Source organism: Rhipicephalus sanguineus, chromosome 4 (assembly GCF_013339695.2).
Source record: "Rhipicephalus sanguineus isolate Rsan-2018 chromosome 4, BIME_Rsan_1.4, whole genome shotgun sequence".
NCBI lineage: Eukaryota > Metazoa > Arthropoda > Arachnida > Ixodida > Ixodidae > Rhipicephalus > Rhipicephalus sanguineus.
In genome coordinates this window covers 8,897,227-8,969,315 of record NC_051179.1, presented here as the reverse complement: position 1 = coordinate 8,969,315, position 72,089 = coordinate 8,897,227, and the positions used below count along the sequence as shown (strand labels likewise).

The 72,089-nt window shown below is 47.1% G+C and overlaps 1 protein-coding gene across 1 annotated transcript; it reads right to left on the bottom strand.

Annotated features, from left to right (window-relative positions):
- Positions 1–39,873: 39,873 nt before the first annotated feature.
- Positions 39,874–71,042, bottom strand: LOC119389339 (uncharacterized; the record flags this gene model as incomplete). The annotated part of the gene is given in 7 exon segments (XM_037656553.1): positions 39,874–42,694; positions 50,049–50,204; positions 58,712–58,789; positions 63,207–63,335; positions 69,445–69,523; positions 69,606–69,661; positions 70,995–71,042. Coding segments are annotated over 6 exon segments (519 nt in total), but the record flags the coding sequence as incomplete, so codon positions are not given.
- Positions 71,043–72,089: the final 1,047 nt, after the last annotated feature.

The following is a 72,089-nucleotide window of genomic DNA, read 5'->3' as shown; positions in this document are numbered from 1 at the left end:
CCAAAAAACAGCAAATGTTAGTGAAATGACAATCATCATTCTAGCGCACTAGGGCGCTTTGTTGAAGGTAGTAGCAGACGGTCTCCCCACCCGGTGCCGGCGCAAAGACAATAGAGAGTTTTAGCACTGGGGACCCCAAGCCACCTTCGTACGCACGCTCTTGCGTTCCTTTGTACTCCCAGCCGCATCCACCGAGAATACAAAAGAGCGCAAGGGCCCGCGCGCCCCCAAGCCCGCGGGAACCCAGCACTAAAACTCTCTAATGAAACGCGGCGCGCGGCGTACCGTCGCCGCCGTCGAAGGTCCCCGCCGCATCACCGCTCGCACCCCTCCCCCACCTGTTTCCCTCTACCTGCGCTGCGCGCGCCGCACAATCACTCGCTCAGTCGTTCCCACCACCGAGCGCAGCAGACGCTCTCCCCATCCGCTCCCCACCCTACCGCCTTCATGAAAGCCAGCAGCGAGATCAGGCGCATAGTCGTTTGCGTCCCATTTCTAAGGAGCTTCGCTCATCGGTTGTATTCGTACACGGAACAACTGCTAGTTTTTTTTTCGATTTTTAATTACACTTTTCACGCGACACAAAGTGCAGAACAACACCTACAGCTGCCTGAGCGACGATGTTCCTGAAGGTACCGCGAACGCAGCGTGCCCATCATCTGCTTGGTAATATACACAACGGCAGGCTCGCTTGAGTTGCGGGGTCATCGTCACACCATATCGCACCCGCAGTAAGGTATATTGCACTGTCGTCAAACCACGCATTTCACGTCCAGCGGCAAGAGCAGGCACAAAACGCGCACACACGGCCGACACAGCTGGGCAGTTCAGAAGTGGCGTTCACAAGGCCAAGGTAATCCCATGACGGCTTTGCTTGGCCATCCCGCACGCTGCTGGGGCCAGCCTAAAACGACTCTGTTCTCGCGTTTATTTCTTTTTTTGCTTTTTTTCCTTCGTGCGCGCTTACGTCGCGACGCTTTCTCCCATCTCGCTTGTATTCCGACGCGTCTGATTTTCTCGTTTTTGCCGACGAGCAGGCGGGCTGCAGTCGTCCGAAGGTCGAAGGGCATTTTATCTCGTTTCCTCCCGGTCACAGCGGCCGCTTCAAAAGAATCGCGTTTTTCTCTTCTTTTTTTTTTGTTTTGTTTTGCGTCGCGTTTTCTCCGCACAAGATTTTATTCCGTGCGTTGAGGTAGGTCGCCTTGGCTAGTTCGTTATCTAAAAGCGTATACTTGGTGTACGGTCGCGCTCAATATGACTTGCAACACGGGAGCGCGTGGCCTCACGAGTTGAAAGACTGGCCATGGCTTCCTATAGCCATTATTTGTATAACTAAACCCTGTTCTCGCACTCGGGGATGATTCCAAATAAAAAGAATCATTTAGTTGCTGAAATGAAAACAAGTTGAACCCATACGCAATCTTTGAACTCATGAGGCCACGCGCTCTCGTATTGCAAGTTATATTGAGCGCGACTGTACATGCTGTGCCAATCGGTCACATCGAGGGCTTGCCTGCTTTTCGTTTTAGTTTAATTTTGATTTGATGGAAAAACGACATAAGCGAAGTCACGAAGCGAAGTAACGACAGTACCAGTGCGAAGTATCAGTATCAATGCGACATAAGCAAAGTAACGACAGTATCACTGGAAATAGATCGCCTCAGCGCTTAGACCTCAGACGCAATACACCGCGCCAGACCACGCCGCGCAGCGAGAAGCAGCCGACCGGAACTATTAGTTGCTAGCAGCAGCCGTCAACACCGTCAAGTTAAGCGGAAAGGAAACCACACAACATTGATGCGAGGTGACGTAATGCACTGGGCGGGGCACCACGAACGGCGTTGCCCTCTCCTACTGAATGAAACGAGTTTAGAAGGAGTTGAGAGGGTAAATATAGCGATCGCTATATATCCGGTCTTACTTTAGCTTTTCGAAAAATTCTTTCGGCTATATATTTCTGGGAAGGTTCCGACTCATTCCAGGGTGTTGTTCACGCCAAGCGCGAGGGGTGGTTCATGACCCTTTTAAAGGAAGTAATGGTTGCGGCAGCCCCATTAGTCCCCAAAAAGACGAACCACACACACCCTTTTAACACCATTTTGCCTTAGAGTGTAGTGGACAACAGAATGGTGCTGACCATCTTGTTGTCCCTTTGTTTCTATGTCTCCGTCATTCGCGCTTATTAATTATATAATACATGGATGTCTTTCTCAAGTTATTCGCCGCTTATATAGCAAAATAAATAGATATAAGCAGAACAATAGGCTACGTTGGGCCAGTTGGTGCACAGCTGCTTGAAATACGTGGCGCAAGATTTCAAAGGAGAACAAATAACAAGGGACAGAAAGAACGCCAACTCACACTAATCTTATTTTTCGGAAGTACTCAAAGGAGCCATGCCCGTGCTCGAAATTGTTTCGGAAAAAAAAAACACCAATGAATGTCATGTAGTATACGAGGAGTGTCCTTAACGCACGTAATATTGCGTGGTAGAAGCCCCCCGAAATTTTTCGATTTTGCATGTGCATATATACACGCACACATACAAACGCACGCACGAACATAAAAAAAGGACGGTTGAATTCCCCCCCCCCCCCCCCGAACAAATTTCTGGCTACGCTTCTGCACACGGGCATAATTAATCATCGTTATCAGCAACAGCATCAACAACGTGTGCAGCTGCGCACATGCGCGTGTTGCCTTACGGACGCGTAGTGGCACGGCCGCTATACATAAAAAAAAAAACAGGTGCGGCCTGCTGCGTGGCGCCGAAACGGCGTCCGGGGCCTAGTTATCCTTGCGCCCGCACTGGCGCCACCACACTGGTACAAAATTTGTTCACGAAGAAGCGCTTCGACAGCCGCGTTTGTACGGACGACACTTACTCCAATCAGGCCGTAGACAACGCGTTTTATAGCTGCACATTACACGTTGAATATTGAAGCCGTTATTGGAACTGCCGATTACCCCACATATGTGAACAGTTTGTCCTAGGAGTACCAGGGTTTTGTAGAGTTGGTCTCAATACTCTCCACGAATGCTGCCCGTTTGACTCACCTGAAATTAAAAGTGTCACTCAATCACTGATCCCCTTAATGGGCAGGCAGTCGTCGGGCAGATTCCAAGGGCTGACTTATACGGCCCACCGAAACGCACCACGAAAGCACACAAAATTTAAATGTAGGTCCTGTTAGTGCGCCAACAAATGCCGGTTGTGGTCCAAAGCAAGAGTTAGAGCCAAGAGTTGACAACACAAACAAAATATATTCTCAGTTAAGGTAGTACAAGCATCACGCAAACATCCACACTCGGCAGGTATCAATTACAACTCACAACGTCACATAGATGGTGTTTAAGACAACGGGAACGAACTTACCGTCCTACAAATGCACTCTCATCCATTAGAAACTATCCAAGAACACTTAAAGGCCTTGAATATTCACCAAACGTGTGCAGCCCACAATTCGAACGTTTCTGGAATATTTCTCTTCCAGGAAACACTCAAACGAACTCCAGCTCTGGTCACCGTCATTCGGCGACACTCTTCTAAACAGTGCTCCCACGGTGTCATCACTAGATCATCCAAGATCGAATGACCGCACTACATGACTCACACGAACAACAACTTCTTCGCCGACTTCACCATACCATCCTACCCTCCTTCGTCTCTCGTTTGGATCCTTCCTGGTTTCGCGAACATTCCAAGTGATTGTTCGGCTCGTAGCACGTAGCGCAGCGACAGCTAGGGGAAAGGGATTCGTCTCGCCGGTTCCACTTTGATTTCTTGAATTCTCCCAATCTGCGCGGGCGTTAGGCTGTCGCGACCGCGACGGCATCTTCGGTGGATATGGTAGGGGCTCGCCCTGGGCGCCTTTTGATGCTCGTCTTTATTTTTTTCGTTACGCGCACCCGTTGGGGGTAACAGTCGGCGCAATGGCTTGATGCTGTCGTCAGTATACGGCGGCGCGCGCCTGTTTTAGCGCTCGTTTGTGACAGAAAGAAGTGCTCTGTTACGAATATTACGCTTCCCGACACTGTAGATCGCATGGGAATACGCGGTACTTCACAGTAGCGTCTTTTCACACACTCGAGTTGCACAGCGGCACGCAGCAGCTTCGCGTCATCACACCGCTAGAAAAAACCGTCTGCCACACACGCGCACACCAAAAACCCGTACTCAGGCGCAGGAAACATGAGGCAAGCTGCTCACACGCGCGGTCACACACAAGAAAGACACGAGAAAGCACACGAAAATGCACAGGGACACGCATAAATCCTGAGGCGACCACATTGTAACACGAAGCGGCGTCTGCCTGGAGGACCGTGCTAGTGGCGCCCTCACCCAAAACAGCTGCCGCGCAGCCGACCCGCGCTCGCCCATTGACGGCGACGCGACGCAGCAGGCCGCACCTGTTTTAGGGGCGTAGCTCCTCTTAGTCTAACCTTGTCACGTCTCCGTTGTCCGGCGTAAACGGATCTCCCGTATGATGCAATAGATGGCGCTGTCTCATAGAATTACATACAAACTGCAGTTCAGGGACGATATTCTAGATGGCGCTGTATACAATCTGTGTCGTCATCACCATTTCTCGTCTCATTTCCTAGATGGCGTTGGTCCAATAGAATTGTGTGCAATATGGCACTTGTGTGAATCGACACTAGATGGCGCTGGAAGTGCCGCTGCTCTCCGATTGGCTGCTGCGCGGGCTGCGCGGGGATGCGCGGGGAGCGAGCGCCTCTCTCATTCTCCTGGATCGTCATCGTACGTGTCGGATCGTTGGCGGAGCATGGACGATGCGCAGCGGCGGGCGCTCGCTCGGCGGCAGCCAGGCGGATCCCGTGACGGTGCGCGCCATGGACGCCGCTGCGAAACGGGCTCAACGAGAAGCGAATCCCGAGACCATGATTGCTTCAGGAGCTTCGCCCAAGCTCTTCATCATTCACCCGTGGATATGCTGTAATTTTTTTTTATGTAGCGGCCGTGGTAGTGGGTACTTCGCCAATTCGCAAAAGGAAAAATTATGTCGTAGTGGGCACTTCGCAACTGTACTTGCAGTTGGCATTAGTTTGAAATGGCCTATGTTACGCGCACAGACGTTCCTTTCCTAGCGGCACGGCTGAGGTGTCCACCGGAAAGCAAAGTCAGGCTAGCGATTGAGAAGGCGATGCGAACAGTGCCCTATTACGTGATCGCGTTCTACTCTTGAAGGCGAAGCTCAAGCGTCCTCCAATTTTTTGTAAGTTTAAACCTTATGCATGTATGGCACAACATGCAGTCTTTTTCTCTGTAATGGCTCAGGCCTACTGCGTTCCCCTTTCAGCCTCTGAACTAACACTTAGGACACACTAAGACCGAATAAGGAAACCCGGTTGCAGTTAGCCACGATAATTGAGAGGTATACATAAAACCACGCAGAAAAAAGTACGGGTAAAACTATCGTACGCAGTGTGCTCGCACGACTTGAATAGCGCAGAACGAAAAGACATTATAGCTATAGCCGTTTTTACGATCTCTGAATGGGCGGAATTGTAGAAAAGTAACCTTGCCTCGCTCTATAGGATTACTTTCCTAACACGTAAGGAGATGCCCTCAAATTTCGCATTACAGAGCACTGCAATCATCGGTTATTATTTTTTTGTATGTTTGACATTAAGTAGGCAAAACAGTATGCAACACAAGTACATTAGCTCGGTGTACTATACATCGAACAAAGTACCTGCACTGCTGCCGGAAAAACTTGTAGTTTTAGATGCGAAGCATCTTATGGCGGAGTTCAAACCGGTGGTGGTGGTGGTGGTGGTGTGCGGCGTGACCACCCTTACTGCGCATGCGCGAACCCTCTCCACACACCACACCCTCTCCCACTTCCCCCTATGCCCTTCCCCTCCCCTCTCCCCTTCCCCTCTCCCACTTTCCCCTTCCTCTCTCTCTCCCTCTCTCCCACTCCCCCTTTCCCCTCCCCCTCTCCACTTCCCCTCTGAAACGCGGGCTCGCCATGCCAAAACGCTGCTTCGCATCGCCTCATGGTGCCCTTTAGCGGAGATGGTGTGTTTTTTTTTTTTTTTGTGAGCATATGTTGACGTTAGGCACCATGTGCTCTTTTGTGAAAGCGATTGTGAGGCAGTCACCGTTGGTGGTTGAAAATGCGAAAACAAAATTCTTCGCCAAAATTCCTGCGTGTGGCGGAGCATATGAGGCACGCTCGTGAAGCAAGCGCTCGTGTCTTATTCACGACTGCGTATTTACACTTGTGCGCTTCGTTCCGTGCAATGCGAAACGTTTCCTAACCTTGGCGAAACAATTCGAGAACGCGATCACTGGCCGCTTCGCAATACGCGTGTCGCAGAATTGCACGTGATTCTTCTCCGATTGCACCATGCACCTTGGATGGGAGAAGAGCTAGGCCTTAACAGCATGTGCCGCAGCAGGCGGCCCGCCATTTTGCTATCCACCTACTGCGCTCATTGCACCACTCATAGCAGCAGGCGAAGCGCATCTCAGCGCCACAAGACGACGGAAAAACACGAACAGCGTCTAAAACTATTCGCTTTGTTTCAATCTGCAGGCTATTTTACGAAATGCTCTGCAACACAGAGGAACACGGCTTTGCCCCGCGTGTTCGACATCGTGCACAAATGCGTACCATTGTCTTGTAGTAGAGCATCGGTGACAGATAGAGAGGCATGAGTAAGCCCAAGTGTGACAGGCTGCGGCAGCGGTCGTCTTCGGTGGCCATCCAGTTGCGCAGCGAGTACAGCGAGTCCCTGCGACCTCTCGCCGTCTCACTCGCAATCCCCGGATCTGCGCAGATTCCCAATGGGCCGTCACATGACTCCAATAATGTGTAACTTTATTTATTTCGCCTTAAGTTCCCGTATGCATTAAGTAAAGGGGGCTTACATTTGTGGAGATGAACCAGAAAAGAAAGAAATGCGCATGTCGTGCAGTAGTGTGTAACATGAAAACAGCAATGACAGAGAGAAAAAAAAAACTCGGTTGAAATTAAGCAAAACGGCATCAAATACAAACGGTTGGCACTTGCTGCACGCGGACAGAATAACTAAGGCAATGGGAGAAGTACGATTCTGAAAAATGCTGAGTTGGCGTTTCACGGAAAGCTGTGCGGTCTGCTGTTGACGCAGCGCCATCCGGTAAGGTGCTCAAATCTTTTATTGCATGCGGAAAGAATGGAGAACCTCGCATTGCCTTTCAACATCAACGGTAGTTACACATGCAACTGCCGTGTGCTGTTCTACATTGATTTCACTCGAGGAAGCGTAACTCACCTGTGAATTGTACGGTTCAGAATAGATGTCTTCTGTCACGTTGACTATGTCATTCAGATTGATCATAACATCGATTTGCTTATGCATGCATTTTGGCTCTTCCTAATAGTTTCCTTTTAGCTGTTGTTGATACTGCTGCATTTCTTTAGTGCTACCTGTGCATCTTGGAATAAGAATAATAATCGGCCGTGGAAGCCGCATTTCGATGGAGGCGTAATGTCGAGGCCCGTGTACTTACATTTAGGTGCACATTAAAGAACACCAGGTGATCAAACTTCCCGGGGCCGTCTCCTACGGAGTCCCTCATAATCATATCGTGGTTTTGAGACGTAAATTAAACACCAACAATTAAGAATATTATAATACACAAAGTGCAATGTACATTTGTCATGTGTATAATCAGCCAGCGTCATGCTGGCTTCGTCTAAACTAAATTCACGCAAAGCAGCCCATACTTGCAAAAGCACGGAGGGGAAAAAAAGGCATGTTGCAAAGCGTTTATATATATGAAACACACGAATGTACCGCGGCGCAAAACAAATGTGGAAAGATAACACTTTCTATGAAGCCTACGTTTAATTTCGTAGTTGTGAAATAAAAGCCCTCTGCAGAACAAGCCGACATGGATGATTGTACGCGTCTAGACAAAATTCCCAGCGAAGATTTGATGCGCAACGCGCCTTTATGTGGTCCAGGGATGCGAATGCCAAGGCCGCTAGGAAAAAAAAAAAATGCCCCCACCTCTCCGGAGGGAATCGGGAGGAAATGCGAATGCATTTCTTGCGCCGAGAGAGGGTACCGTTGCCGTCAGACGTTCGCCTTCACCGACTTCTCCCATCGCCTTGAGAGGCGCCCAGCCAGCGAACGGTCGAGAGTGAGGCGCGAGCGGATGGGAGAGTGGGGCGCAGGGAGGAGAGAGAGGAAACGGCGAGAGAAGGAGCGGCGAAGCACTGCACCTACCCTCTCCTACACTCTCTCGCACCACATGTTCCGGTTGCTAGGGGCGAGGATAAGCGCGCGCGCCCGCAGCTGTTGCTATGGGAGAGGGCGCCGCGGACAACGCCGGACGCCTGACATATCCTGAGTAAGAAATGCATTCGCATTTAAAATTACCCCATCTCCCGCCAAAGGGAACCATGTGTGGATGCGAAGCAGCGGGGAGATGGTTCGCTTGAGCGGGAGATGGTGTAATTTTTTTAGGAGCTGGCTCGCCAGGTTCTTAAGCTGGGGCGAAGTTCCGCGCCGTAACCTGCATCCATTCATTCAAAGCGTCGTGGAACGCGAAGAGGAACGCTTAGAGCACTGCACGGGCTCGGGCCTACCCGGAAACCCGGGCCCGGCCCGGCCCGTGGGCCGGGCCGGGCCGGGTAAAGTAGTTTTCACGGCGGGCCCGGGCCGGGCTCGGGCCTGAAGCTCCGGGCTTAGGGCCGGGCCCGGGTTTGAGGTGGCGGGCTCGGGTCGGGCCGGGCTTGGACTTTGTTCGGTCCTTAATTGGACACTGTAGTGAAGCACTAAATCGTTTTAGACTGATAAAGTCTACGCTAAGAACTCGAATTTCATTCATTTCGCCATCATAAGCCTATTGTCAGACGAGAAATTGAAGGTAAAAATTCCATTTTCTTAATTTCGCGCTGAAACTCCGAGCTTGACGTCACAGATTTCAAACTGTATTTGTCGTCGACATTGGGAACATTGGCTCTACAAAATTTCCTGACACTTGGTATGTTAAGTCTATGGCCCCGTCAGAGGTCAATGTACTTCATTTTTAAAGATTAGGAACTACGTAGGCCTCACTAGACGCCGTCAGAATCTAAGATGTCACGGCGTCTGCTGCGCGAATTTCAAGGGGGCGTCGCCACCCGCATTTGTCTTTTTGAGAGTTTTCTCACTTACCAAGAGTCTTGGCCCGGTGAGCATAGTGACATAGGAATTGCAAAATAGTAATTTACTGATAATAGAAAAATTGTTTCCAGTTTGTTCCACATACGTTGTGCATAAATATATGTTTCACATTTTCTCTCCAAAAAACGCTTTTTTATATGTGGGGCAAGCTATTTGGAGAAATGTTATTAGGGACAAGTACTGAACTTTGTTTGCTCCTTGCATATCGGGCTACATGATTTATCTAAATCGGCGCGAGCTAAAAGTAGATATACCAGGGGCTTATACAGTTAACATGTCGTTATTCTGTGCTTTATTCGCATTCGTTGTGAATTTATATCCCGAATGTTATTCTGTAATCGCAGTAATATATATATATATATATATATATATATATATATATATATATATATATATATATATATATATATATATATATATATATATATATATATATATATATATATATATATATATATATATATATATATATATTTAACTTATGGCAAGAGCGATCACAGGGCTGCAAAGCGGAGAAACGTTTTTGAAGTTTCCAGCCCTCCACTAAAAGGAGAGGACTGCACGGAGTCTCGTTACATGGAATTCCTACACAGACACATTCTTTTTCCGTGGCTCCGTCACGGCCCCCAGTGGTCATGTGACGCGAGATGAACATGCATACTTTGCTTTGTGTGCCCAATTTGTTAAGGTTTTAACTTTGTCCTTTTTCCGCTATATCAGGGGTCTCAAACCCACCTCAGCTAACGGGCCGCATTCACGAAAATTTACTCCCGCAAAGGCCAGGACAGTAACGCAGCTCAAAGTACGCGGGAGGGGGAGGAGGAGGGGAGGGTCTAGGTCGTATCAAATGTCAGCTAACGTTGCCATTTAAAAGAAGAGCTTTCCGAAGTAAAACCTCGCTGATACGAATCTCGCGTGGTTACCAAAAATATTCGTATCATCCGAAATTCGTGTCACCAGAAAGCATGGAAAATTAGTATGCGAAAAAAGAAAGTTGGCATACGTTTTGGTTTAGTGTTTCTCAGGGCCGCAGCGACGTCATGAACAGCTCTGAATGATTGCCAGTAAAGTTCTTAGACGTCAACGATCATACTTGTACTCGTAAATATACAGTGCCTGCGCGCGTGTGTAATTAATGAACCAGATGTGTTGTGCCCCGTGACCGCTAGTAGCCGCTTCCTAATCTTACTACACATTTTTGCATGACATCAGAGTACTGCGGCGAGAGTGACTTAAGAAGCGCTTTGCACACGATAGAGGCCAAGCTCCTTCGCCAAGACGGTCCGCTTCGTCTCTTGGCGTCTTCGTCCACCTTTATTGTGGCTTCATGACGGGCCCGCAGTCCAAGTTTTAGTCTTGTTCCATAGAACGCCTGATTGCGGGGACATGGCTTGCGTCTGCGTGGCAGGCACGCGTGTTAAAGCCCGAACACACGTACGCGTCGACGCGCTGCAACGCGTACGTGTGTTCGGGCCTTTACAGTACAAAGACGCCGCTGCCTCGAGCACAGGAGCCCGTGTCAATGCGTCGGAAAAAAAGCGAGACGTCAACGTCATCTGTAATCTAAACGCGAAGGCGCCTAAAAGCCTCACAGATTCGCGCGCACTATCTCGGACGCATAGTGGTATTATTGTAATAAACTCTATGCTCGGACGCAACGACGCACTGTTGATGGTCGAGCAGCGCGCATGCCCGCGCCCGCGCGTGACTGCCGCGTCTTCCGCGGCAGCCAGGGCAGCACCCCTTCGTACCTGTGCGCTAGCGTACGTTCGTATCAAACGTCGCGGGGTGCAAATCGCTTCGCAACAACCGTACTCCAATACATTGCAGGCTAGTAGGCCTTGGTCGGGACCACAGAAAAATTCGTATCACCCCGAAATTCGTACGAGCCGTGATCGTATCACCGAGGTTTTACTGATCACGTATGGGTCGTTTCTGAAGGGTATTTGGCGGCAGAATTCCAACAACATATCGATACCTATCTTCAGCACGACTAAAATCTGGACGCCGATTGTGAAATATAGAGTTTTGTTTCACGGTTAGGTATCAACACATGGTGACCGCAGGGGATGCCTCGCGACAACAAAGCTTTAGACCTGTCATCCCTGTGCAGCTTAAAAACATACTTATAAAGAAAATGAAAAAAAGGGGACGAAGACAGTCATGTGCGGGCCGCGGGCCTCTAGGGAGAGGCCCACAGGCCACGTGTTAGGGTCCCCTGAGCTATACAGGCAGGCCCGTAGCCAGGAATTTTTTTCGAGGGGGCCCACTTCCTGAAAACCTTGACTATTTGAGAAAACACCTATTTTTATTATTTATGTTTGGTAAAAACACCTACTTCACAAATATTTTGGGAAGAGGGGCGGGCCCCTAGCTCCCCCCCCCCCTGGCTACGTATCTGTATACAGGTATCGTGTGAGATCTACATGATACTGCCGCAACACCGTTGTAATGTGCAGGAATAGCATAGGTTCAAACAGCATAAAGCGTGAGGCAAAATAATTCGCTTGACTAAATATCACGCTTGAAAAAAGGCAATTACGGATTCCGTGCCGGGTGATGTCCCTTTACCTCAAACCATATGCATCCAATGAGTAAGCGCCGAGAAACTTATTTGCGCCTTTATTACCAAACTATAAGGAACACCAAAAATAGATCGATATCGCTTTGTCCACCTCCTGCCAGTGCTACCCGCGTAGTCTGGTGATCACCTTCTACCAGCACAACATCGTTAGGAAGGCATCAAGGATTATGATACGGAAAAAAAAAAGAGCGCGGCACAAGCCGCGCATAACATACACTGCTGAAAACTGCAAGAAGAAGCCCTCAAACAGGAGTTATATATGTGATACTAAATAGTGTCACGACTTTCGGGAACGATAGAAATGAAGGGATAAGCTGCACAGCTACGTTCATTCTCCAGAGGTTCACAACGACGTCCTAAATTTGCTCCAGTGGTGGAAGTTAAGAACAACGACTGCCGACACCTTCACAATTCGTAAGGCAGATGTGCACCCCTGCGGCAAGCGCATGCAGTGCGAGAAACTTTAGCGTGTCAGGATATGTGATGCAACGGTGGATGGCATGCAAAAAGCCGGAATATCTAGGTAATTTGACTTTTTGCATAATAACATGTGAAGAAACAAACTATAAAATATGCCACAAAATACTTATGGACTGTATATAGTAGCAGTGGTGTTATATATGAAAAGAATGCTACCACAAATACTTTTTTCGTCCTTTCGGCTGCGTATACGTATTTCTAAAAGTGCACGTGGTGCACACGGTTCTTTATCATTTTTATCTAGGTTAGTGTATTTACAATAAGGTAATAACTTGGCTTTCTTCCTCTATCTTGCTGTGGCAAGGCGCTACAGTGGTGAAGAAAGGTGTTTCATATCCAGGAGATTGGTGCACGATTGGCTTTGTCATTAGAGCATGTTTAAATTTCAATAAAGAGCGCAATAAAAACAAACTGAAGAGAGCGTTCTGTTCTGTCTCCCCTGTTTTTATTGCACTTCCTATCGAAACTGTACTCATGCTGCAAATCACTTTCCTTGGTGCAATATCTGCTGCAAAACGCTCTTAATGATCCCCATTGCATTTGCAAAAAAAAAAAAAAGAGTCACAGTTTCGCCGCAAGGCCGAAGCAAGGAATGCGATAGCAAGAAACTAATGCTATATGAAGTGAGGCTCGCCAATGGATACTCTCAGTTTGAACAGCGCTCCTGTTGCAAAGGCGGCCGAAGCAGCGAAGGAAACCAGCGTGCTTCAAGTGTCGAGCTGTGACACTTGATAGTTCGCGCTCATCTTCTGTTTGTTCGTTTAGCGGCGTCCCTTGAGCTCGAGTGGCTTCCGTACGCTCCGTAACATGAGCGCGGACATCACGGTGAAAGCGTGAAACATTCCTCTTCCCCTCAGCACAAGAAAACCGCGCGAGCAGACAGCGGAAGGGGCAAGGTTCTTCCTGCGCAAGTATAAAGAAGAAGCGAACGAGCTCGCCGACGACTTTTAAATGCGCCTGTCGCGCTCCTAACGCCATCTCGCTGGTAATGAAGAAACGCTTATAAGCGCAGCCATCTGTGAGTCCGTCCAGCTGTAAAGGGTGCGTATATAACGCTCGCCGTTACGTACGTGGAGGATCTGCGTTTCGTGGCGTAGTGGCTAGCGCCACTCGCTGCGGAGGAAGAGGTCCCTGGTTCGATTCCGCGCTTCGGAAGCATTTTTCTGAATTATTTTTCTTTGGGGCTTTTATATATATATACATACTTATACATATACGGTGCATGACGGCGGCGACGGCGACGGCAAAATCCAGCCGAGACTGCCCATATAATTGCTATCGCAATAAAACAGTTATGCTATTGGCCTCGAGGAGTTACGGAGTCGCCCTCTGTCGGACGCGCCTCGATTGCGTGCTAGGCAGGATACCGCCGGCGCGCTCCCCATAGGTTTTGCTGTCGGCGTTCTACAAAAACACCTCGCGGAAGCCCTCCAGGGCATTTCTGTAAGTACTTTCGAAATGTACTGTGTTCTTTATTGTCAAAATAATCATTTTCGACGAACTGAAAGCACAAGATAGTCTACAGTCGCTGTCTCTTTGCAGAAAACCGAGCACCCGCGTCACTCTGTCACCGCGTTGGAGACCCATGAACCGGCTTCTTGCGTGAAAGGTAGTCACTCGCTGAGTGCAAACTGTGAAATATCTCGTTAGAGTAGACTGCCTGTATAACCAAACGGAGCATAACAGAAAGAAGCCTCAAGCCAGCGATCGCACGGGTTCGCGACGACTGACGGTGCCTCTGCATGTATGAGCGTCTGCATGTATGTTCGTACTGATACTTTCGCTTTTGCTACGAGCGCGTTTTGGCACCGCGCTGTGAACTTTAGGCCGCAAAATGAGAATTTGTGAGTAAACAAACAACTACTGTTCCGCGGACGCTATCAGAGCAGTTCAAAAACAATTTCCTTACAACTGCGGCTTCGGTGCGCATGGCAACTTCGTGATCTGCTGTCCTGATGATTCAGTGTTTTTTTTTCTTTTTCAGTCTAAATTCGGGTACGTTTCAATGTCATTTGACAAGTCTCGCACTGCGTATTGATCGGTCTTCTCAGCGGGCAAATGCCGCTGCTTCTGTTTCTTTATTCAGCGCATTCGTTTCGTTTGGTGCTCACACAAAACGTGAGCAAATGCGACGCCTTTTTTTAATGTTCCTTAATTATCGTTCCGTTTGCATTCCAGTGAATTTGCCGCTCTCTGTCAGCAACAAATTCATAGACCAAAGCTTCACGACTTCGAGATTGCTGATGGAAGAAGAACCATTCTATGAGACCGAGCATGTAGTAGCATGCGACGCCTAGCCTAGGAAAAGAAAATACAGTAACGTTTGCCGGACTTGTTCTGCAAACGTCGGCTGTGAACTAGGACCCACATGAACTTGAAATAGCGGTGAATAAAATAGAAGGTATTGCAGCAACCAGCAGCCGCAAAACAGGATAGTAATTATTTGGCGTGTACCCGAGCAATTTTGGCAGCAGAGTCGTGTCTAACGCCAACAGGGTAGCATCTTTCCCACGTAAATAAATGAGGCTCCAAGAAAAAAATTGGGGGACGCTTAAGCTTCGCCTTTAAGAGCTGAACGCGATAGCGATATTCTGTTCCTACTGCGCAGTTCGAACACTACGAGGGTTTAACAGAATGCGCCCACTAAGGCGTGTGCCTTATGTAATGGGTAGCATGCTTTAAACCAGGAGCAATTATGCGCGAGAAACTTCTTCGAAGTTGCGATGCACCCACTACGTGGTCTTAAGGGAATACGCGCACTAATGTGTGCGCCTTTTGTAATGGGTGGCTGTCTTTAAACCACGAAGTCGTTATGATATTGGCATGGTGTGACGCCCTATGGCAATGTACACTTGTACCACGCAATACTACTGCGATATTACATCTCGTACTGTGACACCTGTATACAGGACGCGTATTTTTGGGAAGCATGAAAGTTACTTTCAGTGCAGCTCCAAGCAGAGGCGTGGCTGTGTGGTAGAACACCTGCTTGCCACGCAGACGGCCTGGGTTCGATTCTCATTCGGACCCAACATTTTTATTATTTATTTTATTTGCAGCTTTTTCGATTTTTCGGTCACGGACATGATGATGATTTTTCGCTCACAACCAACGGCCCCGACGCCGACAGCGCAATTTCTGCGATACGAGCTCTTTAACGCTATCGCGTTAATACATGGGATTGGCTGGTGGGCCGATCACGGAGGCAATGCAAAATTTATGTAGGTTATGAAGGAATGCATGCCTCATCAAATGGGAAGGTTGCCCGTCGGCGTCCCGCGTCGGCGGCGTCAACACGAGTGATGCAAAAAATAATCGTCACGTGATGGTGTCACCATATGACGTCATCATGACGTCACAGATCGCCAAAATGTGTAACGTCATTATGACATCACATAATGTGACGTCACATGATGACGTATTCACACGTCATGGTCGCTTTGCATTGCCTCCGTGATCGGTCACGGAGGCCATGCAAAACCGCGTTAGGTGCAGAACACTTTTGGAGGGGGGCGCGGGAGAATCAGTACATCAACTGACAAGAAGAAGGTGGCTTTCGCCTTCTAGTCATCTTTAACGAATGCATAAGGGACCCTGTGCGTTTTTAATTTAACGTATCTAAACAGTGACTTGCGCATCTGCAGCCGATTTTGTGTATGCTGAGCACGGGGCCGACGATCAAGAGGTCGCATTGGAGGGTTCTGAGATGGCATCGCACGTGGTAAAAGGTAGCGCTTTTACCATCCTGTGGCAGATAAGCATCATTTGCCGGCGGGAAGCGCGCGCGAGCCATCGTCTCAGTGCGCGCTGTCTGCTACTCACCGAACATTGCAGGCCCGACGCAGTAACAAAAGTCTTCGTCGCGGAAGTGCTTGTAGCACACAAGACTCGTAGCGGATGGCTACTTGCCGGTTCTTAGCTTTACAACTCATGCTTCACGCTGTTTCTTGTCCCGCGGTTACCGGTGCAGGCTGACACTGGGCTCCGTTGCGTAAACGCGGCACTGCGGCACCGAGCGGTAGAGCCCCATGTTCGTCGCCTCCGGAGGCAGCCACTCTATTACGATGGTTTCAATTGAGTAGAAAATGAGAGAAAACTTCCGAATTTGAACAGACTGCAGCGCATGTGGGACTTGAAACTCGTTTTCAAAGCACGCGGCAGTGCGCCACAAGCAGCCGACGCGGCCGCTGAGACCACGTGATCCTGCCAAGCACGTCACGCCGACGGTGGCGCCGGCGTTTCCAGTGGTGGGCCTCGAGGCCAATACCACGGCCGCTGGATCAAAGCGCACAAGGTGCGGCCTGTTGCGTGGAGCCGCCGAGCGTTGGCGAGGAGGGGAGAGCGCTGTTGACAGTTCCGGCCGCAACTTTCGAGGGGGCGCTAGTAGTGGGGGATCCTCCGACGAAGCGCGGTATTGTGAGCGCGCCTTTTTTGCACAGCGGAGTGAGGTTACGAGCTTGTAACAACGATAATCGCGTTGACTCTAATGTGTTGTGCCTCCCACAAACCGAAACGCAGTTCAGCTGCGTAGTTACAGCGGCAGCATGCCGAAGAACTGCTCCGTTCCACTGTGCACGTCGAATGCAAAGAAAAATCCCGATTTGGCCTACCATGAATTTCCATCAGATGCTGAACGCCGACAAGCTTGGCTCAGAAACATCTCCAGGCAGGGTTCTGGAGGAAAGGAAACGAGGTGGGTACCCAGCGACCATTCTTTGGTTTGTTCCCTGCACTTCACCGAAAATGACTACAAGAAAGGCGCGAAACTGCGAATGCTCTTGCCAACTGCTATACCAACGGTGTTCCCCAATTACCCGTCATATATGCAAAAGGTAAGCACTCCTAGGAAAAGGAAGCGGCCTCGAAGAGAACTATCCGATGACAGTGCATCAGTTCGCGCGAACAATAGTGACCCAGAGGAAAGCATGCATGGAGATGTCGGTCAAGATTTCTTCAGCGAACATGTTGCACCTGTTGGATTTTCGGAGGTAACATCTGACTCTGCGCTGCCTGCTGATAGCGAGCGCCGAACGAGCTCAGCTACAGATAAAACATCTCAAACAGATCTTGATTTGAAGCGGACGATGGAAGAGGCGAAAATAACAACGAATCGCCTGCAGCGGAAAATTTCCCGTCTAAAGCACTCACTGCAGACACTGCAAAGCCAACACGACACGGTTCGTGAACGGCTACAAGCTTTCGAAAGTAACAAAGAAATCGCCTCTTTTTTGAGTTTACTAAAAGCTGCAAACGAAGGCCACAAAACTGCAGAATTTATCAAAAATCAGGTCTCGAACTTCTTTTCCAAAAAGCCAGTCTACAGTGAAGGAATTCTGAGAGAGTGCGTGCTCTGGAAAGCGTGCTCCAACAAAGGATACGAACATGTCAGGACGAGACGCCTGTTTAAGTTGCCTTGTCGTGCCACGCTACAAAAGTACGTCGGGCACTCAACAGGCGAAATAGGTGTCACATCGCTGATAACAGAACGCCTCCGCGCAGAGTTTCAGGTGTTGCAAGTTCAACAAGAAATCTTCTGCTCCCTAATCATAGATGAAATGGCAATACAACAGAAGGTGATGTACGACCGTCAAGTTGACAAGGTTTTCGGCCTTGTTGACATGGGTCCTGAACAGCGATCGTCGACAACACCTGAAGTGGCGAACAGGTTGTTGTGCTTCGTCCTACGAGGGCTATCGACTGCTTATGTCATACCAGTTGGGTACTTCTTTACCCGTTGCTTGAGAAGCGAGCAACTTCTTTGTATGACAAAGACTGTTGTAAAGGCAGTCGAAGAGGTGGGCTTCCGTGTGACAAGGATTGTTACCGACAATCACCAGTCAAATGTTGCCCTATTCAAGGCCCTTTCGGAGGAAGGCACGCTTGTGCATGTTGTGCCACACCCATTCAGACATGCTGACCCTCTTTTTTTGTCTTTTGATCCGAATCACCTGATCAAGAACCTCAGAAACAATTTTGTGGAAAGAGAGATGACCGACGGAGATAATCTCATTCAAGGTGGCTTCTATTTAAAGAAGCTACTCGGCATTCAGTCACAGCTGCTCGTAAAGCCAGTGAGGTTTCTAACACAGTCACACGTTGAGCCGAACAACCTAGAGAAGATGAAGGTGTCAAGGGCTACGCAAGTGTTCTCTCCTGTCGTGATAGCGACGCTTGAGTTCCTACAAGAAAACCCACAATGTCACCCCGATGCGACAGAATTTCAAGACTGTTTGCCCACCATCACCTTCATGAAAATGGTGTCGAAATGGTACGATCTTCACAATATTGGCACTGTGAAGCCACACGGTCAAGGTGAAGAACCCTTCTACTTTAGCGACGACGACCGCCTTTCGTGGCTAGAAGTAGATTTCATCACTTACATCGAAGAGATCCAGCATTCTGGCGGCAACACCAAAAAGAAAATGACCAAAGAAACGTACGAAGCAACACTAATGACTACAAGGTCAACTGTAGCGTTGATACAACACCTCTTAGACAACAAGTAAGTTCTTTTTTTTCGTAAATCCACGTTCACATTTTGTATCGTCGTTACGCATATGTATACTGACTAAGTATCGAACAAATTCCTTTTCAGCTTTCGCTACGTCTTGACCCGGGCTTTGAACAGCGACCCTGTGGAGTCTCTCTTCAGTTGCTTTCGGCAGTTTAATGGAGGCAATGACAAAGTCGACGCCAGAACCGCCGTCTTCACAGCCGAAAAGCTTCTAAAGGTATGTAACTATGCAGCTGCTGGGGGTCCTTGTAACTTGCCACTTTTTTTTACCAGGTTGGAATTCTCCAAGCTGCTAAGAGCGGAAATGCTCCTCATAGCTCAGAAACGAATGCACCTCTCAAGCCGAAAGCCAGAGACGGCGACACCACCGCTATGCCACTTGCGGTAGTGCTTGGTGCTAAACGGCTTTCCCATGAGCTGGAGTTCCTACACGTCTCGTTTGCTACACCGGATGATATCGAGCTAGCTCCCCTAGCATACCTGGCCGGATACCTCGCACGTGCATGTGAGGAGAAGGTACGGACGAATACATTTTGCACTATTTTGTTGTCCTCCTTCGAACGCTGCGCTAGCGCATCGTTCACGCCGAGGCTGTCTCAAACCTTCACTGCTATTCCGCATTCTTCGAAATGCTATTCGCAGTATGTGAACTAGAAATTGCTCATATTTCGCAACTTTTCGTTCCCTTCGCCTGTCTTTTAAAGAATGAAAACCAAGGATAGGGTTCGGGGCTGACTTGTACTGAAGCCTAGTACAGCCCGGAGAAAAAACTCACAGCGTCCCTTATGCATTCACTTAGGACGACTCGAAAGCGAAAGCCATCTTTTTCTTCTCAGTCGATGTGTTGATCCTGCCCCGCCACCCTTCGAAAGCTTTCCGCACCTAACGTGGTTTTGCATTGCCTTCGTGATCAGACCCCCTTTGACCATGCTAGGATGTCATGTGATGACGTCATTATATGACGTTACGTCACGGGGCGTCGCAATGACGTCACATGTTTTGGCGATTTCTGACGTCATATGGCGATGTCATGTGATGATGATTTTTTGCATCACTCGTCCCTGACGCCGCGGAACGCCGACACTTGCCTCGCCACCCTTCGAAAGCTTTCTGCACTAACGTGGTTTTGCATTGCCTCCGTAATCGGGCCACCTCTGACCACGCTGCGATGTCATGTGATGACGTCATTATATGACGCTACGTCGCGACGTCAGATATTTTGGCGATCTCTGGCGTCGTATGATGACGTCATCACGTGACGATGATTTTTCGCATCGCTAGTCCGCGACGTTGACGGTCGAATTTCACGTTTAATGCGGTATATAAGGCTTTGGTCTTAAATGTTTAAGCCCGGATCAAGACAGGGGTTTCGCCATGATGGGGGGCGGTCACTATAACTTTCCCCACCAGATATACATGTATGCCAGTGTTCTTTCCGCATGATGTTCATCTGCCCGCTGTAAAAAATATAGATATATTTTTGCTTAGCAAGGCCAAGTAAGCAAGGTATTCTATGCCGTTGCATTGTGCTTTTGATGCAAATTTTTCTTTTGCTTGATTTTATTATTTTGCAGTTGACCTGTGAAGCGTGCAAGGTTCTCCTACAAGAACCAAAGCCGTGTGGGGGCATGTACGATTTCATAAAGAAGATTGAGAATGGACAACTTCGCTATCCCAAAATGGAGATAGTGCAAATTTGCAAGCTCGCATGTGGCTTTGTCAGTGAAGTGATGAAGGACATCGAAGTCCGGAGAAGTGGAAATCTGTGTAAAGTTCTTCACTCAGCCCTCCTCCCACATTTAGTTACGTGCAGTGCACTACGGTGTGGTTCGGGCAGCCCTCAGCACACAAACCGCCTCTGTGATGTTTTTCTAAAACGGCTGCTTCGACCACTGCTAGCCAACTGAGCAGGGAACATCAGCGCAACTGTGCAGCGTCTGGTAAGGCTGGCACACAAGCCCCTCTCCAGAAAAGTGCTGCGCCTTTGAGGTCATGACGGCATTTCACCAACTGTAATTTTTTATTAACTTTGCAATGCAAAATTATTCTGCTTTGTTAGAAAATACATGCATACTGGAGGTTCAGTGAATGGCGGTTTTTTGTTAATAAAAATATGATTAATTTTACGCACGGAACCTTGCATTTTCATTTTTTTGCATGCACGTGGTGCAATATTTAAATAACACAAAAAATGTTTTGCTATTCAAATTGCTGAAAACATTGTGCAATATTCAAATAGCCCAAAAGCGCGCAATATCACTTTCAGGTTATTTTGTAGAATTTGAAGCATGTATTAATCCTGTGCCGTGAAGACGGGAGAGGCTTTGTCATTAACGCTTTCCACTTTTCAAACATGAGGTCACGATGTCAAAACCGTTTGCATGGGAGAAAAGGTCCTGTTGCGGCGTAAAAGAATGCATTGAGCGGGCACCAAACTCGACGTGTCCGCTTGCAGCACTGCGAAGCGGACATAGCGCGCCTGCGCGCGCCAAACACGCACCGCTTCCCCGGCGCAAACTCTCCTTGACCGGTGGTGCTGCGGTGGCAGTCAAGTGAACTAGGCCTCTCCCGCTGTTTTCGGCGCACGCAACAGGCCGCACCTTGTGCGCTTTGATCCAGCGGCCGTGGCTATACATTTGCCTAGCAAACATTCAGTGCACCCAGTAAGTCCACTCAACTGTTTCCACCGTGAGCCCCTGTTTACACGACATTACCGTAGGCTAAAGTAGAATTGTTAGCGAAACATTCCATCAAAGCGTAAATATTTCCTACCTAACACTTTGCTGTAGATTCTATGTTCTGGCAACACCACCTATATTATTGGCTCGGGCCTCTGTCGGGCCTGATCTGCCGTCGGGCCGGGCCGGGCCGGGTAGGCGAAATTTTTTCTCGGGTTCGGGCCGGGCCCGGGTCGCGCATTGAATCACCGGGCCGGGCTCGGGCGGGTAAATTTGAACGAGTTCCGGGTCCGGGCCGGGCCCGGGCCGAAAATCACGGCCCGTGCAGTGCTCTAGGAACGCTACGCGCGTCGTGTGTTCCCTCTAGCCTGGCCGTTAATTCTCACAGGACGAGCGGGGAACGCGGTCGACAGGCGCGCGAGAGGGGTGGGAGCGTAGGAGAGGAGAGAGAGGGGGAGGGGACGCGCATGCGCTGGCGCTCATCGCGGCGTTGCACAGGAGAGAATGAGGCGCGCGAGAGGGGGGAGCGTAGGAGAGTAGAGGAGAGAGAGTAGGCGTATGCGCAGTGGAGCGCTGACGCCACCGCCAGACACAGCCCCGAGCAAAAGCTTCTTCGCACCTAAAAGAAAAGCTTGCGTGTTCCCACGCACTGTGAGAATCAATTTCAAGCGAAGCAGTCAGCGAGTAGCAGTCTATATGCCGGATTCTTTGCTTTGAGCCCAGCGTTGTGATGCGTATCCACGTCTCGCTGCACTTTGATTAGTTGTGCGCATATCGTCTGCTTACCAAAGACATCGTGAACACTGGCGTCCAAAGAATGGCTTATAGTCCGACGTCACGACGGCCCTCAGGTTAGAGCAGAGACGTCGTGTTTATCGCCAGGACGTGCACGCTACAGTGCGATTATGTACATACCAGAAGTAGCTGTCGCAAGCGTACTCACGCAACGCTTGACTATAGCTTGCCGAGTTAGGTGGGCGTATGTAATGCTTATTACATTGATATAAAAGCGGATGGCCGACAGTGCATGACATGACGCTTGTATAGGGTCTTTCTCCGAAACAGTTTGAAGCACTGGCGTGGCTCTTTGGTATAGAATAATTGACTGTCATGCAGAATGCCTGGGTTCGATTCCGACTCGAGCCGTGATTTTTATTGTTTGCTTCCATCGGGATATTTACCCCTCGACAACCCCGACGACCCCGGCACAACATTTTCTGTGACACGAGCTCCTTCACACTCTTGGATTAAATTTCCCAAGCCCGGGTCGATTTGCACTGTGAATCACCCGTGGCGCATAACCGCATACAAAGGTTCGTGTTATGCGGGTATGCGCCGCACGTGACTAGTGGAAAGGATTTCATGACGTACGCGACAGGAAAGTAATGTTATTCATGACATGACTTGCGAATCATGCTCGTCATACATTCACGTCCTCCTATGCCAATTTTCGTACGTACCAATTTAAGGAGACGACCACGAGAGCGCCAAAAAGTAGATAGATAGATAGATAGATAGATAGATAGATAGATAGATAGATAGATAGATAGATAGATAGATAGATAGATAGATAGATAGATAGATAGATAGATAGATAGATAGATAGATAGATAGATAGATAGATAGATAGATAGATAGATAGATAGATAGATAGATAGATAGAAACTCTCAGCCAAAGGCTCGCTAAGAAATGCTTCGCATTTAAAACCTTGCGCGTTCTATATGCACCGGCAGTGCACGTGCCATGGGGCCGCTCCAGACGCTGACGAGCGCTAGAAAGATGAAAGTCGCCATGCCGAATGCTGCCCAACAACGTTATTGGGAAGACTGCAACGTACAAGATGTACGCTTATGCATCACTTAGACAACTAGTCCCAAGGAAAATTTTGCGCAGGACACCGAGGGTTAAGCCTATTTGGGCTTAGCACGACATGGGCTCCGCCGCAGCGCAGGAAGACGCGGCCGCTCGTTCGACCTATCGCCATCAATATTCTATAGAACATTCCGCCATGCCTCACGAGGCAATGGTAGGAGAGCGAATCTCCAAAGATGAAGCCGAGTCCAACGGCGGGATTATACCGCTCACAGAAAGCGGATGAAACCCGCGTCAAGAGCGAGACGCGCACGGCAAGGCAAATGGAGTTTGCGTTGGCGCTACAGAAGCCGGCCAGCTAAGAAAGGCTGCCGCAGCCTTTAGGCTACCGCGCCTGCCCAAATCCCACTTTCGAGCTGTCGTCCACCCGTGGGGAGGGCTGGACGCGCGTCAAATGAGTCACGCAAGCCATTTTAATGGCGGCCAAGCTGCCCCCGGAGGCAGCCGATGATGATATGATGTGTGCGAATGTTACGCAGAATATATTCGTCATAAGCACGCCTTCCAAATCGAACGCCAACGCATACTCCAAAGTCCGGGAGATAATCTTGGCGGATAAACGGCCCCTATCACGGCTTGATTACGCCTTAAGGAAATACAGGCGTGGTCAGAGGCATCGATGCCGATCTGCCCGAAGCTGCGCTGCAAAGTCTTCGTCACACCGAGAAACCCTGTAACCATAAACGGACACGAATGCGAGCAACCGAAGTGCGCGCTCTGTGGAGAAGCTCATCTCACCGAACCCGCAAAAGTAGGTATCAAGTTCCTTATGTCGTCAGATGACGACGTAGAAGAAGGCGGCAAGAAGAAGGAAAACGCGACGAGCAAAGCTGCAGCGGGAATCTCCGCTCCCACCAAAACGCCAACTGCGGAGGCTCCCAGAAACGCCACCGCGGAACGCTCTAGATCGAGATCCAGGAACAGATTCAGGGTCCACATCAACTCACAACCCAACTAGGCGGACAAGGCAGCCAAAACAGGTGAACAGGTGAAACCCGTGCCCCCGCGCGACAAGGGCAACTGTCACAGCAAACGCTAGACAAAATACAGTATAGAGTGCGAAAACACGTCTCTTGGAAAATAATTATCTGAAATTAAACCACTATTACAATTTACAAGAAACGCAGCAGAGAGTACGCGCGTGTGGCGGCTAAGCTACCGCCGCCTCTCTCAACAGAGGCCCGCACCGTTGCGGGTAAGACGTATACCTCAAGCGACGGCGACTATTAGTGTGTGTGGGCCGAATAAAGGCCTGGATGTGCGGTCCTTGGGACGTCTGCTGGAATAATCTAAAAGTAGATTTATAGACGATTTTCCGCAGCTGGTTAGCGCAATTAAAATCAGATGGCGCCGCCGCCACCTGGCCTTTGAGTCCATGGACGCGGGTTCCTTCCGGCTCTGATTTGTCACGTCCTAATCTTGCACTGAGTGGCTCGTAAGTTCGAAACCTACGCTTCTATTAGCTTTATATTTGCGTCCTGAAGCTTCGAGAGCAATGTATTCGTCAGTATTTTGCGCTGTTTCCAAGATCTCAAATCCTCGGAGACAAGGCTTAGAAGTTGTGGCTTAATAAACACAGCTGATCTCAGTAATAAAGGCAAAACACACCTGACGCTTTGTTCCCAGCATGAGATGACACAAAGTGATAGCCGATTTCACCATTTATTTGTTGCTGTCAGGACAATGGACAAATAACAAGCGCGAGTTCGGATCGGAGAGAGAGGTCGCGTCTGCATTGGTGCTGCCATGTTGGCTTGTAACAGAGTTGCCAGCTTCGCTTATAATAAGCGGATTTGGGCTTCTTTTTTCACCGAGTCGCTTGTAGAATTTTCCAGGCGCTTGTCGCGTTTTTGGGGCTTATTTGCATTTTCCCAGCAAATATAGTTATTTTAGTGATCACCCATAGCGCGTTCATCGATGACCTTGAGTAGTTGAGGCAAACATACGTTGGGAGAACGAACAAGTAACTTTAATCATGAACACGTGCATTCAACAAACTACCGTGGAGACAATGTTACAAAGTAAATAGTTCATATAGTTGCGCATATCTTCGCCGTACAAAATAATTAAGGTGACTTTTTTTAACTCTTGTTTTAGTGGCATTTTATTATAATTAAAATATTTTCAAGAATGTGAAAAGTCAATAAATTGCCTCTTCTTTCAGGCTTCTTTTGTGATGATTATTTGCTTGTTAGCTCGGTAGCATCTGGCAACTCTGGCTTGTAACCGCAGCTGCTGGCGGTTGCTAATACAACAATTAAAGGCGTAAGGCATAAATGCGAAGTAGAATAAACATATCCCATATCGCTGTGCCGCCGTACGTGCCAAACAAACGTAGATGTCTCAACCTTGACAACCTTTAGGTGCTTAAATAAACTGTTTTGCTGCGCAAGCATCTGACTTCCCTGCTGCAACCAGTGGTACGACCACGGCCGCTTCGCTGGAGAAAGGCCAGTTACGATCACGTGATCAAACATCGCCGCGCCTGTGCGGCGTCGTTGCAGAAAATCGTCTATATTGAGCATGTAGGAAAAGCATAGAGCGCCAGCTAGACACACAGACGCCTCCTGGTGCACATACGCGGAACACATGTCGCAACCACATCCCAGTGACGTCCGTGGCGGCGCGTTTGTCGGACCACGGCCGCTCGATGAAATCGAGCGGTTGTGGTCGGACATTGTCGACTAGGACATCCTTTGACAGACATGAGCTGCTATTTTTGGGCGAGTTAGTTTTTCGTGGCACAACACTTAAGCGCGCACAAACAAGGACCGAGGAAGGTGATTGATGACAACACAAGCGCTTTTGTCGCGCTGTGTTGTCACCACCGCCCTCTGTGCTTGTTTGTGTGCGCGTAACTGTTAGGCCTTGAAAGACATTCATCGCATGCCTTTACTGAGATGTGGGACGTGTGCATCAGGGGCGTAGCCAGAAATTTTTTTCGGGGGGGGGGGGGGGTTCAACCGTACTTTATGTATGTTCGTGCGTGTGTTTGCATGTGTGCGTGCCTATATACGCAAGCAAAATTGAAAAATTTCGGGGGGGGGGGTTGAACCCCCCCCCCCCTTGGCTACGCGCCTGGTGTGCATGCTTTTGCGACGTCCCTGGGACATTATGTGTAACCTGGGCGGGGTATGGGACCCACCACCGTGTCAGAAATTGCGAATACAGCTTCAGTGTGCGGTTTAGTGAATGAGATCTTTGCCACATAGGGGTAGCGCTGCGGGCCGTAACTCGGCAGTTCCACTTACTGTTCGATGACGCTCGGTCGCCGGCCTCCATGTTGATCACGACTGTTCGCAGAGGCGCATGATGATGATGATGATGATGATGATCCTCTACACATGGCTCATACCCACTCTAGCGAAACGGTTTCGTTGTCTTTTGATGAAGGTGCATACCCACTTGGGGACCGAGTTTCGCGTGGTACTAAAAGGGAGCTCCACTCATACTGACGTCAGCAGAAAACATAAGGAAAAATGAAAACTGATCACGGGAATCACCCTGAAGAAAGGAATGGTCAATTAGTTTTTAATTGCTTAACGATTTATCTCTCGCTGTCTTAGCCATTAATCGACTAATTGCCATACGTCTCTTTTTTTTCGTCTAATAATCAACAATTTTGGCGGGAGCCCTTTACCGAGGCTTACTCTCAGTTTCTACTCACTTGTTAGGAAGGCGGAACAAAGATGAGTGAGCAAGTTTGATAAAAGATAGTGTATTTACTTCGTAAAATACCATACATGTAGCTGGTGCTAATGACTAGCGGTGGGATGAAACGATAAAAAATCGTCGAACAAGGAGCGTTGCTGGAACAAAATGCCTCTACACAATGGCACTTAGTCAGTCAGTCAAGAGCTTTTATTCATCGGTCCTGAGGAGTTCAAGCCGCCGCGGGATCCAGGGGGGACACCCTAGCAGCCGCTACCGTAGGCGACGCCAGAGTCGGGGCGGGAACGTGATGGCGTTCCGCCAGTTCTTGGGCCCTCTGGACTGCCTTGAGTTGTTGGTGGAGCTCGGAGCTCCTGAGTGCCTCTTCCCAGTCGGACTACCTGGAGTGGGCTGAGAGAGTACAAGAGGCCTACTTGAAGTAGGTCCTTCCCCCACCCTCTGTTCCATTGCCCCCTTCCCGTTAACCAGGGAAAAATAAAGTTGTGCATTCATTCATTCACTGGTGAGAGCTCCCTGAGGTAACGCGGGACATTGCCATAGCACGGGGCAATCTGGGCATTGGGGAGTGATATCTGTGTTGTAATGGCTCAGTCGGCCCCGTGATAGGTACGATCTTGTTTGTAGCATGTGAAAGGCTACCGCTTGCTCACGTTCGAGCTTTGTGTGTGGCAATGGGTATTGGCTTCTGTTGTTGCGGTAGTGAGAGGTGATTTCGTGGAAGGTTAGCAAGGGGTCGTTAAACTGTATGTCTGGGCCCAGCTCTTCGGTGGCTGCTTGATCGTCGCGGTGGGTGAGCTCTCGCGCTCGGTCATGAGCCGTTTCGTTGAGGTTGGGAGTGGACGTCTTTGCCCATGTGGGCAGGGAACCGAGAGAGGCAGTGCGAACCCGTGTGCTTTCGTGTTTGTAAGATGTAGGCTGCTTCACGCGCGATGTTGCCGGTTTCGTAAGCCTGAATGGCGGCGCGAGAGTCTGTGAAGACGCTAGTGTGCGAGGGGTCGGTCATCGCTAAAGCTATGGCGACCTGCTCGGCTATGGCGCTCGTTGCTAGCCTAACCGAGGCGGCTGAGCGTAGGGCTCCATCGCCATCTACTACTGCGAGTGCAAAGGTGGAGTAGTTGCCGTATTGCGCCGCATCGACGAATACGGTAGAGCCGCGATTCGCGGCGGTACGGTCGAGGATAGCGCGAGCGCGGGACAGGCGTCTGCCTTTATTGTGGTGTGGGTGGACGTTTCGCGGGAATGGGGTTACCATGTAGGTTTCTCGGACATCTCTCGGGAGGGTTACTGCGCGTTCAAGGTAGGGGTGTGAGGACATGCCGGCTTCGTTTAGTAGTCGACGGCCTGCCTTGGAGGAGGAGAGGTGGACCACTTGGGCTGTGGTCTGGGCCTCGATGTCGTTGTGCATACCTAGTTTGTCGAGACGGGAGGTACTCGTGTTTTGGGGTAGGCCGAGGACTTGTTTAATGCTTTTGCGCATGAGTGTGTTCAGCTTAGTCTTTTCCACTTTTGTCCAGTTGTGGGCAGAGGCGACGTAATTGATGTGGCTCATTAAGAACGCGTGGTATTTGCCCAGGAGGATGGCCTCACCGAGGCCTTGCCTGCGACCCGAGACTCGCTGGATCAGTCGGAGCATGTTTTCCGTTTTAGTTGTGATGTGTGTTATTGTACGTGCATGGCACCCGGTGGCCTCGACTAGGAGGCCGAGAATGCGTATGGAGTCAACGCGGGGTATTCGTTGCCCGTCTTTGGCTTTAGTGCTATGGGAAGCTCGTGTAAAGGGGTTAGATTACGAACGCCTTGGCGAGATTGCCGGTACAGTAGCAATTCGGATTTCGTGGGTGACAGTCGCAGTCCGGTGTTTTGTAGGTAGGCTTCTGTGATATCGAGAGCGGTTTGAAGGGCTTGCTCTACTTCCGCCAGGGAACCTCCCGGGAATGGTGATGTCGTCCCGGGATGTCATCCCGGGATGGTGATGTCGTCCGCGTAAAGAGCATGGTTTATGTTGGGGATGTCGGGGAGTTTGTCGGGCAGTCCCTTCATTACTATGTTGAAAAGGAGGGGAGAAATGACTGCCCCTTGTGGGGTCCCGTTGGGACCTAATGCGTATGTGTCGGATGTGAGTTGCGATACTCGTAGTTGAGCTTTCCTGTCTTGCAGGAAAGAACGGACGTATGCCTGGAATCTTTTACCGAGGCCAAGGCTGGCAATGGATTCCAGTATGAAGCGGTGGGAAACGGTGTCGAATGCTTTGGTGAGGTCTAGGGCGAGGATGCCGCGGACATCTCTCGTTTTTGAGTCGAAGATGTGCTTCTTTAGCAGGAACATGACGTCTTGTGTTGAGAGGTGTGGTCGGAACCATACCATGTTGAGTGGTAAGAGTTCGTGGTCCTCTATGTAGCGCGATACGCGATTAAGGATAGCATGTTCAGCTGCTTTACCTATACATGAGGTTAGGAAGATGGGGCGTTTATTGTCAAAGTTGAGTGGTTTGCCAGGCTTTGGGAGGAAGACCACCGTGGCCGTGCGCCATTGTTCGGGCACGTGGCCGGTTTCCCACATGTGGTTTATATCTTTCGGGAGTAGTGTGATGGCTTGGTCATCAAAGTTTCGCAACAGGCGGTTGGTTACGCTGTCGGGACCAGGGGCCGATCTACTGTTGAGGTTGTGCAAAGCTTCCCGAATTTCAGACTCCGTGAAGGGGTCATCGAGTTCGGGTATTGTTTCACATTCTATTTGGGGTTAGTCGGTGGGGTGTGCGGTGTGTAGGGGAAAGTATCGTTTGACGATTTCCTCAATGAAGCTGTCTTCGTTCCTCCCGTCTTTTTGTGCGAGTGCAGGAGACGGTCAGGGGCGTAGCCAGAAATTTTTTTCGGGGGGGGGGGGGTTCAACCATACTCTATGTACGTGCGTGCGTTTGTATGCGTGTGTATATACGCAAGCAAAACTGACGAATTTCGGGGGGGGGGGGGGGGGTTGAATGTTATCCTGTGATGGGACTTCCTTTCGGCTAATCATGCAGTTGTCAACTGAGCTCGTGCACAACTCGCCTGGTCTCCGTTCAGCACCACAACCGTAGATCTCCCTTGCTCGCCCGAAAAGGTGGTCGTCGCTGATGACGTCGTCATCTCTGCTTTCTCTGTCACCATGGTGTCATTTCTTGTAACTCTGTTCCTGATTTGACTGCCCTCTTTCTGCCGTCTAAGGAATGTGCTCGTCGCCGGAACCTTGTCCCTTTTGCCGTCCACACGCTTGCCGATGGTTCCAGTGCCGTTTACGTGTGCAATACGTTCCCTTGCCCTTCTACTTTATTGCAAGGCGAAGGTATTGGGCGTCTTGACGCTTATGATGCCATCTTCCCTTTCGATGCCCCTTCCGACAGGACACTAATGCTTGTGATGCCGTCACGTCTGCCGCCGCACCCTCACTACCTGACGAAGACGTTCTGTTGCGCAGCGTGGACATCGCGCTTACGCAAGATCAGCGCAATCAAGTCGTTCAACTTGACCATAGGCATGCGCACAGGGGGGGGGGGGGGGCTGTCCCCCCTAATCACCTAAGAGGGGGGCGCAAAATCTGCCCCGTACATTGACCCTTCTAGTCACCTAAGAGAGGGGGGGGGGCGCTGCGATGAACCTTTGCCCCTCCTGATGGGGAACCCTGCGCACGCCTATTTCCTTGACCGCACCTCCTTCGACCACGGCCAACCTTCCTTGGGACGCACGTCAGTTGTTTTTCACCATATTGACAATGGTCATCATGCTCCGCTGTGCCAGCGTCCCTACCGAGTCTCCCAGGCTGAGCGCGACGTCATCACTCAACACGTCGACGACATGCTGCAACGCGGCGCCGTTCAGCAGTCACACAGTCCTTGGGCTTCTCCAGTCGTGCTGGTGAGGAAAATGGGCAGCTCAATCAAATTTTGCGTGGATTATCGGCGAGTGAACAAGATCACACACAAGGATGTCTATCCCCTGCCACGCATTGACGACGCCCTGGATTGCCTTCAAGGTGCGGAATTTTTCTATTCGATAGATTTGCGCCCTGGATATTGGCAAGTGCCGGTGGCTGAACTAAACCATCAAAAACGGCGTTTGTGACCCCTGACGGCTTATGTGAATTTAATGTAATGCACTTTGGCCTTTGCAATGCACCTGCGACTTTTGAAAGGATTATGGACAGTATTCTCCGGTTAAAGGCCAACTCCAGCGATTTTTCGAGGTGAATGAATTTCAATAAAATTCGCTGAGTACGTTCCTTTTCCCGTTCCCGTCATTTATGCCAAATTACAGGCTGGAGAAGTACGCAGATTCATTACAAATGAATTTTATTGATTGCCCCGACTCTCTCCACCTTGCTTCTCATAATTATTGGCAACATTCTGAGTGTTATGTTTGCCGCTCATAAGTCGATCCTGCAGACGGGACGGCGCGGCACGGTACGTCGTACAAAGCTTCTTTCTCGGCTCTCCCCCTGCCTGGTCTTTGGCTGTGCAATTATCAAGAGAAAGCAAACGGCTTCCTTTGAGAAGCGATGGCCAGCATGGGTTGCGGTCAAGCGACCGTTCTCAGAGGTCGGCGGCCCGAATGTGTGGGAAAATGAGGACATCCCCTGCTCTATGCCGTCGCTCGAGGCGACAGTATGCGTGACCCCAACCACGGCCGACATGTGCTTTCGCAACAATGCAAGGTCGAATGCGTGGGAGGCAGGGTCACGCAAACGCCTTTTCTTTCCCAGAACCATTTAACGACTGGCTCCGCGAGTTCAACTCGATGCGTATGGGAAAATAGCGTGAACGCACCAGGGCTAAGATACAGATGTATTTCGACCGTGAGAATCCCTGAGAGCGTGGGATAAGGAGAGGGAGAGCCATGACGGGAAAGAGTGCCAAAACGCCTGTCTGCACTGTAATGACACTGCTGTCGAGATTAAAGACAGCCCGGTAGGGAGTGGCTTAATCTGAGAATGAACGGATTGGGTAAGGGAATGTCGAGGCGGACCAGCAGTCGCCACCTCCCCGTTTTCTTTGTTACCGCAAGGTACTGAAGACTACGTAATTCGTTTCCCTTCAGTCTAGGCTGTAATCACTTAACTGATCGATCAGTAAGACTCCGTACGATGCAACTTTCGTCTGGGCCGTAACCACTCGGTGGTCGAACAGTGAGACTCGGTTCTTCGTATGTAGCAACAGTGTTCTAGGCTCTAACTTAAGAAAAGTTAAGTAGAAGAGCAAGACGCTGTTGATGTCTATGTTATCATCAGTGTGCTTCGGCAAGATGTACATATGACTGTAAATATTTCGCTACAATATATCTTCAAGTTTTTATTACCTCCAACCTGCCTCCTGCTTCGTCGACGTCGATCATCTCCTTGACGGGACTTCAATCCACATCAAGGAGAAAACGAACAAGGAAAAACATAACTCTGAGCGTGACGTCATTTTTGGCAGTCCGGATGTGATGGAAACGAGGTGCCACTACAGCGTCCAAGGTCGATCCAAAGAGGTCGCAAACCTTCGGGCGAAAAGCGGTTCAGAACCTATTGCCAACGACACCGGCAAGGGGAGTCATGGGTGCTGCGATTGAAGCGCGACTATGTTTGGTGGGAACAAACACTAATTGCGAAAAACCAAGTTTTATTCAAGGGTAAAGCAATTTCTCGGTACTCGCGGGAACGATGTGGTGTTCCAAGGATTCAATAGCAACACGCGGATGCCTGGCGAGTCCTCTCTTCTACATAAGACACCGGGGCAACGGTTCAGAGTTCAGTATTCCTGCTGCTCGGTTTGCTTCGTAAACACGCGGTGCCTACCATATTTCCTGTTATCGGAGAGCAGATCACTAAATTATCTGTCACGCTACAATTCGCATGTCTAGATACGTCACACGTAAGGTTAATTTATCGGGAACATAAGGCAAACATAGTGCACGTAGTGTACGCACTTTACAACATTTGTTGCTCATTGTGTAGGATGTGATAAAACTGCGTTATTGTGACCCTTGAATAAAACTGAAATATCAATATTTTGGCGTGACCAGGCATCATTTCTTTTCGTTAGAACTGAAGCACACATGCAATGCGGTCTTAAGTCCCCTGCGCATGTGCGAAGCAAATAAGCAACGCTCCAAACATGAGAGGTACGCTACTGCCTACTTTATTTACGCTGTGGAAGATGACACGAACGCAGAATAAAAGCTCCAAGAATAAGGTTTCCTGGTAAAACCAAGGCGAATTGAACGGCGGTACACTTAAACACCGCTGTTTAGTCACGGGTAGATATTAGTTTAGCTAGCGTTGGCTTCAAGCGCACTCGCCAATGGCTTGCCGGCTCGCCGTAGCGCGAGTCCTTAGCGATCAGGGGCCTAAGAAAAATATAGTGAGGTCAAATTTTGCGCTAGTGCAAAAAAATGACGTCGCTTTCTTACCGGATATTGCGTCACATCCGCTTTAATTTTTGTTCCGCCGGAAGTGTTCCCTCCTCACACAGATGGCGCTGGGTAGGAAGTCTGTCACTATGCAACAACATATTGTAGATGGAGGAGGAAATCGATTGGAAGGGTACGAAGCGCTAAGTTACATCCGAAAGGTAACAGCCGATTCGTTTAAAAATAGCGTCCAGGGGATTTCCCCGGTGAGTAAAAGTGTGGCGGAGAGAGCAACCGAGGAAGAGCTAGTACTTGAGAATTTCAACTGGAAAAAGGCCGAAGGAAAAATTCCAAAGCGCACTGCCGCGGGTTTAGATGAGATTCCCGTTAGCCTCATTAACGAACTAGGACAAAAAACTAAAGAAGCATTGTTGAAGCCGTAGAAAATTGCTTAAAGGACAGACAAATACCGGACAGTTGGCGAAAAAGTAGAATGAACTTAATCTATAAAGGCAAGGAAGAAAAGGATAAGATTCGCTCGTATAGACCACTAACCATTACATCGCTACTATACAGGTTGGCGATGCAAGCAGTAAAAATGAAAATAGAAACACGGGCAGAACATAACGAAATTTTAGGAGAACTTCAGAACGGATTTCGAGTCGACAGGCGGTTAGACGATAACCTGTTTGTTTTCACTCAGTGTATAGAAATATCTAAAATAGAGAATAGGCCCTTGTACGTGGCTTTTCTAGACACCACTGGGGCGTACGACAACGTTAATCAGGAAATATTGTGGGATATATTGAAAGGAATGGGCATAGGCGGCGACTGTATACAGGTTTTGAGGGAGATATACCGAGAAAATACAGTTTGCATAGAATGGGAAGGAATGAGTAGCAAAGAGAACGTTGAGATTAGCAAGGGGCTGAGACAGGGATGTCCTTTGTCCCCGCGCTGTTATTCATGCTGTACATGGTGAGTATGGAAAAAGCGCTAGAAGCTAGCAACTTTGGTTTTAATCTGTCACACAAACAGGGCGGCGTGATGATTGAGCAGAAGCTTCCAGGTTTATTTTATGCGGACGTCTTATTTGCGGACAGTCAAGATGATATACAGCGGCTGGCAGACATATGCGGAAAGGAAGGTGAAGCTCTTGGACTGGGATTTAGTGCAACGAAGTGTGGATTGATGGTAATGAATGATCCCTGTGATCAGGCGGTGTCAATACAAGGCCAAGAAATACCGAGGGTAAGCGAATACAAGTACCTTGGAGTATGGGTAAATGAGAGTGATAGGTACATGGAGGTACAGGAAAAGGCCTCGGCAGCAAAAGGAAAGAGGAATGCTGCAATAATGAAGCACGGAGCATTGTGGGGATACAATAGGTACGAGGTGCTTCGAGGTCTGTGGAAAGGTGTAATGGTTCCGGGGCTTACTTTTGGGAACTCAGTGGTGTGCATGAGGGCAGAGGTGCAAATGTAAATCAAAGGACTGTGGGACGCCTCGCGTTGGGTGCCCACGGGAAGACGACAAATGAGGCTGTAAAGGGCGATATGGGATGGACAGGTTTTGAGGCGAGGGAAGCTCAGAGCAAAATAAGGCTCGAAGAAAGGCTAAGGAATATGAGGAAGAGTGTATGGGCAGACAAGGTGTTCCGATATTTGTATAGGAAGAGCGTGGACACAGTGGAAAAAAAGAACTAGGAGGCTCACTAGTAAATATACGGCTGGTAGTGTAAGCAATATGTCGACAAAGAGCGTTAAGCGAAAAGTCAGAGAGGCGGAGAGGATTTACTGGATGGCAGCTATGGAGAAAAACCGGCATTGAGTAACTACCTAAAGGGCAAAAATGAAATAAGGAGGGAGGCATTTTACGATAATTCAAGGGGAAGCGCTTTACTGTTTGAAGCGATATCGGGTTGCCTTAGAACTCGTAGTTATAAAGCGAGATTCAGTAAAGAAGAACAATGCACATTCTGCGGGGAAGATAAGGAAACGGCCGAGCATGTTCTGATTGGATGTAGAGATATCCACCCACGTGTACGTTTGGGCACGAGCCTACATGAAGCCTTGGGTTTCAGGAACAACAATGGAAAGCTGAACACACCCGCGATTGGAATAAGTGAGACGGTTACAATATTGGTGGCAGAAAATTGGAGAGAAAGGACAAAAATAAATATTGGGAAAAAATAAGAACAGTCTGCTGTAAAGGGCAGAGAACTGGGCTGAGAATTTACGTTTTTTTTTTTTTTCCTGTAGTAAGATAGATTTTACCAACGTAGAGGCATTAGGCCAACATTTAAAAAAAAAAGGAAAAAGAATTTTTTTTGTCGAGCCTGGTGGCACACTTGTCACCGCCCCGTTATAAAGGGGATGCTCATAGCATCCAGTTGATGAGCAGCCATTTTCTGAACGTATGGGCTTCTATGGAAGCTTCGCTACAAGTTACATTTACCTTGCAGCGTCTGCTATCCACAAGGCAACAATTGCGTGCGTTTGGCCAGCGCTTCGTTGGCTGGGCGTGCGAATTTCAGTTCCTTGTGAGCGTGCCTGCGATGGGTGGCAAACGGTGTTGCGTTGTAGGTAGGGGTGTGCGAATATGAAATCTTTCGAATACGAATCGAATACGAATATCCACCTTCGAATATCGAATCGAATATCGAATATCAAAGGTCAAATGCCTCCACAGTAACGATATTTTATTTAACATGTAGCTATTAGAAGAAAAAAAATATTAACAGCCTGACTGGCAACACACACTGCTATCTCCAGAACACAATGTCCAGGCTAGCATAATGCCCATCACAACACAAGCAAATATCACGGCACAATGAAAATAATGACTACATGTTATCACGAAGAAATATCAGTTGCTCCACATGATCAGGCAGCAGGCGCTCCCTTGTAACAGACACAACCCCCCCCCCCCCCTGCCACTGAAAAGGCATGCTCGCTTGGAACAGAAGTGGCTCGTATAGGGAGTTACATGGGGCAAAGCTTTGCAAGACTGGGGTATCTGAACGTGCCTACAGTCCGCCACCAGTCACGTCTGTCACTGCTTTTCTTCAGCAGTGGTCCTGCATAGTGAGCGAGTGGTAGTGCGGCACGTTACGGCCGCATAATATTGAAAATGTACGGTTACATGATCGCCAACAGCGCTACACGTCGGAGATGCACCAGCAATAAATCATACGTATTGGGGCGCTCGTCGCAGGCAGATATCGTGCCTCCGTGCACTTGCGATATTTATCGCTCCTCTCGGCAACGTTCTTAGCGATGCGAACGCAGCAGAAATGTGGAAGACGAGTATTTTTATGCATGATAATCGAATCGCATATTCGAATTTTTCGAAAATTCGAAGTTTTCTAATATTCGAAACTGTTCGAATACACGATTTTCGAATCGAATACGAATATTTCGAATGTAATATTCGACGAATATTCGAAACTTTCGAATATTCGCACACCCCTAGTTGTAGGCTGCACGCGATTGCCCGTACAATTACCTTGACAGTCACGAAACACTCGCACCTAACGATTACCCTGCGTCATTATATCAGTGTCTTAGCTAGCATGCAGGGCCGGTTTAGCGCACGGAAAGTGCGGTAGTACGGTACCGGCTGAAGAGTGCACATGCGTGAACATTACCGCACCGAAACACTACAGCTAGCGTCAGGGGCGTAGCCAGAAATTTTTTTCGGGGGGGGGGGGGGAGGGGATTAAACCATACTTTATGTTCGTGCGTGCGTTTGTATGTGTGCGTGTATATATACGCAAGCAAATAAGAAAATTTTCGGGGTGGTTTCAACCCCACCAGCCCCCCTTGGCACGCCCCTGACCATCAGCTCTTATGCAACCCTCATGGCTGCATAACAGCTGAGGCTGACACTTGCTAGTTGCTAGTTCAGCGCCGTGTGTGTCTCTTCTTCCTTCGTCTTGGGTTTGTGTAAGCGCTGTTTTACATTTTTACCATGGAACCTCACCAACTCGCCCAACTTGCGTGTCTCCTTAAGCTAACTTGGCAGATGCTGGACACCTCACCAACGCGCCTTATATCTTTCACACATTCTCTCTCGCGCGGTGCTCTCTGTTGGCGGTGTAGATAGGCGGGGCGGAGCGGGGGTGGTGCCGCCGTTTGTGAGAGGTGAAAAGAAGTAATGCGCCATGATCGACACTTACTAGCGCTTACTCCGAGATTGCGTGCGATATCGGAGGTCATGGTTAAAGCGCCTCGATAGCAGCGAGGGACACTGGCCGCGCTGGCGTCGCCGAGGCACCCTAGACGCAGTTACGTTCTTTGCCTTTCGCTTCGCGTGAGCGTGCGAAAGTGCAGCTGCGTGGAGTAATGCAGCTTCCACATGCACCAACGGGATTTCTCCGCCGCCGACTACTTCGATTGCGAGAGCACCGACTAACAAAACTGCTGCAATACGTGTTGCAGAAAGGACACGATTTCGACGGACGAATGTCGTGCCTTGGTGGAGCGAGACAGAGGCCAGCGGGACGCACGCGTTTGCGGCTCAAGCTAAGAACCTCTACGAACTAGGCGTCAACATGGGTGCATCCACGCCAATCGGTGCTACAGCTGCCAAACACGAGTAGACATTGTGCAAGCTATCATACATCATTACCAAATAAGCACTACTTCTGTGTAGATACGTTTCATTTTCGTGTTATACCGATTCTTATAGGGAGAGATCAGCCATGTTTTTTTTTTAATTTGCATGTTTCCACGGTTTGTAGTTGGGGATGCGGGGTTATATGCAGGGGAGGCATGTATGCGAGAAAATACGGTATCGATGTGAACAGCGCCTCAAAATTTCATACGCAGCTGTGCCTACTTATAGTCTGCATGTGTCGGCCTTGCTTTCCAATACCATACTCGGAGTGCTTCTTCGTATGCTGTACGCAGCGGCGACGTTGGGCTTCTTTTCCTCACGCTGTCCTGCTTATCGCCAGCTTTGCGTATAACAGCAGGTTCTTCTGTTTTACGGCATCCACCGCGTTAACAAAAACAAGCGAACGGGGCTCCCCCGACGGCCCGCCTCGCAATGACAAGGAATCATGGAAGAAAGCACGTGATGGCAAGCGGTAGTTTCAACTCGATCCGTGAGGCGCCCTCCTAATCATACTGTTCACTCTCCCAAATGCATGCGAAAAAGTCCCCTTCCGTGAGGAAAAGCCCGACGTTTGTGAGGGAAAGTCAACGTCTTAAGAAGTTTCGCGTTGCCTATATCACGGGTTACGGCTATTTTTGTTCGATGTGGCCGTAGATTTTCCAACGCATTGACGTTAAAGCATTGCCGTGTTCGAAAACAGTTCAATTCGATATAAAGGATAATTCGATTTACCCGAATTCGATAGAGCCGGGTTCGACTGTATCGAGAAGGTAGACCAGCAAGGTAGACCTGTGCCTCAAGAAGGTTGACCTGCGAGACTTGCTGCTTTTCTCAAGTTCACGCAAGAACAGTTTGTGGAGTCACACAACGTGCCTGCTTTAACAAAGCCATAGTAGAATCCTCGTCGGTGGTCTGTTTCCACTGATTGATCGGTATCCCACTAATCAGTGAAGCCTGTGACACTACATATCAAGTAGCGGCCAGTCATTAGCCCTTGCAGCAAAGTTGGGCCCACTTTGCACGTTGGCTGACGAAGAAATGAAGCGGTGAGGTTCAGTGAATCAGCCAACGCCGAGCTCGCGCGCGGCATATTTTGGTTTCTCGCCGTCAATGACAAAGCCACCCAAGCGCAACAACAGTTCGATATCCCCTCGTAATGTTTCGGCAGCCAGTAATAACGTAACATGAAAAAATCTTATCAATTCCGATCAGCCCCTACCACACCCCACCCCCGGTGGCTACACCACTGCTGGTATCTGTCTGTCTGTCTGTCTGTCTGTCTGTGTCTGTCTGTCTGTCTGTCTGTCCGGCTACGTCTTGTCTTGGTACTGTCATGCTCATGCTTACTTCATTGTTTCGGCATATACAATAATTGGCAAGGCATGATATTGTCATGTAAGGCGATAATGAATAAATATGTATGCAGTTGCACTCTCAACGCAAAAGCTGTAGGAAGTGCGGAGCAGTGATTCGCCTGTCCTTCAGTGACACTCACGGTCACATGCGAATCGAGTCCTCACTACGCCTTTTTCTATTGAGATTATGACGTCATTTGCGTGCCATTTTTCTGCCATGGCTTTCTGATGATGGTGGGGCCCTATGGTGAGCCAAATAATGCTCGCACAATAATAGCCCCCGTTTTTTCTCTTCCTCGACTTATCCTCTAATATTTTCTTGAAGCCTTTCCCAGATTCCTTTTGATGCACGAAGCACCGCAGATAGAGCCAGTGTAAACTAAAAAAAGCTGATCATTCGAGACCCCAAGACAGTAATGCCAGTAAAATGGCATGGATCAATATTACCGGTCATTTTTTAATGGGACCTCCACTGTGCTCACACATGTATTCATACATATCTCTTGCAGGAAAAAATATGCATGCAACTTACAAAGGCAAACAAAATGCAAATTAAATTGTTCGATTTAATGTCATGTGCACACTGACATAAATAAGATACACTGGTCGTACACAATTAGCATATATGCAGACATACATATTCCTTGAAAATTAAAGGCACATGAAAAATACAACTGTATCATGGCACTCCATTTGGCACATTGCAAATGCATGTCCTTTATGCTTCTACACTCACACGAACTCCTCGGTGCAGTAAAAGTGTCAGATTAATGAAAGACACATCCATGGAATGCTTTTGTTTTATCCTTCTCTGCAAACCATACAACAAAACAGCACTTCAGCAAGACAACGGCAGCTCTTGCGCAGGAAAGAAATATGCAATGAGCATTGTCGAAACATTGGCTCCAGCAAATACACTCATCATATCTGTATGCTGTTGGACCAAATGGTCTGTATGGTCCAGCAGCTGGATATTTCTTGCCCACGTCTGCTGCTGCACAGCAGTAACATCCACTGTTTCCCACTGGTGAAAGTTCAATGCAAGCCACATGTTGAAGAGCATTAAGTAAATAACAAACAGAAATTATAGATGCAGAAATAGCAACAGTTATATGTTAACAACATTTGGCATTCAGCAGTGATAAGAAATCCCAGCATGCTCTGGCACTGTCTCTCATCACTAGGCTCCACCCATGGAGGAAGGAAAAGTTAGGAGCAAGCCAACTCTGATGTGCTGAAGCAATGTCAAAAGACTACTGGGCATTGTGACAGAACCAACAGGCCCACCTAAGAATAAGGAGACTCCTGGGGTTGCTGTCCCCAAACATACACGCTCCCATAGTAACAGGGCCAGTGCTGCTAAGGGCTTCAAGAAAATAAGAAAATAGTTTTGCTTGGAGATTTTCTCACAGCACACTCCTTTTCTGACAAAAGCTGTGTTTGTAGAGTGCTCCGTGAGCTTGAAAATTGTGTTTTCGGTCTGCAAGTAGAATCAGACATAGGTTGACCTGTGTGCTGCTCGGTGAGCATCACTATTGCAACGCATGCATGCTGTCAAGCAATCACGATGCAAGTCTTTGTAGTCTTCTTCAATGGGCCACAGAAAAGGACATGTCTGCATCATTAAAATTTTTGCAAAGGCTTCGTAGGTTTTGTTCTGATGCACATCAGCAGTACAGTATTAACTCAACGGCTCCTTGTAGTGCAAGTTGCTCATCATCTGACTGGAGAAGAAAAGGGCCACCAAGATGGCTGCACTACTAGCTTCACGAGCATGACCCGCTCCTATTTTGATTCTTTCCTCCATGGCACCACCATATTTCAATATTGACAAGCTCTCTAGTTCTCTGCATAAGCAGTGAGTGAGAGCACAGGCGCACTGACTATGTCACCGATTTCTACAATAGAGTAGCATTGTTGTATTATGAATAATGGTGTGCGAATATTTGAGTTTCGAATTCGAATCGTATAGTACCTAATCGAATAATTCGATTCGACTTTCGAATAGCTAGTTTTCGAAGTTTCGAATAATTCGAGAGGACGAATATCTACAACGCGACAAAGGCCAATGGTGCAACTTGGGTAGGGTGGGGTGGCAAAAACTAACGACATTACAATAGGCATTTCGTTAAAACTTTCACTGACATCCTGGTTCAAAAGCGAGTGCAGGCTGATCTTAAAGGAGATTATGTCATTTCCGCTCGTAGAAAAACAAATGAGAAAACTGTCAAGCCCTTCACAACTTCGTTCCCGAAACGAAGGCACGGACTTCTTGCGTAGTTTGATCGCGTATGCCGCAAGCACCGTAACACCATAAAACGTCCAGAATTTGGCCTGCGAAACTCTCGGTCATTGGCTTTGCTTGTAAAAATTTGTTCACGCTAGGCAGTCGCCACTGCCACACCGAACCACTCGTTCAGAAACTTCCATCGTTTCTGCACGCAGTTAAAACGCTGCTGTGAACGGGTGCCCAAAGATTTTTGGGCTTGGAGCACCCATGGCAATGAGGCACAACGTTACCGTTGTCAGATGAGCCATATTGCGCGACCATCGGGAAAAAGCTAGCTACCATACCCCCCTCTGCTAGTCGTTAGGAGGTTTGGAGTGGTGCTGCTGACTGGAATGGCGACTCTTCTATCAACATGCTTGCACGCCCATAAAAACTGAAACAAAAGTCACTCTCAAACAGGTGCGTAATAAAACTGTGACGCCGTAGCGTTCCTGATTTTTCCTTTGTCTTGCCATAACTGGTGGTACATATTTCGTGTATATAAACTATTCGATATTTGATTGAATATTCGATAATTCTGGCCACTATTCGGCACCATTCGATTCGAATTCGATTCGGGGTGAAATTTCACTATTCGCACACCCCTAAATATGAATGCACTTTCATCGCTATGAAGTTTAAAATAAATTTAACACAATTTTCCCGTCAGATATGCTGTTTGATAAGTACTTGCAAGATGGTACAAACAGTCTTCTTTCTCTCCGAGTGACAGAAAATAACTTTCAATAAGAATTGTGAACTGGCATCCAGATAAACAGTATTAGGCTCGAACTCTTTGTCAACTTGTTTTAAAGATAGAACACAAACGAGCTTGTCAAACGCATACTTGTGAAAAAGATAAATAACGAGACCAGCTTGCCTAACATTTTTTTCTGGTTCTACGTACAGGCCAGAATATGATTCATGCTCGAGCGTGGTGTTCCATGTTTCTTCCACTTTGTGCAAAAATTTTTTGGGTTTGTTGCCAATGTACTTTTGCATGGTGCAAGGAACTGCCAAAGAGTAAAGTTTGGAGCAGAGGCTATTTCTTTGTTGCCAACCATATATTTTAAAATGGCCTCCTCACTTTGAGTTGTGCTGAAAAGGAAGCAAGGTGTTGATTCTGAGTGCTCGGCAGCGTCTTTCAGTGCAAGTGATTTTTAACTAGCTTCAAACAACAGTTGTGAGCTCGCTTGTTAGCAACGAAGCCCACCTGTGTTGCATGGTAAAACGAAAATGATTGCAATGTTAAACTTTGACTCTCCGTAATGCCTATTGTATCATATTTGCTACAGCGATTTTAATGCTTCAAAGACATTAAATTGAGTACAGCTTCTATAAAAGAAATTGTTGCATTTTTAATATGCCATAGCGAAGTTCTGGTGAGTTACACATATAAGAATGACTAATTAAAATATTTCTATACTAATTACATTACACCTCAGATAAATTATGTTTTTCAAATACACTCTCCAGGAACAAAAGAAATGGTAATCATTTCGTTTATGACTTTTAATGCGATAGCGTTAAAGAGCGCGTTTCGCAGAAATCCTGGTGTCAACGTCGGCATGGGTGTCATTGGTTATGAGCAGAAATTTGGCATTGTCCGTGAGCGAAAATACGAGATAGATGCAAATAAATTAATCTCGGTCCGAGTTTAAATTGAACTCAACCTTCTGCGTGGCAAGCAGGTGTTCTACCACGGAGACACGGCAGTGCTTGAAGCTGCTTCATAAAAAAACACTATAAGAATGTCATGTAGTGGGAGGAGTCTCCTTCATTTGTGTAATATTGCATGGCAGAATTGTAGAATTGCACCAGACGTCAAAACATGTGAATTGCGCACCGAGTGGGTGGTTTAAAGCTGCCCACCCATTACAAAGCGTGCAGCTGCGCAGGTGTGCGTGGCACCTTACAGACGCGTAGTGGGTACTTCACCAATTTGCAAAAGAAAGAGAATTATGGCGTAGTGGGCACTTAGCAAATGTCCTTGCATTGGGCATTAGGATAGTTTGAAATGGCCAACGTTACGCGCACGAGCGTTCCTTTCCTTGCGGCGCAAGGGGCCCGATTATGCTACCGCGTTCTACTCTTGAAGGCTAAGTTCAAGCGTCCTCCAAGTTTGTCTTCATCAGGCAGAACTCTTTGTGGGCAGTACTACTACCAATAATAATTGTTGAGGTTTTAAGCCCTAAAACCACAATATGATTAGGAAAGACACCAATGTGGGCAGTACTGGTTCAAAGTGAACTTTTATCATGACCTGACAAAATTTTTCACAATGAACGATATCGTTCACACACAAATTCTTTCAATTTTCTTTTTCTTCGTTAGTTACTGTCCTTAAAGGGACCGACAACCAACTTTTGTGGTACCCGTTTTCTTGAGTGCAACGGGAAGCTTACCGGTCAGAGCTTCTAATCACGGAGTGGTAACGCGGAGAACGCCGTAAAACATTTTTAATCAGAGTTTTTCGATCTGCAGCGATTATGCAGTCTTAATATCACATGCTGCAAACAGTGAGAGGTGAGCGCGATAGCGATTATACGCCAGCAGTGGTGACAAGTCATGCCCTAAGTATAAAAAGGCAATGTTACGTTTGCAAAGCCTGCGGTGCCGCGACTACTGCTTTCTAGCCTATTAAATTATTTTACAATAGTTATAGCGTTTTTCTGGGGCTTCTTATAGAAGCACTTTGGCCGTACACAGGTCGCTTTATCACATTTTAGTCAAGCCAAGCCAAGCTAAGCCTTCGAAAACGAAACGACGCTTTAACATGTGATTTAACATCTTGGTACGCTCGAAGATGGTCGGCACAGCTGCGCGTTTGAGTCGTGTTCTCTGCTGATTATCTGACGACGGCTGGTAGTCCGAGGGACGAAAATGCACTGAACAAATGCGAGCATGGGACGGCAACGGGTAACTGACGGCCTCTTCCCATTGCTTCTTTCTGTTCGCGTTGACGGGTAACAAATGGTAGGATACACCAGCAGTGCTGTTCATGAAGTGGTAGCAATCCTCCAACAGAACAGTAAGTCGATGGCATTTTGCGAGCAGCAGCGCAAACTCGCGTGCTACTCTTCAAAAGTCCGATACGACGAGAGCAGACGAGAGTCGAGCTACGCGGGAAACGCCGCCAGACGGCGCGCGCATGCGCCGCAGCCTCCGTTTCACTGGAAGCCACGAAAGTAGCGCCACATCTCATGCTTTACTTCTTTTACCTTAGAAACAAACGGGAATTGACAATAACATACATATTCAAATTTTCAGCCCTCGTTCTGGTGCGTGTAAAAGCATTAGACTACGTACAACAAAGTGCTTAAGACTGCATACGTCCGGTTCATGGCGCTCGCGCTAGGCTGCGCGACATACCGGTTTCTGTTAGTTTTAAACGCGATTTAAAAATATAAATTCTACTCAGATCGCGAAAACTATTCTGGAATCTGTCACTATAATTCACGGCCTTTTCATTTCCACCAGGATCTAATCACCCGTTCTGGCCAGTTGTCGGTCCCTTTAAAGTTGATAGGAACCAACTGCATTCTCACCATTCACATGCTGAATACAGCACAGTAGTGCTAGCAACAAAGCCAAAGGGCAAACAAAAAAAGTAAAGAACAATCTCATTGCACAGCAGGGTAATCTCAGACAGCGCAGAAATGACACACTGAGAAGGAACCACACAACACAGCACATGCATTGTTTGTTTCAAAAAAGCGTGTGTATGTACGAACAAGCCTGCCTAAGCACCATTTTTGAAGGGTACAATCTAGTCGTCTCAAAGTTATTAATTTGGTAGTCACAAGCATGATGCTTGTAAAAATGGGTATGTGTGATGTGTACAGGTTTCATACTTTGCTAACTGTGCTTTCGAGCCACAAGCAATGTGGATAAAGTTATTTCAGCTACAACAGAGTTGCACTTGTCATTGTCCTGCCCATAAACTGAGCCTGTATGGTAGATAAAATTTACAAGCTGCCCTTTCGAACGAAAGTGTTGCCATCTGTTTCAAGGTATCAACATCTTTTAGAAGGATGCATCTTTCATGCCTAACCCACGCAGTGCTCATTGTACGCAGACGACGTGGCACCGTGGGTTAGGGGACCCAGGTGGCATAGCGTTTCCTACAGTTACCTAGAGGGAACGGTGGCGCTGCAATCGTTCAGCCACCATGGGAATGATGGGCAGTACACGGATTTGCCTAATCTTCATGCTTATCGCTTCGAACGCACTTGTGGCTTTGTTTATTCCTGTGTTGTGGCATTCATTTCTGAAAAAGGAATAGACCATTGTGAACTTTGTGACCAGATTTGAATTGGTGAGCCTCAAGAGGCTCACCAATTCAAGTTAAAGTTGTGGTGAAGTGGTTAAAGTGGTGAAGTGGAACTGCTGACTTTTGCTGAACTTCGTTTTGCGACAAAGCGCATGCAGGCAACGCATAGCCAAACGAACAAAGTTTAGACAAATCCGTGCACTACCCATCATTCCCATGCTGGCTGAAGCACCATGCGTTGCAGCTCCCATAGACACTAGTGCCAGAGTTCCCTCTAGTAAGTATTGTAGGAAACTCTATGCCAGGCGGAAGCTCACGGCCATCAGGTGCTCCCAAGGCGATCGGGCTGACTGTGTCGCCCATGAAGACGAAGGCCCTGCTGGTTCACCCCTGAGCTGCTAAGCAGAGGATTATCCGAAGGCATGTGCTGGGAGAACGGCCAATCCCATGGAGCAAAAAGGCAGTGACATACCTGGAGCTAGGGACTGATCGCCTCACCTGGATACCAGCCGCCAAACTCGCCACCTTCAAGGCCACCAGAGTCCAGACTGCGGTGGGCAAGCTGCTGAGCAGGGTCCATGGGTGCACCCCATGGCTGGCCCTTCGGCTCTATGAGGGGGCTGCAACGGCAGTGCAAACCTATGCACTGCCCCTGGTGCAGCTGGCACCACACCGCAAGGAGCAGTTGGAGCGGCAACACCACATGGCAATTCGCCGCTTTATGGGAATCCCGCGCCAGTCGCCCGTAGCTGCTTCATCGGCGGAGGCCCAGGCGTGGCCTCTGTCGCCCCTTATGCTGCGACTGGCACTAAATCACATGGGGCCGCAGGGGTGTTGCCCTCCTTCAGAGACTGCGGAGCCAACTAGCTTCATGGATGGGACAGATCTGCACTCTCTATGAAGAACTGGTGCCCTGGGCTCCCTGTCTTATACAGCCCCCTCCCCCGCACCAGCAGCCTCTGGACGTGCATTTGTAGCTGGACAAACACGGAAAAAGGCAGACACCGGTGGGCCAGCTCCACCAGTCAGCTGTGGCGGAAATCCACGACAGGCTGCGGGGGCATCTCCTGGTGTTCGCAGACGGGTCTGTCCGAAACAGTCTCCGCTCGGTCGCGGCTGCCTGTGTCATACCAACAACTAGGATGACCATCCGGCGCAGCCTTCCCTTCTATGCCAGCTCCACTACAGCTGAAATGGCTAGCCTTCAGTTGGCAGCCAATTACCTCGCTGCTGCAACGCCCCAGACGCCCGTGGCAATCCTCTGCGACTCCCGGCCAGCCCTACAAGCGCTGCTGCAGCCAGATCAAGCTGGGATCACTGTGGCGCTGCTGCACAACAAGCTAACTGCCATCAGAGCTGGCAGTGTGTGTCTGTCCCTCCACTGGCTTTCTGGGAAACAGGAGGCCGCCACCGCTAAGGCAGCACACCATGGCGATACCCCACTCACCAAGGCGTTAGCTCCGTCGGCCTACTCCCGGCAACAACTGCGGCAGCTGCTACCAACAGCCCACCCTGACAAGCGGGTGGCAAGCGGCAAACCACCGCCACGCCTACCGGAGACCGGTCTTGAGAGACGCGAGAGGTGGTTGCTGCTTCGCATGCGGACCAGCAGCACCTGGTCTGCAGCACACATGTACTCCACAAGTCGCTGCTCATCGCCTGTGTGCGGCAGATATGGCGACGAAGAAACGGAGCATTTCGTTTGCTTCTGTCCTGCCCTCGCCGCTGAATGATGCGCGATGGTGAGCCGCTATAGCCTGCTCGGTCTCCCTGCGACCACTGTGGAGCACTTCCTTTTTCCCGCACTGTCGAAGATACCAGCCCTGCGAGCCTTCCTCGAGTTTTCGGCTCCTGCAGACCTCGCCGCCCTATAGACAAACGCTTTGGCTTCGTGCTTTCGCCTGCACTGACAAGATACTCTCTTGCCATGCTACTCTCTCCTTCTTTCTATCTTCTCTTCTTCTTCCTATCATCTTTACTTCTCCATCCCTAGAGGCGCTGAGCTGTGCTCCCATAACAGGAGGCAGAGAATAGCGTCTTTTTCATTTCTTCTTTCCCAAACCACTCCCTCTCTCTCTTATGCCTGGAAGTTTCAGATGACTAATGTTTATAGTTAAGTAAAAATAATAAATTTAGCATGATTTTCATGACACCTTCAAGCTTGTAAAACAAAGCTTTACTGTGGTCGTAACTACAGATCACATGAGAGGTGCTAACCATTTTTAATCTCAGGTGATAAAGAATGAAATTGGCTCGGAGAATGAGACATTGAGCGTTTTAAAAACCCTTTCATGATTGTGAGTTTACTACAGCCACTGCTATAACAGTCCTGCTCAGTACCTGATTAGTAGAAGAAGGCATGAAATCATATTAAGTCAATTTTCTTACGCTTCTCCTTCACGAAACTGTTCCTTATCCTAAAGATCAACTGCCTTGCTTTTCGCTTATTCTGAACTAAGTGGGACAACATCCTCTTTAAGTGGGCTTTTTAAAAGGCCACTTTATACTAAAATGTCAATCCAACATTGCTCAAATTAAACGTGACATTTTGCTTGCTAATTTGGATTCCCACAATTCTGTTGCCCTTCTATTCCTCATTTATAGATACAGTCAACATCTGATTTTTCGGACTCTCTAGGGACCATGAAATCGTCCAAAAAATCGGGCAGTCCGAAAAAAACGAATTCATGTTCTTTTATTCCACTCGAGTGGTCAAATCACCACAGCCACGTCCGAAACAGCTTCAGCGCCTGCCAGTAAACTTATTAGGCATTTTGGTGCGTGCCTAGACTCTCGTGAATACATACGGTACGTGCCGTGAACCCCGCTAAACTACGTGCCAACCACCAATTGCATATATGCGTCTCGTGATGAGCACCGCCAATGCCAGCAAAGCGCAAAAAAAATTACACCTCTCTCTCATGGTGCGCTTAAAAACGATGACAAGGAACACCAAGGCTGTGATGGGAGATAAGACGACTCGTCCCGCTTTCCCCAATGTGCTACTGCGCAAAAATCTCCGCTGACACGCCGCATCTGCTGCCACGTGAAGTCGATCGTTCCTAGTTGTGTGCAGCACATTGCCTACTAAGGTCACGCCATCACTGTCGGGGCGTTTGCTGTATCCTACGCACATGTTTGCTGTGAAAGCATTTGTCACAGCCCACTCCATTCCTGACCACTCATGGGCACGGCGATGGCAAGATGTTTTCATTTCTGAAGGAAATATGTCTGTGCGGCACACTTAGCAGTCACCCACAAAGAGGCTGCATCAACGGTGCCGTGGCGCGTTTGCGGTATCGCCTATTAAATGCATGCTATACACATACAACTGCATTAGGCCACATGCACTACCGAGCAGTTGGCTGAAGATGCTTATCATAAAGGTTTATCAGCGATTAAGTCGTACTGGCGCGTTTACCGCCTCCGTGCATTTCCGGTGCTTATCCGTAAAGAATTTACCACACTGCGCCGTGACAGTGGCCCCTTTAGATTTTCGGTCTGCTTCACCCCTAACATGCATTGCGGCAAAGGTGACTTTCGGGCCCTGCTACCGCCGTAAGAAAGATTGACTTGCGAAAGCGTTGGTTCGAACCTATGGGATGACAGACATGGCTGAGTTAAGGGCTTCGATTAATGCCGTTTCGGCAGAAAGTCCGAAAAATCGGACGTTCTTATACACTGACATCTATGAGACTTGTGATGGTGCCACGAGAGCGTCCGAATTTTCAAGCATGTCCGAAAAATCGGCAGTTTATTGTACTACTACCAACTCAGTCTAGTCATCTCTCGCTTGAAATTCCTTCATGTACATCAAGTCAACTTCGTAGTCATCTTAGTTTCAAGTGCATTTTTAGCCATGCACAATCATTCAATAATTCTGCAGTGCTGCACGCCATTTCACTTTGGAATAACCTTCAGGTCGTATTGTTTCGTTAGAAAAGCCTGATAAATTCTGCAAACAATTGCAACTTCATATGTTCTCTTGACTTTGTATAATGGTGGTTTTTTCCTACAACTGCATACAGTGTTTCTTTTCACTCCCAATGTACACACACATTTCTTTATTTCACCTCCTCTACTCAATGGTCCTCTGTAGGGTAATGTGAACAAATGAATAAGCAGAGCCTACACTTTTTACAACAACATTTCAATGAAATTGTATGACAGCATTGGTACCTCAAGGTTGCAATGCAGGCCCTGTGCTCACAGTCCGGGACAGATGACAGTATCATTCATGTCAGATCCCACAGGGGGTGTTGAAGTCTTCAGGAGAAAATGTGTGTACTGGCCTTCCTTTGGATAGGAACCCTCAGGCCCTTTCAGAGCTTTTTCCTGAGAAAAAAAACATACAAGTTTACGATCTCTTTAGAAGGAAAGCCTTAACTGCTTGGCTGCTCAATCGCTAGTGGCACATACGGTTTGGCTATGACCTGCCACTGATAAAAGCCATGTTTTAAGGTGTGCACTTATTATCACCGCTGAGTTGCTTGTTGTTGCAGATCATGTCCCCTTCTAAGTAACTAACAAATATTTCATCTTCACACAGTTTAGGTGAAGAGCATTATAGTGGCAAAATAGCGGATTAGACTTTTCATATCACAAGTACAACAGTCTTATCATCAGCAGAAGCTTGCAAGTGCATATGGAAATGATAAAACCTGTCATGCTGCATGAAGACTCACAACTTAAGACCTAGGGCTAGTTAAACTACTGTCTGTCAGTACAAAATGCTGAAGTGCATTCCAACAACATAAGCAGATGGCATTTTAACACGCAAGTGTTTTATGCCAGAGTGGACCACGGCTCCACTGACGCATTTCCGTCACGGATATGACGTTGTAAAATATAAAGACTGACATATGGCAAAGAAAAAACTATAAGAAAAAGTTCCGTCAGCGGGAGTCGAACTTACGACCTCTCGATGGCCAGCGCACAGCGCGAAACGACTCCGCCACAGACGGCATGTTCCCTGCTATGCTAACGGCGAGCTACTTATGTACACCATTTGCCGGCGGCGGTACTCAGAGATCGGCGGTACAGCGTGTTTTCATTATCACTAGCGAGATGGCGCGAAGGGCTCGAAGAGCGCGCTTTAAAAGTCGTCCCCCACGCGGACTAGCGCGCAATCCGATGAAGACGGCCACGTAACCATTGATTGCTGTACGCGGTCGACAATTTTTTTGTTAGTATTGAAATATTGTTCGTTTCTTTATATTAAAAGGTATTGCTCCATAATAATGTACACATAGGCCTGCATTAGTAGTATGCATTAAAGTGGCGCTGCCTTCGCGTGACGTAATGATCTCGTGCTCGTCAGCACGTCTTGAGCAACTTTTCAGCGTGCTCATGCAACCGTGCACGCAGTTTCCAGGCCGCTAAGATTTTGGAGCGACATAGTTTTGCTACCTACACTTCGTCTCAGAAATGACGCGCGCTGCTACTCGGTGCGGCCGTGCACATGCACAGTTACGTTTTCAATTACTTGGCTTGGCTCGCGTATCGAGAGAGTAACGATGCCTGGACAAGCCATCCATGACACAGGCACAGGCAACCTTGGGTGCAGGTGCACACAATGCTGTACAAATACCGGGAAGGTGTATAAAGCCAGACATCTCATTGTAACAGCTTGCTATTTTCAAAAATGGTTGGAAAGCTCAAAATAAAGGTGGTTAGCATAGTTACAGTAACTCCTGCGAAAGCAGAACAACGACAGCTTTCACAAGGGCTAGCGGCATCACTATCAATTCTCAGCGTTGCTGGAGCAAGCCTCCATGCGTGTTTGGAGTCTTTCAGATCGAAAAATACTGCTTATAAAATAACTACGTGCTTTTCGGATAAACCACTGCAGCTACAAATGCTACGAAGGGTGAGCTTCCTGTCACGCCGTAAAAAACTGGATAGAGAAAAATCAGTTGTCGGTCCCTTTAAGAAACTCTCTCACAAAAACTTAAGAAGCAATACAAACATTAAGAACATAAGGTTTTGGATTTCATTCAATTTCCTTTCTTCATATTTCCTGAATTAATCTATCCTCTCTTGCCCAAGATATGCATTTCAAAAAGCTACTCTGCCAGGCTACTATACAGAATGTTTAGTTTTAGCGCTGCTTTACAAAACAATTTCATTCAAATTGTGAAATTCAGTTGAAAGGTCTCTATTTTTGTTGTGCTCTAAACACAGAAATGTACTTAAGCTATGTACTATACAAAAGATCTACTAAACACAAAAATGGACTTAGCCCCCATGTATTGCAGACAACTTGGCACAGCAATGGTCTTCAGTTTGCACCTTGTTTTACATGCACTGTACTTTGACAGCATTCATTCTTCTTCCACACTGTTCAACTGTGGAATGCGCAACATATCGTAGAAGTTGATGAAGTTAAAGCATTTGAAACCTGGTTAGTATAACATACACCTTATAATGTGTTCTTTTCTGTTTGATGCCTTTTTTCGCCAAAAACATTGTAATCTACGGTCATCACTGTTGTTATTTTCCTTGTTTCTTGCCGGATTTCTTGTTTTTCACACATTTTTTGCATATTATGTTTTACACTACTGTAAAATCCCGAGCAAGCACCCCCCCTACAGTGAAAGATAATCTGAGAAGATTTGGAGGGGGGGCCCTTGCTCAGTCGTGGACCAAAATTCAAGATGGCGGCTAAAGAGCCCCTAAGAAGAATGCACACGCGAGCTTCTAATGAAACACTTTATTGAATATGGTTTGCATTTACTATTTTAGTAAGCCGGAACGAATCCTCGTGTGAAATTTCATCTTATGACGGGGGGTGAAGACATTCTGCAAATGTTCCGACAATTTGACAACTCAGAATGCAAGCCCGAGGTACCACACTGTAAAAGGATTAAGAAACCACGCACATATTTAAAAACTCTCAGAACTTGGGCTCCTAGGAACCACTGCTGCAGGATTCTGTAGCGGAGGACAGAATTTTAAAAACAATTGCTCGAGGTAGGGGCACTTGCCCGGGATTTTACGCTATGTGTTTTTCCACGCCCACCTGCTTTGTCCTCGGACTACAGTATACATAAATAAAAAAATAAAAATAGCTCACGAGATGGGGTATCTTTGCCAAGCTGATTTCATGAACTAAAATTCAGTCACCATATCCAACATCTAAATTTTCTATGTTTGGTGGGTTAAAGCTACTAACTGAGCACAAGTACACCACCCTATCTCAACAACAATGCAATTTGTTTGGCTAAGAGGGTTGGCTTCAAGTCAATTGTTTTGCTGCCACACCCAGTGTCCCATCCTACTGTAGGTGGCCCGCCTAACTTGTGAAGCCAGAAAAATCCTTTCTCAGAGTTTTGACTAAAATCAAAGCTTAAAGAAGGCACAGGCTCCTGAAAGTGCACTGAGCTGAAGGAGCTATAGTCGGGCCCTCAATTAATGACACTAACGGACGTTGCCACTGAAGCAGCCTTCTGCCCACATGGCTACATGCCAATGCTTGTTTGAGAACAACCAAATGGTACAGATGCTTCAAGCCAATTTTGAAGGCTGTTCTAGTGCTTCCTTAAGACGCTGTTTGAATTGAAGAGATGAATCTGAACAGAGTAAGTCAAGTGGGTTGACTGCTGTTCAATAAGCCTTGTGCAAGCTTTACACAACATTATTGTCGCACATGCATTGTAGTTAGCTTTGTCATGTTATGTTATATAACTTCTCTGCATTGTGCTGTTTAATGTACTACGCAACTGTTCTGCTTTTGTACAGCATTTATAAATTTTTTTTTCCCCAGTGAAGCACTCGTACTAATGTTATATAATGTAGTTGATTGCAATGTATATATTTCTCTCTTAGCCCCCGCCCTACACAATGCCTCCCACAAGGCCAGTAAGGTGTCCCTAATTAGGTCAACATATAAATTGAGCTCATGAACCCAGACTCCTGACACAAGATGATAAACATCTTATTCACAAACAAAACTGCCTTATGGCTGAACCATGGTAACAACGTTGACCAAGATGATGATCTGAAGCTGTGTGGGCTTTTCATCTACAATGGTGCTTGTAGGTTTGTTAAAACACAACACATATGAAATGTGTCTGACATTTCAGCAATCGTTTTCGTGGGAGCTTGGAATATTGTACGTCTTTATGCTCTACAATGGTGGTTGCAGGTCTGTTAGTACACAACACATATCAAATGTGTCTGATATTTCGGCAATCGTTTTCGTGGGAGCTTGGAATATTGTACGTCTTTATGCTCTACAATGGTGGTTGCAGGTCTGTTAGTACACAACACATATCAAATGTGTCTGATATTTCAGCAATCGTTTTCGTGGGAGCTTGGAATATTGTACGTCTTTATGCTCTACAATGGTGGTTGCAGGTCTGTTAGTACACAACACATATCAAATGTGTCTGATATTTCAGCAATCGTTTTCGTGGGAGCTTGGAATATTGTACGTCTTTATGCTCTACAATGGCGGTTGCAGGTCTGTTAGTACACAACACATATCAAATGTGTCTGATATTTCAGCAATCGTTTTCGTGGGAGCTTGGAATATTGTACGTCTTTATGCTCTACAGTGGTGGTTGCAGGTCTGTTAGTGCACAACACATATCAAATGTGTCTGATATTTCAGCAATCGTTTTCGTGAGAGCTTGAAATATTGTACGTCTTTATGCTCTACAATGGTGGTTGCAGGTCTGTTAGTACACAACACATATCAAATGTGCCTGACATTTCGGCAATCGTTTTCGTGAAAGCTTGGAATATTGTACGTCTTTATGCTCTACAATGGTGGTTGCAGGTTTGTTAAAACACAACACATATGAAATGTGTCTGACATTTCAGCAATCGTTTTCGTGGGAGCTTGGAATATTGTACATCTTTATGCTCTACAATGGTGGTTGCAGGTCTGTTAGTACACAACACATCAAATGTGTCTGATATTTCAGCAATCGTTTTCGTGGGAGCTTGGAATATTGTACGTATTTATGCTCTACAATGGTGGTTGCAGGTCTGTTAATACACAACACATTGAAATGTGTCTGACATTTCGGCAATTGTTTTCGTGAAAGCTTGGAATATTGTACGTCTTTATGCTCTACAATGGTGGTTGCAGGTTTGTTAAAACACAACACATATGAAATGTGTCTGACATTTCAGCAATCGTTTTCGTGGGAGCTTGGAATATTGTACGTCTTTATGCTCTACAAGGCTGGTTGCAAGTCTGTTAATACACAACACATATCAAATGTGTCTGACATTTCGGCAGTCGTTTTCGTGGGAGCTTGGAATAACGTACGTCCTTATGCTCTACAATGGTGGTTGCAGGTTTGTTAAAGGGACACTAAAGGCAAATAACAATTTATGTCAGAGTGAAAGCTCAATGTATGACAACTTTTAAAATGGCAATATTATCAACAGCAGTGCCCTACTTACCGAGAAATTAAGCTAATTGTATCACATGATGAGCGCCACGACTGGGACATTTTCGAAGTGATCCCGATGACGTATGAGAGTCTGCCTATAATAAATCACTAGTAATCAAACTAGCAGCAATAAAAAAAGAACCTTCCGTGCATCAAAAGACGTAATAAAATGCTGTTTGTTCGTTTCCGTTTGATTCATGGCAAAAAGAACCTCTGTGGCGTTGCCATGGGGAACGGCGCGCGTGATTCAAAGGTTCCGCTTTCGCCGAACAGCGCTTCGCCCGGCGCCCTGCTTCGCTCACGCGGTCGTGTCTCAATGGTAGTTTCGGGATCGCGTACTGCCGCGTGTGTTTTGCGCGCTCGTGAAAGTCGCTCTGACAGAAAGTTCGACAAAATGCCGCATGCAACGACGCCGGCACTACGAGCCCTCAGCAGCATACCGCGTTTATCGGGGCTCAAGGCACTGAATTGGAGCCCAGCGTCGCGAGCCAATGTCTCGTTGTCAAGTTCTCCGTCCACATCCATTGCGGCAAGCTTCGATGGCTTCGATGGCCGTTGTTGCTCTGTGGGCCCCGCTACTTTCGCTTTGGTGCTGCTAGTGTCGGTGGCCACGCAGTAAAGGCGGGCAACATTGGGCACGGCAGCAGTGACGTATGAAAGTCGGATTTCAGGCGGGTGATTTGAAGGTGCTAACGCTATGCGGACCACTAAAACGTGATTTTATTTCAAAATAAGCACCTCCTTGGCATAAAAGTAGCACTACGAGGTTTCTGTACCGCTATTTCAACAATCAACGTCGACTTAATATTTGCCTTTAGTGTCCCTTTAATACACAACACACATCAAATGTGTCTGATATTTCGGCAATCGTTTTCGTGAGAGCTTGGAATATTGCACGTCTTATGCTCTACAATGGTGGTTGGAGGTCTGTTAGTACACAACACATATCAAATGTGTCTGATATTTCAGCAATCGTTTTCGAGAGCTTGGAATATTGTACGTCTTTATGCTCTACAATGGTGGTTGCAGGTCTGTTAGTACACAACACATATCAAATGTGTCTGATATTTCAGCAATCGTTTTCGTGGGAGCTTGGAATATTGTACGTCTTTATGCTCTACAATGGTGGTTGCAGGTCTGTTAGTACACAACACATATCAAATGTGCCTGACATTTCGGCAATCGTTTTCGTGAAAGCTTGGAATATTGTACGTCTTTATGCTCTACAATGGTGGTTGCAGGTTTGTTAAAACACAACACATATGAAATGTGTCTGACATTTCAGCAATCATTTTCGTGGGAGCTTGGAATATTGTACATCTTTATGCTCTACAATGGTGGTTGCAGGTCTGTTAGTACACAACACATATCAAATGTGTCTGATATTTCGGCAATCGTTTTCGTGGGAGCTTGGAATATTGTACGTCTTTATGCTCTACAATGGTGGTTGCAGGTCTGTTAGTACACAACACATATCAAATGTGTCTGATATTTCAGCAATTGTTTTCGTGGGAGCTTGGAATATTGTACGTCTTTATGCTCTACAATGGTGGTTGCAGGTCTGTTAGTACACAACACATATCAAATGTGTCTGATATTTCGGCAATCGTTTTCGTGAGAGCTTGAAATATTGTACGTCTTTATGCTCTACAATGGTGGTTGCAGGTCTGTTAGTACACAACACATATCAAATGTGTCTGATATTTCGGCAATCGTTTTCGTGAGAGCTTGGAATATTGTACGTCTTTATGCTCTACAATGGTGGTTGCAGGTCTGTTAGTACACAACACATATCAAATGTGTCTGATATTTCGGCAATCGTTTTCGTGAGAGCTTGGAATATTGTACGTCTTTATGCTCTACAATGGTGGTTGCAGGTCTGTTAGTACACAACACATATCAAATGTGCCTGACATTTCGGCAATCGTTTTCGTGAAAGCTTGGAATATTGTACGTCTTTATGCTCTACAATGGTGGTTGCAGGTTTGTTAAAACACAACACATATGAAATGTGTCTGACATTTCAGCAATCATTTTCGTGGGAGCTTGGAATATTGTACATCTTTATGCTCTACAATGGTGGTTGCAGGTCTGTTAGTACACAACACATATCAAATGTGTCTGATATTTCAGCAATCGTTTTCGTGGGAGCTTGGAATATTGTACGTCTTTATGCTCTACAATGGTGGTTGCAGGTCTGTTAGTACACAACACATATCAAATGTGTCTGATATTTCAGCAATAGTTTTCGTGGGAGCTTGGAATATTGTACGTATTTATGCTCTACAATGGTGGTTGCAGGTCTGTTAATACATAACACATATCAAATGTGTCTGACATTTCGGCAGTCGTTTTCGTGAGAGCTTTGAATATTGTACGTCTTTATGCATTAAATCAATATTTCAACATGAATGCTAGCTTGTGCAACGCTGCAAGTTACTAATATTTCACTCTCGATGAACTGGCCATGTAAGAAAGAAAAGCATCACATGCACAGCATCAGCAGGTTGATGCCTAGAAAGCCCTTGCCAGTTATGATGGTGTTACTGGGCTGCACAAGACCTAGAAAGACCGAGCCAACCATAAGGAATTCATCCGAGCAGCACCCTCCATATACCTTACATAGAAAATAGACAGCTCCACAAGGAGCTATTCCAACCAAGAATATGAATGGCTAGCCAGCCACCTTTATAATTTGTGTACAGCACGTGCTGATGCCACACAGTGCCTGGCTTTTCAGTTCTGATATAAAAGCATTCGCATATTCACAACATTATTTCCCATTCAAAACTGCTGTACAGTTACTTCAGTCTGAGCACAGCGTTAATCCACTAAAATTTTCCGGTGCTTCTGTTTCTATGGCCAGCCTGGAAATCTGTATAGTAAGAAGACCCGGCAGTCCTTCACGGCCATGACAGTCTTTGGTGCAGCAATACTGCTGGCCCCTCGCTTTCTCCCCTGAAGTTTTCTCGCTGCTTTTCACATTTTCCATCATAAAAAATTGATCTGCGAGCAGCATACAGAAGTCCGTTTTCATGCTTGACAGCATATGCATCAGCCGTCGACTCAGTCTTGGTCAGTGACAAAGTTATGCATCCACCACTCCAGATGGCATGGCAGTCACCTCAAAAAAGCAGGATCAGGAGCCTATAAGCACTCTGTACACATCATAGTACACCAGCTCTTTCATCTTACCCAGAGCAACAAATTTTAGGCTAAATTGAGCCACAGTCGGGCATCTTCAATGCTTTCTGCACTGTCTCAGAATATTATGTGTTAAACTATACTTAAATGAACTGTGAGCTTTGTGCCATTTATAGAAAAAAAGAAAACACTGAACTGTACAATCTCGAAGCAGCATAGCCCAGTCCAATTTAAAGTAGCAGTGAACACCAATTAGAGAACAGTATTATAGTAATTTGAAGTCAAACTTACTTTGATGAATGCCACAACTTCTTCCTGGTCCACAGTGCTCATTTCATAGCGGCATCCCCAAGCAACTAAAGCCAAAGGCTGGAGAGGACGTAAGAAAGTGGCTGAGCTACAGCACAGGCAGCACGAGAGTTTGTACTGTCTTGCTCAGTGCGACTTGCAACACAGGAGTATGTAGCCGCACATGCTCCAAGGACACCCATGGTTTCCACTAGCCCTTATTAATGCAATAGTGTTAAAGAGCTCGTGTCGCAGAAAATGTGGCGTGTCAGTGTCGGTGGCTTTGTCCGCGAGTGAAAATCTCAATGGATGCAAAGAATAAGTCAGGGTTTGAGACAAAATTGAACCCAGGCATTCCGCGTGGCAGTCACGCCACTGCTTGAAACTGCTTTAAAAAAATACCCTATCCAGGTGTCAGGTCAGGCAAGGAGACACGTTAATGGTGCATTCATATCACGGACCGAATCCAGATTTGTCGTGGAGGCGGATGGCTAATCCGCGGACCATCCGCCAGCAGGCGCATCCACACAATGGACGGTGTCCTAGCATTAGTGAACCAGATTACTGTAGACCGCAGCCTCTGCGCTCACCTGCGCCCGCTGCCAGCAGACCGGTTTGAGACTATTCAAAACAACATGGAGGTGGACTGAACGCGAAGCTCGCCGAGCTTTGTGAAGTATTGTCGAGGACTATAATTTCTTTTGGTGAAATTGGTGTTGTTGGCAGAATGGCTGAATAAAAAGAAAAATCTGCTTTACAGAGAACTGCTGAAGTCTCACCTCGCTGCTGTCGCGCGTGGGGGCCCCCGCATACGAAGGGGGGATACAGTGATGCACCGATATTGGCAGTTTTTTTTTCTTTTGCGGATACCAGGTACTTTCTTTATTGTTAGGTATGAAAAAAAAAGAATAAAACCTCGGCCCGGGATACCAGGTACTGACAGTGCACATTGCACTGCTGCACATTATGTTTCCTTCTCTGGGTCCGCATCTCGACTAACTTAAAATCAGTGTTAAAACCTGGGCAGTGTTCTGAGACAACCGCGTTCGGCAACAGCGCCACTTTGCCTGCCACAGAATCCTGCATGTGCAATGGTTAAAGCAACAAGTTACCCGCTACTCTCCAACCTGTCAATCAGCGCGCATTAAAAGTGATAGATATCCCAAAGGTGATCGTCTTTGAATACGACCCCAGAAATGAACTGAGCTAAGCGCCAGCAGAGCTGAAATCAACTGCGAGGACAGCCGTACGGCTCAAGCAGAAGAAAAGTGTACTGGTTGCCAGTCTGTTCGTCCGCTAATGCTGCAGCATTCCGCCGGCAGAATCCCAATGTGAAAAACAGGTTAGGGTCATCAGTCTGCGAGCCATGCGGACGAGGGGAATCACTGATGTGAGGTCGCATGACGCGCTGTCCGCCCCTCCAATTCCGGATTCGGTCCATCGTCTGAATGCACCATAACTGACGTAATATTGCGTGGCAGAAGCATAGAATCACACAAGGTGTCATACCGTGTGAATTGCGTAATGAATAAGCAGTTTAATGCTGCTCACCCATTACAAAGGCTCAGTTATAATTCATCATCATCATCAGCAACGTAATCAACAGTGTGCAGCTATGCACATGCATGCATTGCCTTACAGGTGGGTACGTTCCTTTCCTCGCAACATGCTTGAGATGTCCACCGAGAGCCAAAGCATGGCAAGCCAACAAAGGCGATGCGGGTAAGGCCCAAAACACCACTGCGTTAAATGAGAAGCTTAAGCGTCCTCCAATTTTTTCTGCAATTGACTGCTGTTCTCTCACTCATGAATAATTCCAAATGAGAGAATATAATTTAGTTGTGGAAATAAAGTCCAGTTGAAGCCAAGCATAATCTTTCATCTCATGAAGCCACGCACTCCCGTGTTGCAAGTCATATTGAGCGCCACAGTACATAAGGTAATCTTGAATTTTGATTTAACCCGAAGAACATCGCTTCTACAGGTCCTGTCCCTATGTAAGCTAAGCTGGTTCTTGCAAACCATGTCAATGTCTGAATGTGCATCCTCTGGCTGATTCTTGTCAATTTCAATAATATTTTGTGGGGTTTTATGTGCCAAAACCACGATATGGTTATGAGGCATGCCGTAGTGGGGTGCTCTGGATTAATTTTGACCACCCGGGGTTCTTCCTCAACCGAAGTCATGGCTGTTGTTGCATTTCAGCCCTTTCAAGCTGCGTAACTGGGAAGAGAAGCTGCAAACTCGAGCCTAGCAGTGCTATACCCAGTGTGCCTATCAAATCGACATTCCTAAATTCCCCAAGCTTTCCAGGCTTTGCCAGAGTGCTTTTGCTAAATTTCCTGAGTGAATGAGAACTTTGTTTTATATCAAGATGGGCTGACACCATGTCCCCCGATGATGTCACTCTAGTAATCATGTCAAAAAATAAAAATGACTTAATCCTATTTGAATAGTATGGAGCATAGTTAAACCTCAATATAACAAAGATGGTAAAATTGGCAATTTACTTCGTTACATCAAAACTTCATTAAATTGAAATTAAACTATTTATACAAGGTATAATTGCCAAAGAATTCGCTTTTACACTGAAAATGCCACAAGAATGCTCGAATAATACAGCAGCCCTCCCAAAAAACTTATTTTTTCGTGTTAAAAAAAAACAAATTTTTGTTGACCCTGAGATACGGTGACCATGATTTGATGCTGCACCAGCGAAGCATAGAATACTGTTCCGTTTGCTCTGAGTGATGCTTTGGGGTGCCCTGACGTATTTTGAAGAGGCCGATGAAAAGTGATTGTAGTGTTGGGGGCACTCGCTTGTTTGACTGACTTGTCATCAGCGGTGCGATGATGTTCACCCCAATCGAACCAATTGATCTCGATGAATGCGCAAAATCAAAAGCCACTGCATGTAAGAAAAACAAATACATAGCTGTGGTCTTAAATCACACCAGAGCAAGGTGAACCCCTGAATATGCGGCACCTGCATTAATGGTGGCCACGGTTTCCGTTTTGTGACGTTGCACGCTGAATTGAGCAAGTGCAAACGATGCAGGCGTCACGAATTTCGGTTGCGACTATGCACTACTGGTTCAACACTTGTGGCTTTATTGCAAAACATCCACATAATAAGCTGGCAGTGGTGCAGCTGGTAACTGCGAGCGGCTCGAAAAAATATTGGTCAACTGCTTAAAGCCTGTTGCAACAGTGCCCTTACAATAAAAAAAATTCCATCACTTGCATTAAATGCACCTGTTAGAAACAGTTGCTCTTGCCTGGAAGTTTATTCTATTCTTCACAGAGCCCAAAATAGCTTCTTTGGAGTTGGGGATCACAGACAGTGAGCTCTGTGATATCCATGCCAACAAGTGGCGGAATCTTGTTTTTTTGCCAATTGGAGCAAATTCCAAGATATCCTCGATGGCAACATCAGCTTCCTGAATTATTGCTCGCAAGATTACTGAGAGCTCGTTGCGTCTACAGCTACTCGTGCTTGTTACTTGACATGCGGAGATAACACACCAAATCAGGCACTAATGCATGGCACAGAATCGGGAGCTACATGCCATGCATCGGCCGGATGCTCTCTCACTCCATCGCCATGAGGGCAAGGAGAGCAATGAGGTGCACCCTTTTCCCACAGCACGCGATTTCAAAAATGCGCTCACAAAAACTCAAGCCAGCATTACCGCGACTTTAGTTCCTTTTAAGGGGAGACGTGGGTCTTGAAAAAAGAACTTTTTATTAGTTGGGTTAACTGAATGAAATTTAATACTTATTCAGTTTTTTCTGCAGCTTCCAAATCTTCAAGCAGATTTTTATTATCTGCATTAGAACAAACGATATGCAATTTCTGAGAGCATATTTCTTACAGTACTTCTTGGCAACTTTGCTCTGTCAAACACAAAAACAAAATATGTGGCAAGACTGCCAGAGAGCTAGTCTAGCAAATGATGCTAATTTGATTGTTTTCATCGAACTTCAATGCAAAATAAACGAATGCAAATATGAGTGAAAAATTTTTGCTTCGTACACTTTATGATTATTGAGAATTATCATTTGGCGAACAACATTATAAGAAAATAAATAGCATCATCGGCTAGACCAGCTTTCTAGCAATCTTGCCGCATACTTTGCTTTTGTGTTTGACGAAAAGAAGTTGTCGAAAATCCCCGTAAGAATTGTGAGAAAAAACACTGAACTAGCAGATCTTTTGTTCTAATGCAGCTATCAAAAATCTACTCAGAGATTTGGAATCTGCAGAAAAACTGAATTTAATTTCATTCCGTTCACCCAACTATTAAAACACACTTTTCAAGACCCACATCTCCCCTTATATACAATCACAATGAATTTTCCCTGATGGGAGCACAAATTCCCTGCCAGAGTAATTCAAGAATGTTCAAAATTCCTAAGAATTCCCAGTTGGTAGTCACCCTGTTAAACCTGAGCCTGCTCAGTATCAGTGGTGCAAGAGAAGTTGAAACACACCTACCCTGTCCGGGCTCAGGTGAATGTAAGGAGTGATAATATGCTTGCGAAGGCAGCCTGTGACTATGCTGCGAAGTGCGTCCACATAATAGGGATGAGTGCACGGATGGTACAGCATGACAATAGCACCATGCTGAAAGTTGAGAATAAAAAATAAAGCTTTCACAAATATACAGAACAAATATGAAACCATTTTTCATTTCCATGTTAAAAGGACAATAAAGGCAAATAACAATTTATGTCAGAGTGAAAGCTCAATGTATGAACCCGTCTAAAACGGCAATATTATCAACAGCAGTGTCCTACTTACCGAGAAATTAAGCTAAATGTATCACACGATGAGCGCCACGAGCGGCACATTTTGGAAATGATCCCGATGACGTGAGACAGTTCGACTACAATTAATCACTCGTTATCAAACTAGCTACAATAAAAAAAAAGAACCTTCCGTGCATCAAGAGACATAATAAAATGCTGCCTGTTCATTTCTGTTTGATTCATGGAAAAAAGAACCTATTTGGCGTTGCCATGGGGAGCGGTGCGCATGGTTCAAAGGTTCCGTTTTCGCCGAACTGCGCTTCGCCCGGCACCCTGCTTCGCTCACGCGGTCGCATCTCAGTGGTAGTTTCGGTATCGCGTACTGCCGCGTGTGTTTTGCGCGCTCATGAAACTCGCTCTGACAGAAAGTTCGACAAAATGGCGCATGCATGTGATGCGGACCACTAAAACGTGATTTTATTTCAAAATAAGCACTTCCTTGGCACAAAAGTAGCACTACAAGGTTTCTGGACCGTTATTTCAACAATCAACGTCGACTCAATATATGCCTTTAGTGTCCCTTTAAGCTTAACAACACACCAGAGGCGTGTCTACAGATTCCTATGCCCCATAGCTTTAGAATCCCTAAGTATGCCGACAGAGCTTCAAAGATAGAGATGCATTATTTATTGCATTCGCCAATTCAGTTGATTACTTCAGCAGACAAGCGATGTCCACCTCAGTTATTCAAGGCCTGTTCATGCCGTATTTGGTCTGCGTGCAGCATTTACTGGTTTTAGGGCATGAATGTCGCTGTGTCCAAGTGCCTCGTCACGTGGTACTCTTTTCAAGTCTCCCATATTATATTAAAGGGACCGACAACTGCCCAGAATATGAAATGAGTTGACTCCACTGATGTAAAGATTGTCCGTCGCACTGACTCAAACCAACCCTGTTTTTTTCGTGAGAGATGGATTTATATTTTTATTTCTTAATTGAAAGTCGCGAAAAATGACCTGTGGCGCCTCTGGCGGCAAAAACATGAATGATCCGATGAGGACGGCCACGTGACCGTTGATTGCTGTACGCGGTCGACGATTTTTTTGTTAGTATTGAAATATTGTTCGTTTCTTTCTATTAATAGGTATTACTCCATAATAATGTACATATAGGCCTGCGTTAGTCGTATGCATTAAAGTGGCGCTGCCTTCGCGTGACGTAATGATCCCATGCTCGTCAGCGCGTTTTGAGCAACTTTTCAGCGTGCTCATGCAACCGTGCACGCAGTTTCCAGGTCGCTAAGATTTTGGAGCGACATAGTTTTGCTACCTACATTTCGTCTCAGAAATGACGCGCACTGCTACTCGGTGCGGCCATGTATATGCACAGTTACGTTTTCGATTACTTGGCTTGGCTCGTGTATCGAGAGAGTAACGACGCCGGGACAAGCCATCCAAGACACAGGCGCGGGCAACCTTGGGCGCAAGCGCACACAACGCTGTACAAATACTGGGAAGGTGTATAAAGCCACACATCTCATTGTAACAGCTTGTTATTTTCACAAATGGTTGGAAAGCTCAAAATAAAGATGGTTAAGCATAGTTATAGTAACTCCTGCGAAAGCAGAACGACAGCTTTCACGAGGGCTAGCGGCATCGCTATCAATTCTCAGCATTGCTGGAGCAAGCCTCCATGCGTGTTTGGAGCTTTTCAGATTGAAAAATACTGCTTATAAAATAACTACGTGCTTTTCGGATAAACCACTGCAGCTACAAACACTACGAAGGGTGAGCTTCCTGTCGCGCTCTAAAAAACTGGGTCGAGAAAAATCAGTTGTCGGTCCCTTTAAAAATGTATTACCACAGTAGCTATTTTCACAAGAAACAACTATTTGGACACTGATAAAAAATACTGCGACTCCTCCACTGAAGACATGGAGTTTAAAGCAATAGCGGATAGATAATTATTCTTAACTACCTTACCAAATATCCTCTGAGTGAGTCAAGGGGACAGTAAACAATATTAAATTGGTTGCATTGTCACAATGCGCACGTGGAATTTTTTAAGAACTTTTCTTAAGCTGAAAGACCCTGTATATTTGTCCTAGAGCCACTACTAACACCATTAAGTACCTAAGTATTCAAATTTCCTGTAATATAACATGTTATATTGTCACGTGGTCGTGACGTCTACGAAGACCGCAGGTGAGGTGTCCAAGATGAAACACTTTATTTGGCCGAACTGGTGGCCGAGAAACGAAAAGTTAATTTACAGCAATACACACGGTATGCACTGATAAGCGAACAGAGCGTCGATCGTCGATCAACTGACAAGTGGTGAAGTGCGTCGGCATTTATACATGTGACATCGAATATTCCAGTCTTATCACTGGTGGTCGCACAAGCTCTGGAATAATCTAGGCTGTTCGCGGCTTGCGCGCAATCTTAACAAAACGATCTAGAGCAATCGCGAAGCTTCTCGAACAATGAGGCGCGGTTTGCGCTGAGCGTTGCTGACAGTCTTTGTGGGAGAAAACCGAATACAGCAAAAGTGATAATAAGAAACGCATGTGGCAATGCCCCTCTCTGAAAAAGCATCGTCCCGATGCTTAAAAACATAACATGTATACATACAATACTGAAGAAAACTAATACAGCAAGCAAACATTAGAGTCCTCAGCTGCGTTAACAAGCATAGTACGGTTTAAGATGCACCACATGCACGACCTTGGGCCGAGCTTGGCGCCTCTGAGAGTTCGTGATGCCGTCAGGGACAACCTCGTAGTCGAGTGCGCCAAGACGTCGAAGTACCCTGTACGGTCCGAAGTATCGTCGAAGAAGCTTCTCGCTCAGTCCACGTCGTCGTATTGGCGTCCAGACCCAGACACGGTCACCGGGCTGGTACTCCATGAAGCGTCGTCGAAGATTGTAGTGGCGGCTGTCGTTGTGCTGCTGGGTCTTGATGCGCAGGCGGGCGAGCTGTCGAGCTTCTTCGGCACGTTGTAGGTAAGCGGCAGCGTCGAGATTTTCTTCGTCGGTGCCGTTGGGTAGCATGGCGTCGAGCGTCGTCGCCGGGCTCCTTCCGTAAACCTACTTGTACGGCGTCATCTGCGTCGTTTCTTGGATGGCCGTGTTGTAAGCGAAGGTCACGTATGGAAGGATGGCGTCCCACGTCTTGTGTTCTACGTCGACGTACATGGCCAGCATGTCGGCGATGGTCTTATTTAGACGTTCGGTGAGGCCATTGGTCTGCGGGTGGTAGGCGGTGGGGTGGCGGTGGCTCTTCTCGCTGTATTTGAAGATCGCCTGAGTTAGGTCCGCAGTAAAGGCGGTACCTCTGTCTGTGATGAGGACCTCTGGGGCGCCATGACGCAAGACAATGTTCTCCACGAAGAACTTGGCTACTTCGGCGGCACTGCCTTTGGGCAAGGCCTTTGTCTCGGCGTAGCGGGTGAGGCAGTCTGTTGCCACGACGATCCATTTGTTGTCTGAAGTCGACGTCGGGAACGGCCCCAGTAGGTCCATCCCGATTTGCTGGAACGGCCGGTGAGGTGGTTCGATTGGCTGCAGAAGTCCTGCTGGCCTAGTTGGCAGTGTCTTCCGTCGCTGGCAATCTCGGCAAGTTTTAACGTAGTGGGCGACGTCGGCAGCAAGGCGTGGCCAGTAGTATTTTTCCTGTATTCTGGCGAGCGTGCGGGAAACACCGAGGTGTCCAGCCGTCGGGTCGTCGTGTAGGGCCTGGAGGACTTCTGGTCGCAATGATGAGGGCACGACAAGAAGGTAGTCGGTTCAAAGTGGCGAGAAGTCCTTCTTCAGGAGAACGCCGTTCCGTAAGAAAAACGACGGCAGTCCTCGCTTGAATACCTTCGGAACAACAGCGGTCTTGCACTCGAGGTACTCCATAAGGCCCCCGAGTTCCGCGTCGGCTCGTTGCCTTTCGGCGAAGTCGTCGGTACTAATAGTTCCGAGGAAGCAGTCGTCGTCGTCGTCTTGCAGCAGCGCGTCGACGGGGGCACGAGACAGGCAGTCGGCGTCGGAGTGTTTTCGTCCAGGCTTGTACACGATGGTAATGTCGAATTCTTGAAGCCTCAGACTCCATCGTGCAAGACGACCTGAAGGGTCCTTCAAGTTAGCTAGCCAACGTAAGGCGTGATGGTCACCGACAACTTTGAAGGGCCTGCCATAGAGGTAGGGGCGAAACTTTGACGTAGCCCAGATGATGGCAAGGCATTCCTTTTCTGTTGTGGAATAGTTGGCTTCTGCCTTGGATAGTGACCGGCTAGCATAACTGATAACCCTTTCAAGCCCCTCAGTCTTTTGCACAAGGACGGCACCTGCTCGTCGTATGGTGACCTGCTCGTCGAGCACACTTAAGGCGTGGTTTCTTGGCGTCGTGGGGGGGTGGCAGAGCTTCTTCTGAGTCCATAACGCTATCCTCAGAAGAAGCTCTGCCACCACCCCCCGACGCCAAGAAACCACGCCTTAAGTGTGCTCGACGAGCAGGTCACCATACCACCTCTCTCCAGCGTCATTATTTCCGTCTGCACCGAAAGAGCCACCGACTTGGAAGGCGTCATCGAGGGTACCCAGCACCTCCACCAGATGTCACGTGGTCGTGACGTCAATGAAGACCGCAGGCGAGGTGTCCAAGATGCAACACTTTATTTGGCCAAACTTGTGGCCGAGAAACGAAAAGTTAATTTACAGCTATACACACGGTATGCACTGATAGCGGCAAACAGAGCGTCGACCGTCGATCAACTGACAAGTGGTGAAGTGCGTCGGCATTTATACATGCGACGCCGAATATTCTAGTCTTATCACTGGTGGTCGTGCAAGCTCTGGAATAATCTAGGCTGTTCGCGGCCTGCGCGCAATCTTAACAAAGCGATCTACAACAATCGCGAAGCTTCTCGAACAATGAGGCGCGGTTGGCGCTGAGCGTTGCTGACAGTCTTTGTGGGCGAAAACCGAATACAGCAAAAGTGATACACAATAAGAAACGCACGTGGCAATATTAAACTTTACTATTCTGCTAAATGAGTCCTGCGTTATCGTCACTGCAATATAGCCTAAGCATCTGCCACTACAATACTAATAGCTTACCAAACAATGCCATTTTTGATTATTAACGTGCTAACTTTACATATATGCTTGAATCCATCCATAACTGTACCCCCATTATATCTCTGATTACCCTAATGACAAAATCTCAGCTGGACCTTGTTCCTCCTGCTCACATCACAATGCTAATAACCACACAGAGTTTGAAACAGCCTTAGCGAATCACTACTTGAAAAGATTACTGAGAAACGCTGTCTCATGTAATCTTGGACTGTTTTGACACAAATAAATGAATGTATAAACAATCACTGCCTGTGCTACTGTTTTATCAGGTGGTTTTGTTGTAACTGCTGGTATTCTTTCTGCTACCTTCAATGTAAGTTCATTCTTGTACACATACTGAAATTGCTGTTTGCTATTGCCATGCGCTTTTGCTTTCCTAGATATTGTCAAGCTATACAAGTGGCTTTTACCAAGGAAACCATACAGATTCTTGTAAAATAGGATGAAAACTGTCGCACCTACACATTTTTTTGTCTTCTGTTTACTGTGTTCCCGATTGCCTTCTCTGTACTCAATAAGGATTTGACGGGGGCTAGTTGGCATGGCATCGTTCTTTTGCTGTGCTAAACTAAAACGCCAGGAAAAAACGAGAAAACAGGACACATATGTGTGCACGTATGTGTCTTGTCTAGTGTAGCGCAGCAAAAGAACAATTCTCTGGGCTGAGAGGCATGTAGGTGATATGACAGCACTGCACTTTTAAGGAGCTTTTTCTCTCATGCACACACTTCCTTTGTCAGGCAGGAAGCTGACAAAGAATAAGAGGTTGGTGATGACCAAGTTAACATGTAAATAGACTGTCGTGTCCACTGCACCTAGAACGCAAACATACAAGGAGCAGGAACAACTACCACCAACCTCGATGTTGTGAAGCCAGCGCTGCGGTGGAACATATCTATACTCCCCAAATACGGGCCAGAGAGGTCGGTGTCCTTCGCTGAAATGTTCAAGATGCTGTGATGCCAAGAGGTCCAGCATAGCAGACTCAATGCAGCAAAATCTATCAATGAAGTGCTTACTGTGTTGGTAGATATGAGTCATACTTTATACGGTAGTTCATGCAGTAGTGTCTGGGCTGCAACAGAAGATATAGTTGCGTTCAAGAGCAAGGCAAGTACAAACAACCTCAATGTTTCCAGACCTTCCAAGAGGCTGCTCTCAACCTCCCTGAAATAAGTGCTGCGTGTTCATGCACATGGCGGCTGCAGTTCTTGTGGTCAGCCATTTCTTTAAAGGTCGGCACTTGTGGTCTTTGCATTTTCATTCTTTATGTGCAGACAACTTGCATACTATTAAATATGACATCTACACACTGTGTTTATGTTATGCTATGTGACATTGCACCCACATTAATAGGATTGAGAGGTATGGAGCTGCCACTCAGATTGGCAAGTGTGTGAAACCTGTTCAACTAGAATTACAGAACACAAGGCTCACTTTAATGGCCTTCAAAAAGTACTTGGAATGACAGAGATGCTATACAATTTGCATGAAATGTGAGGGAAACAGGCCCTCACATTTGTTTGACAGGGTCGTGACAGCCGACTCATGCAGAAGAGCAACAGTAGATTCCATTAGTAACCAACACACCTGTGATAGCTTCCCACGAAAAGAGGTCGGAAAAAATGCAGAAATAAAACATAAGGGCCACTGCCATACTGGGGTTTTCGTAACAAGCCGCCATGGCATCATGAAATTTGCAGCACTTAGTTCAGTGTTATATTTATGCGTAAAAATCTCTTTTAGAATGCAACCAAGCTCTGCAGAGAAGTGCATCGAAATGGCCTAGATAAGCAAAAAGATACTTTAACATTTGTGTTATCTTACTCAGTCTGGCATGAACTCGTATAAGAAAATTTTCACATTTATTTCAAACCTCTTCCGAAAGAATACTTCTAAAAAAAAAATGAAACGTTGGTCTTCAGTGTCCCCTCAAAAAAATTTATCTTTACACTTTGGTCATGGCAAAAAAAATTTTAAGCAATTAACAGACATTATATTCCAGTAAATTGCACTTGATAGAGAATCTAACAACAGCCAAGACTGATTCACTGCACAAGACTTCAGTAAATAGTACTGAATTTTGTGGATGGTATTCTTCCCGAATTTGTTTACCTACCACACTTTCAATACCACTAAAGCTTTACATTAAGTCAACAAAGCAATCTCATATTTAAAATCCTTTACTGCATGTAGTTTAGTTATATAGATATATATACTGTATCTAAGTTGTGCATATGATCTATTTCTTTGGAGTATAGCTTTCCTGTCTATATCACCACAGGGTGACAAGCAGTGGAACAAAATAAAGCCATGCACTAAACAAAGTTATGGAAGGTATGCAACTCTTGTGTTTCTTGACCCAGTGCATAAAGGTTGCTAGTTTTTCCACTGAACCAAGTACTTACTCGATAATCAACAGATACTGTGTCACAACTTTGCTTAGAGTGTCCATGCTGCAAGAAAGGCGACATGCGCATTAGCAGGAAAACTGCACAAGCCACCTTCACAAGGCAATAAACTGCTGAGGCACAACTGTTTGCAACATCTGGGGTACCTGGACAGACGCATAACGAGGTGTAAATATGTAACTGTTCAATACAATGTCCATATTCCTTTTAGGAAGCATGAAGATGGCCCAATGGCCATTCACAAGTGCACACTCAAGGACAGCAAAGAACTGGGTGGCCTGATTATTTTAGCAAGTTTGCAGACATAAGATGGGCTCAGCTGGCACAAGACAGGGGTAACAGGGCATTGCTGGAGGACATAACTATGCTGGTGATGACCATAATCATTATTTATGCATGCAAAAGTATAGCTTTGCACTGGGAGGTTTTGTACGCAAGCTATGGAATCAACAGGGGATTAAAGAATATCTTCTTGGGAAAACAGTTTGGAATGTTTCAACATGCTCTGCATAAGCTCTTAAGTCTCCTTTGAGCACGCCACAATACAAACAGTGTTTACTATCCACGAAACTGTCAAAGGTCAGGCGTCTAGATTTTTAAGTTTGCACTTAAAGATCAGATATATAAATGGGTGATGTCAATTCAAGAATCTGATGTGCAGGTCACTCCACTCAGGGTGGCATCTTCATCTGCATTGAATGGCGCATGCTTTTGCACAAGGAAGCTTCAATGCTTCGGCATTAATCAAATCAACGTTTGTGCATCTTTCCTAGTGAAAAAAGAGTGCAACTTAATGTTGAGCCATGTTCGTATCATGGCCAAACATGCTGCCGTGACCTCCCCTGTCTTGCACTGTAAATTGACTCATAGTAAACTTCATTCCACCTTTCTCCCTCAAGTGCGCTTCCACCAGTTATTAAACACCCTGCCTGGCTTCATATCTCTCTCTTACTGGCATATACAACATCTGTAAAAAGTGTCCTGCAACACTTTTTGAACACAAAACACTGCTGATTGGTAGTTGGCGCTCCTATGAACACGTGAACCAAATAGTATAGCATTGAACCATAGCAGGGATTTACAATTACATTT